The sequence below is a fragment of the Bombyx mori genome, chromosome 17, assembly GCF_030269925.1.
Source record: "Bombyx mori chromosome 17, ASM3026992v2".
NCBI classification, from domain to species: Eukaryota; Metazoa; Arthropoda; class Insecta; order Lepidoptera; family Bombycidae; genus Bombyx; species Bombyx mori.
The window spans coordinates 16833679-16894347 of NC_085123.1; the positions used below are offsets into that span (position 1 = coordinate 16833679).

General features: G+C 49.8%; 3 protein-coding genes across 3 annotated transcripts; 1 reads left to right on the forward strand and 2 right to left on the reverse strand.

The window, feature by feature from the left end:
* The first annotated feature begins 8628 nt into the window (after positions 1-8628).
* LOC101746424 (sodium-independent sulfate anion transporter) lies at positions 8629-21328 on the forward strand. Its single transcript, XM_004926360.4, has 7 exons — positions 8629-8888; positions 17973-18055; positions 18142-18767; positions 18854-19034; positions 19388-19717; positions 19802-19942; positions 20277-21328. The coding sequence occupies exons 2-7, from the start codon at positions 17974-17976 to the stop codon at positions 20789-20791; spliced, it is 1875 nt and encodes a 624-aa protein (XP_004926417.1). The 5' UTR covers positions 8629-8888; position 17973; the 3' UTR covers positions 20792-21328.
* Positions 21329-26897: 5569 nt separating this feature from the next.
* LOC134200503 (uncharacterized) lies at positions 26898-30323 on the reverse strand. Its single transcript, XM_062673501.1, has 2 exons — positions 29027-30323; positions 26898-28794 (listed from the first exon to the last, which is right to left on the reverse strand). The coding sequence occupies exon 2, from the start codon at positions 28615-28617 to the stop codon at positions 27094-27096; it is 1524 nt and encodes a 507-aa protein (XP_062529485.1). The 5' UTR covers positions 28618-28794; positions 29027-30323; the 3' UTR covers positions 26898-27093.
* Positions 29917-36509, reverse strand: LOC119629800 (uncharacterized). The gene is made up of 4 exons (XM_062673508.1): positions 35175-36509; positions 31438-35017; positions 30185-30248; positions 29917-29986 (listed from the first exon to the last, which is right to left on the reverse strand). Exons 1-4 carry the CDS (start codon positions 36507-36509, stop codon positions 29917-29919), a joined length of 5049 nt encoding a protein of 1682 aa, XP_062529492.1.
* Between the last annotated feature and the right edge of the window lie 24160 nt (positions 36510-60669).

Consider the following 60669-nt stretch of genomic DNA (forward strand, 5'->3'; position numbering starts at 1 on the left):
ACGTTATACAGAACTGTATGAGGAAATAAAGTATATCTGACATCTTCAAAAATAAAAATAGTCCCCGAGGCTTATAATCCCGTGGTGTTGCCATTTATGTTCGTTTATATTTTAATTGTGCAGTTGTTAATGATGTATCGGCACAGCCTACGCCGCCATATGCGGGCGAGCACTTATCTCTTGAAATAGAACCTCAACATAAGAAGATGTGAGTTCGTGTTTACTATTGTCCTTCGTCAAGTATACATTTTTTTTACTTCTTTTGAAACTTTGCTTGAAAACATAATACCTTCATATCATTATCGTGCGTGATTTTAACACATGCCTCCTTAAAAACAGCTCTCGGGCTTACACTTACTTGCTTTATTTCGCTCGTTGATCTAATCAGTAAACTTATCTGTCACCGAATTTCATGATAACGAACAAGAAGCGTACGTCACGCAATAGGACCATCACAACGTCACAACACTCCGCCGAGGGAAGCTTCTTGCATCGGCTGCTGTTGTTTATTACCCAGACGACATGGCGACAGTACCTACTCTCTTACGGTCACCTAGCAGTAAACTATTTGTAACATTTGAGGTCCAGCACCCCGTCCGTTTCGCTATCAACTTATTTATTATGTTTATTCTTATTATAGAATGAACAGATTTTATAGAATTTATTTAGGTAGGTACATTAAACCCGTTAGCCCTCCTTACATTGCCTAAAACGAATTCTCCGTGTTAAAGGAAACTTACTCAAACTTTTTGTAGTGCGGCTACAAGCGACCTTTTAAAACTATTATCTATGTCCCTAATCCCTCGAGTCGTCGTAGTATGTGATGTGTAGCGCCAATTTATTATTTACTCTTTGCAGCTTCAATAGTGCTTCAATATTATTAAACGGCTTATAGCGTTTCTTAGCGTCCATTTATTGGGAGTCGGACTGCTTCCTCACGTTCTAAGTTGACGACAACAATAAGGGATCCTTGTAGCAGGCATCGTGTCGTCACGTGATTGCGGTCGAGTCGCTGTGTGTACGCTTCGCTGACATATTTAATGTCGTATACAATAAGTAATTACCCAATTTGTCATAAAATAATAATATATAAAAATAACGAGTATTATAGAACATAACCTGCTGAGGAAACAAGTTTGTACGGAACAAGCTTTTAAGGAAAACACGAACGAACAAGGATTACCAAGTCGCAGATGAAGTCACATGACGCGCCGCCGCCGCGCCCGCGCCCGCGCCGCTCGCCGCCCACACCGCGCCGCCTCGCTCGCGCCTCTTACACAATTACTGGTACTTTTCTTAACTATTTCACTAATAATAAAACAACATCTTAGCTCGAGCTTACTATGATATATCCGATGTTCATGATCGACAGTAAGTCTCCGAAATACCGCCCGCATCTTTATATATTACTAACTGCACCCGTCTGATTCGCGGGGCATTTAAAATTAACATTATTATTTCTCACCCCTACAAACATTCTCATCACTAACGCCCCCGCAACTATTGTAGGGAGTCCAACACTCATATAAATATTAGCCTATCCATTAAGTACATGTATTTTCTATATGGATACCAAGTTTCAAGTCAATCGGATGCACGGTTCAGTAGTTATAACGAAACTCGAATTTACACAAGTGCTTAAGAACAACATCATCATCAGCCCACAGTCATCCACTGCTGGACATAGGCCTCCCCCAGCCACACCACTCAGCCCGGTCTTCAGCTTGCCGGCCACTCTTCTACCTGGTGGGGGGGGGCGGGGGGGGGGGGCGTGCTACATTACGTTAGCGGGTGCGCGACGTCTGCTCCAGCGATCGTCGGTTCTACGACATGTGTGTCCAGTCCTCTGCTACTTTAACTTGCTACTCTCTGAGCTACTATGTCGATGATTTTAGTTCTGTCCAAAACCTCATTCCTTATTTCATCCTTCAGATGAGCTCCATAGCTCGTTGAGTGCTACAATGGGATTAATATCCTGACCAGGATCAATAGAATAATAAATATGTATATTTTTAGTTTACATCCATAGGACGACGGTAAATTCAAACTTTAATTAGTTAAAAGTTAAAATAAGTTACAAGCAAAAACACGCCTTAATTTTAAGTGGAACTAACAGCTGGTAAAGAAAAGATTGTAAAATCGTCTGTGCCTTGTATTAGTACTTCATACGGGAACAGACTAGCAACTGCTAACAGCGGGAGCCGGGCGGGGGGATCGTTCATCCTGTTCTAAAGACAAGCCGTAATGTGTTCAGGCTCGTCAGCAGCTACCTTCCACCCAGTGGCACAACGTGCGGTAGACGTGCTCACCCACAGGCGACGTGCTGTGCATTCAATAATACCAATGCTGATTCTAATAATCGTCTCTCATAATTAGCACGCCATAATTCATAAATATTCATTATTTTACAAAGTCATCATGTACTTCACACGCACGCTGCGCCGTAGGTTTTGGCTTCGAGCCGGTGCATGTACTTGTCTTCAATTTTCTGACTATTTCTTTATTGTCTTTGAATTTAGACGATCATACGACCCACTGATGGTGGCGGTCCCGCACGTTGTACAAGAGGCGCCGCCGAACCGCTGCCTACCGCTGAGGACTCACCTATGCTCTATCCAGCATCAGTTTTAACATTATTTCATTATTACAATTAAGGATTTCATGAATTCTGGTGGCATTTAGCAACGAGACGTTGGTCATCCGTGAACTTCAAAACTTCAGTTGTCGCAAAAACAATAAAATCCGGCACAAGCAAATAATCAAAGCACACAGTGACACGAGCTCGTTAACGTTCTTTCTTTAATCACTTGAACTTGATATATGAGGCGTTTTTTTTTTGTTAGCGACGTAAAGTAGGTACCTAAGGGCCAACAAATAAATAAATAACTGTGAAAAGCATGTGTGTAGAAATTAAGGATGCGTCCTGCGTCAGTCCTGATTAATGTAAGCACCACGGAGTTAACGAAATGGCTGGGTCCATGATCAAACCCTTAATAATATACGCTCACGTCTATGGTTGAAGTTGATCTACTTTAATGGGCTGGTGCTATAATTATATCAGTTAGTGTTGAGTCACGAATCTGCTATACACACTGATCTCCATCATCGATTGGTTGAATCAAGATAATCAGGAAATTGAACAGGGATCATCCTGGGCTTAATGGATGAATTGGTTTGTTATTTTTGTTCATAACAAATGTTATCGGTGAATAAAAATAATGACCAATTTACCACCCGAAGCAGGCTCACTTTATAATCTAGTAAGGGTTTTCACACGATTCATCGTTGGAAACGTTTTTTTCTCAAAAGTTTTGGCCTGGCCTGGATTACGAGTATTACTCGTTCGTAAACTCACCTAAAATCATTTCAAATTATTCAATCCCGTTTTTGCAGGATAGCCGTCGGAGCCCCGTGGTTCATCAGGAACGTCGACCTCCATGACGACCTGGACTTAGAGTCCATCAGTAAGTATTTGCAGTCGGCGTCGATGCGCCACTTCGATAAAGCGGCACGACACGAGAACCCTCTCATCGTGGCCGCCGGTAACTACATTCCCGATCCTGCGGAAAGAATGGAAAGCAGTCGACGTCGCCTCAAACACGACATCTCCAATCCCCCCGATCCACTAACGGTGCTTTTAGGTACTTCAAGCACCGGTCACCATTCTCGTCGAACCCGTCGCTTGCGACGAAGGGCTCGACGAGTAAATTAACCCACAGACACAGCCCACTGAGTTTCTCGCCAGATCTTCTCAGTGGGTCGCGTTTCCGATCCGGTGGTAGATTCTGCGAAGCACGGCTCTTGCTAGGGTTCGTGTTCGCAACTTCGTCAGGTTTGAGCCCCGTGAGCTCACCTATTAGTTAAGGTTCCGCTGATATAGCCTCTCAGGGCTATCAACTTAGGTAGGAAAAAAAGAGAAACCCGACCCTAGCCACTGTGCGCCTGTGACTGGCGGTAGTTATACACTTCTAAACATTGAAATCAAATTATTTAATCGATTCGGTGCTGTCACAAGCGCACCTGTTCATTATTGCCTTGGTGGATGAACGAGCTCGCGGCGTGCTCAGTTGTATGTAGTCGCTGGAGCTCAGATCCCAGAGACGACACATCGTGAGGAGCCACCCCGCAACGTGTCACGCCAAGTCCAAATCATACTTGCATTCGACTTGTAGTAGCAGTCCCAACCTGCCAACCGCATCACTGCTCCACGACGGATATAGACAGAATGGTGTTACCCATCCGGACGGGCTAACAACACAACGCAACGCCCTCCCTCCGATAAATACCGGTTTAGTTTATGTTCTCAGTACGTCGCTGTAACACCGGTCACTCACATGCGCACGAATACGCAAACCCGCAAGTGTAGGACGACATTTGCAAATGATTATGCAAAGTTTTCGCTACATTCGTGGTTTTCCAAACTGTGTCGGTTTTTTAACAGACATCAAAGCGCGCGAACCGCGAACCTTCGCGTAGTCTCCCACACATTCGTTTGCCCAGTTGCGTCGTTACCGGACGTATCGCCATTTTCATAGATCGTGACGTCTACTGTGTAGCGTATCTTCATCAAAAGAAATCCCATAAAAACAGCATGGCTGTTAATGATGTCTGGGAAAGAATTCAAAACTCTTTTTCTCTTCAATGTTCTATTGACGAATTAAAAAGGAGGAGAAATTCGTGAGACATTCGTAAACAAGTGTAGGAGGAAGCGCAAACGGGTTCGCAAATTGAGTATGCGAACCCATTTGCACAGCCGCTAAGTTTGCGAATGAATGTTTGACAGCCCTTTAGCGTTTTTTTTTTTTATGATTGAAAGTTTACTGGTGGCCCGAAGGCCTTTCCAGTTTCACCAGGACAGGTGGGCGAGCAAAGGCTCAGCCAAGAGGGGCGGGATTTGCTAACAACTGCCCGAGCGCCTCCGAAGGAGACCTAACAACTCAAGAGCAATTGCTTCGCGAATGAATCTACTACCGGATCGGAATCGCAACCCTCTGAGAAGATCCGGCGAGAAACTCAGCGGGCTGATGCATGGGTTAGGTTGCACGTCGACCTCTTTGTCGAGTTCGACGAGTACGGTTACCGGGGTCCCTAAGCCTGCTCCTAGTATTAGAGCTGAAGGCATCTAATGCAAAGGTTATTGGATCTGATGGATCCGTAAGGACGTGTCTAGGGCGTCGACGGTGACTGGCTCCTGCATGATCAGGATTCGGGGAGTAGTCAGCGGCGGCAACTTGCCCGCATGTGAGTGGCCGGCATAACACTCAGAGACCGCCGCTACCAACACTCCGCTGAATTACTTAGGCGTTGCTTGGATCGAGTTATCGTGACGAATAATTAAGAAGAAATAAATACAATTGAATATAATATAGGCGACATCAAAACAAACTCAGTCACAACCTTTATGATTTTATTTCGTATAATTCTCCAAATAACTAAAATGCGATAATTTAAAATATCATCCAGGTATTGATACACAAATCGATTCCGTAGGAATAATGAATTCGCGATTATGTGTGTTTGTGTGGATGAGTGTAGTACGTAGTAGGGTCGACTCTTGACGTGAAACTATACGAGTAGGTATACAAAAATAGACTCTCAAATATGTGCTTGAATATTATTTATTTGTTTTGCGTCGCAATCTTCACACAGATCGGCAGTACATCAACCGTACTGATGGCTACTTGAGATAGACACCACCGACTACCGCCAACTCTGTTTCGTTCTATTCAGATAGCATGTAGTAATTCAATCAAGTGACGTTACATTACATCACCGCAGCTGCTACTCCACTTGAGTAACTCGGTGTTGAAGTGCCGCTATCTGGCGAAACTGAAACAACTTTCTTTAGACTCAGAAATTTATTGAAGAGATACGATGATGTGATACTTTTTTTTTGCTTTGATTGGTCCTACCTCCAATAATAAGCACCTCCGTGCACCTCCCTCGACATTACAGTTTAGTTTCTGTTTAATTGAGTTGGTGTTGCAAACGTAAGCAGTCGATTTGATTGTAATTACGTTAATTGAACCGGCCGCTGGCAATCAATTTGCCTTGAAGCGAACGAAATTGGTAGATTTGTAGCCGGCTGAGCTAATCCCAGATCGTAACGTTACCGGAGCGAAATATTGTACTCTACGAGTATTAGTGTAGGCACCAGACTAACTAGTCTAGTCGCAACACCTCGTGCACGACCATTGTTACAGAAGATAAGGATGTAGAGTTATTAAATAAATGTTCCTTCCGTACATCAAAATTACTGCATGTCTTATAGATGTAACAATACTCATCTGTGTTTGCAGATAAGATGAATCTGCTAATAAAGTAAACCTTTTCTAATTCTGTCTGTGTCACAAAAATGCTAACAAAAACATGAACAGTAAAAATGCAGGGTATTGCTCGCATCGTACGCAGCTGCTGCTGTGAATGGGGTAACCCCGCCCGGGGAAGCCCGCGCTGTCCCCTGGCGAGACTGGGAACGGTAAGTGTGTAAAGTTCACACCGTGTGAGTCTGCAGGCCGGCGCCGGCGCCGTCAATCTACCCCTCTTGCTAATTCATTGAAGGCTCTTTTCTAGAGTATGCAAATAGGAAAATTGTACAAGTTTGTGTTTTGTCACACCGCACACGATGACACAGGGTTGTCGCCTGTCGCTTCCTTCGTAGTGGAAGTCGTTTGGGGGCGCCCGAATACGTCATCGCGTCAAGTCTTACGCGTTACGCGTATTTCAATTAATTGAGGTAGACAAAAAATCACTTGGAAAAATATCTACGTATATCTATCTATACCTTTTTCTCAAGCAGCAGCACCTGTGTGCGTAGAGCGAGTTATTTAGTGTTCTTGGTAGCGTAGGTGCTTACATAAAAAAAAAAAAAAAACTTAAAAAAAAACTTGCACTAAGCACACTAGTCTCAGGACTACAGAGTCCTCTTTGGATCATGGGCCGATACCTGCTCGTCGCTAGAACTTGTCACATGGTCTGTTCAAGATACTAGTTAATATCTAGATTGTTCTGTAACGATCATAACCAACTTTTTTCAACATCCCTTTCGGTTATGGCGGTTAAGGACCTCTGGCCAATCAAAAAAATCATCTGCGAGCTTCCTATCTGGCACAGAGTTGTAGTTAAGTGCTAGTGGCACGCACACAAATACATAAATAATAACATGGTTATTCTGAGTTGAGGGAGCTGTGTATAATACTCGTACTCCGACCCCATGCCTTAAGACGAGTCTCAAGGAGAGATTAGTAGGCAGCGGCTTGGCTCTGCCCCTGGCATTGCCGTAGGCAGCGGCTTGGCTCTGCCCCTGGCATTGCTGAAGTCCATGGGCGATGGTAACCACTCACCATCAGGTGGGCCGTATGCCCGTCTGCCTAAAAAGGCAATAAAAAAAAAAGTTTTGAAGCAATAATAAATACAGGTTCGACTCCGTTACAGTTCCGTTATCTGTACTACACAATACGTGTACTTTATATTCGTGTGTCTATTGTAATACATAAACACGTAGGTACATGGACGCTAACATTAGAATTGTTGTAATATTAATACTTAATAAAAGTAGTGATCCGCGGAGCTCAGGCAAGTCTCTCACGTCATTTCGGATCCTCCCGATCCACTAACGGTGCTTTTAGGTACTTCAGGCACCGGTCACCGTTCAAGGGCTCGACGAGTAAATTAACCCTCAGACACAGCCCACTGAGTTTCTCGCCGGATCTTCTCAGTGGGTCGCGTTTCCGATCCGGTGGTAGATTCTGCGAAGCACGGCTCTTGCTAGGGTTCGTGTTAGCAACGTCGTCAGATTTGAGCCCCGTGAGCTCACCTACTAGTTAAGGTTACGCTATATATATACGCTATATAATTATACCAAATAATATACTTATTTAAAGGAAACATTAGAATTAAACCATTCCTGCCATTGCTGCTATCTTCGCTTCTGTCTTCGTTGCATTGTTATTGTCGATAGTCGATAGTGCCCAACGCGCGCTGCAGCGACCCGCGCACTGTCGAATGCTCTCTTCCATCGTAAGACATTTTGCTTACTGTATATCCTATGTATCATTACTACCTATTTTATCAAATGATACATTATAACATTGAGTTGTTGTGTGATTCAGATTACTGGTGGTAGGACCTCTTGTGAGTCCGCACGGTTAGGTACCACCACCTTGCCTATTTCTGCCGTGAAGCAGTAATGCGTTTCGGTTCGAAGGGTGGGGCAACCGTTGTAACTAACTACTTAAGACCTTAGAACTTAAATCTCAAGGTGGATGGCGCATTTACGTTGTAGATGTCTATGGGTTCCAGTAACCACTTAATATCAGGCGAGCTGTGAGCTCGTCCACCCATCTAAGCTATAAAAAAAGTGTTGTCGCAAAGTGAGTCACGAAGTGGTCTTCACGAGTGAGTGTGGACTGGTGCGAAGTAGCGTGCCACACAATATATTATGCCGTGACATCTGAACGCGGCAGCCAGAGAGAACACATAGACTGCACGTAGGGTAGTATAACTCAACCCTTATCGGCATCTAGATGTGCGTCGTTCTCGATAGCCATCAGGCCGAGGTGTGTGAAAGGGGTGAGGTCGGGTCGGGGGGAGGTCGCAACCTCCGCGCAGCGCATCTCTGCTCCTCGGAAACAGTCGGAGTCGGAGCCAGGCGGCATTCGGCATTCGGCAGTTCGTGTTCGACAATATTCGACAGTCGGGCAGCGTCAGGCGTCAGTCGCGCTCGAGCCGCGTACCGTGACGCGCGTGTTCACCGCTCTGCATTCGCACCTCGCTCTCACGACGACCGGCGACCCGCGTAATCCGACCCCGTGCAACCGCGGCATGTCCAGCTGACACCGGAAACATCGCTCCCATCGGCCCATCTCTTCTGGACGACCAGCCCCCAAGTGAGTGTCTCTGCCCGCTGTTTGTCGTCTCCTTACCGTCACAGCACCGGCTTCTTCGGAATAGGCATCGTCAACAAAAACGAACAAAGATTAATTGAAAACTAACTGTAACACATACCTGACGTTTCGGAGAAAGTCCTTGTTCGTCAAGTCGTCAGGTAGTCGATCTGACACCGGCCCGCCGCGATCCGACGGGGTAGGCCGGGGCCCGATCGGCAGATACCGATGTAAAAAATATTTTATTTGTGTTCAGAATTGTGTCATGGTCGGCCTCGCATCCCTCCGCTCTGTACCACCTGTACATTTGGAGCTCGGTCTGTTCGCAAGATGCAACTAGTAGTTCCTAATGAGTTTTATCGTATGTGTTCAAAAAGTATATTATTATGTGAGGTGTGTGTGTGTGTGTGTGATGTGTAAAAGGTAAAATTTATTATTTATTAATTGTAGAAAACATAAAAGAAAGTCGTAGTCCCAGTTGCTTAATAACACAAACTTCCCAATATGGACCGAGTTAGGGCACAGATTATTACTACCTAGGTACCTAGTCGCTACAGATGTAGATGGCCATCTTTGAGAAAAGAGGCTGTTACTTAGTCACAAATATCTAGTAGAAGTATTATGGTTTGCGTTATTTGCTAACCGCCTCGCAGCCGCGGCTCGAACACTTTCACACGCCACACGCTCTTGTTTGTTGTTCTCACATACAAACCCGCCGCGGACAACACGTGCTGTCTGTGTGCACACATCGCGTTGTATTATTATTCTTCATTCAGACATTCAATACTAGTATTCGATATTTTATAGCGAATAACGATGTTATTATGTATTCCTCGCCACCAGAACCACTCATATACCATTTCACTTTAAAAATAATAAAAAATTTGTCATATCAGTCTAATCTCATAAGAAGGCCTAACACTCGCTCGGTAGATTCCGCTTCGACTCTGTTCTATCAGCACTTGCTCAGAATCGTATATTTCAAAAACAACTAGGATATATTATTATGCAATTCAATTGCATTTATTTGAACATCGTAGTATTTTATAATTATTTTCAGCAGGAATGAACAGCGAAGTAGTAACGATTTGTTTTTATTTTGTTAATTAAAGTTAGTTTTATTAGCTACATACTGAGCCATCGACTACAACGGGCGGTCGAGTGTGAGGAGCCACCGCTGTGACCTGACGCAGCTCGGTGCTGCGGGACAGCTCTCCCTCCTCCACCGTTCGCGATAACAACTTTAGGACAAATCTTACAAAAAACTGTCCTTTCACAAATTATAATAAATCATTCCGACTAATAATTGATTACTCACGCCGACTGTATAGACATACAGAGTCACGCAGGGTAGGTCAATATAATAAGTGCCGCGTTTCCTCGTTTGTATTTAGTTTGAGATCTGCGCGGTAAACTCAGCAGGTACTCACTTTACATAAAGTCAATTCATTGAAGAATTTCTTGTTTAAAACTCGACGCGCGCGGACAGTGGTGGAACTCATCTCGACGGGTACACGAGCACCGGCGTGCCGGCTACTAACTACAAAGTACCAACAACCTACTAACTGCGAACAATTTTCTGCATCAAATTGCGAATCATACGACAAACGACGATAACAGTAGCTATTACAATCTCACCCGTTCTTATCAATAATATTCGTAATATGAAAATTCCATCATATACCTACCCGTGTTCGACAATACGCTCTTTATAATACGATACGTTTATGTATAGCATTTATTTACCGTGTAATGTATATAAGCACGCAACGAACTAAAATAGAACTACTTCCTCTTATCCTACGGAAATGAATTTTGCTTTAGATTCGATAACAACGCATGTTTGTAGTGAGCAAAACCTGAGCGGCACCGCATTCATTTTGCGTAAGGGAACTCTTCAACGGTCAACGACACAGACACGAGATGTATCGTGATACTGTTGTTGCACTCGAGTAACCGCCCGCCCACCGGCAGTACGGGCGCGATGCACGCACTCCGTAACCAGAGCCGCTTCTAATGTCTGGCACAACGAAAGGGACGCCTGGGCTGTTGTGGGACTTGCGCAACTTGGCGAGGTGGGCCACAGCATTGGTTTTTTATTACTTAGATGGGTGGACGAACTCACAGCCCACCTGGTGTTAAGTGGTTACTGGAACCTATGGACATCTACAACGTAAATGAGCCACCCACCTTGAGATATAAGTTGTAAGGTCTCAATGCTCTCGGTGCTATCGGTCAACAAGAAGGAAAGGTAAAAATCTAACCGGGAACTATGTTAGGAAGTGACGACATTGGGCTGAGTGATCCCAAGGTGTAACAAACGTAATGTCGTCCACCTCGGGCTCCGCGCGGGCGCCCTGCGGCACGCTCGCTCGGAACAACACGCAGCGCTGCCCGGGTAGACCCGGCTCTAAATGTGGTGCTGCTGTGCCATATCGATTACGTACAATTATTATTTTTATAGTTTAGCTGGGCGCACGAGCTCACAGCCCACCTGGTGTTAAGTGGTTACTGGAGCCCATAGACATCTACAACGTAAATGCTCCACCCACCTTGAGATATAAGTTCTAAGTCTCAAGTATAGTTACAACGGCTGCCCCACCCTTCAAACCGAAACGAATTACCGCTTCACGGCAGAAATAGGCAGGGTGGTGGTACCTACCCGTGTGGACTCACAAGAGGTCCTACCACCAGTAATTACGCAAATTATAATTTTGCGGGTTTCATTTTTATCAAGGTTATCTCAAGGTGGGTGGCGCATTTACGTTGTGGATGTCTATGGGCTCCAGTAACCACTTAACACCAGGTGGGCTGTGAGCTCGTCCACCCACCTAAGCAATAAAAAAAAACACTATTGACTTCCACGATGAAGGAATAACATCGTGTAATAAAAATCAAACCTGCAAAATAATAATTTGTGTAATTACTGGAGGTAGGTCGCGTGGCAATCAGGCGCTCCGGTGTGAATGAAGAAGGGCACAGTTGTGATACATCTCGCGCGCTAGGTGGGTTTTTTTTATAGCCTTTGCGTAGAAATCTCACGCTCTAGGAAGATCAAGTACTCGGGAGTACCCTGCGAGTGCCTTGGACGCATCCAGGACATTCCAGCCACACATAAAGTATGTCCGTAACCGCACCGCCTTTATTCTCGGTAGTCTTTATCCCATTATTTACAAGCGGAGTAAAATGTCTTTTCATGAGAAACGCGAGTGTGGTGCTCCCTACGCGGCCCGCGCACACCTAGTCACCCTCCAAACCATCGAACTCGGAACAGAGTTCAACGTGCAACCTAAACATACATCAACCCGATGACTTTCTCGTCGGATCTTCTCAGCGGATTGCGATTTCGATCTGGTAGTGGATTCATTCGGAAAGTAGCTCCTCTTGAGTCTATGGGCCCCGGGAGCCGGCTTATAGCCAGAAGAGCTGTGATCTCGTTGGTCCATTTTGTATTACGAGTATATTAACGTTGGAATAAAATTACGTTTTCTGAATCTCCTCGTAGGTATTAACAGTAGGTAGTAAAGAGCACCACCTTATAACCTTAAAGTCCCGTTGAAATAGCTAGTGTCCAATAATATTGACAAATGGATGCCGCCCGTCCAACACTAGTAACGTGACCATCAGTCCTTGCCGAGAGACATGCCGACGCCGCGACGCCGCGACGGCACGGCCGGCAGCCCCCGCGCCCCGCGCGCCCGGCCGGAGTCCTCGTTGCGCCACCCTTCTCACTGCCGGAGCGGCGCCGGCGGCCGCTCCGTGCGTGGCCTATCTGTCGGAGCCTACATCTCCGCGCCGCACCTGCGATTAGCGTCATTTACATTCAAACGTTTTGTTCTCTTTGTTGTAATCTGGCTACTTTAGATAACTTTAGCTATGTCAGTGCTCGTCTCTGTTAGTGATTCATATGACGGTGACGTCAGCCAGTGCAGTGAGCCGCGGGGCCGCCCGGTCCGCCTCGCGTGCCCTGACGTCGGTCGCCTTACCTCACCATTTGTGGAAACAAGCCGACCTGAATGCGTCCACTAAATAAATTACTACATTTCAGAATATTGTTATGCTCAAATAACAAACAACGCGTCCTGTGTCGCAAGCGACGAGGGTGCAAGTGTGCGAGCAGCCGCCCAGCCGGCCGCGGCTAGAGCTGAGTAGAGCTGTAGCGCCGTGCAGCTGTGCTGTTAGGGCACAATTTCCTTTTTAATAATTACCAGCACAATAAACGGAAGAATGTTGGCGCTGAAATGAATCTGAAGCTTGAGGTGATTATTGTCGAATTTCGCTCGTCGGGAGAACACTTGTATAAAATGTGTAATATTGAATGAGTCAACTATAAAATAAACGAGGACAACGCAATCAAGCGAGTGTTGTCTCTGAAACCAGTTTGTTTACCCGAGCAGGGAGCAGTGAGCAGTGAGCACGCGTCACCGGCGCGCCGCTCCCGCCCTGTACTCTGTACCCAGCTTCCAGCTACAGAGTACAGTTCAGTGCAAGCCACACTCACTCGGCGCTCCGACGGGCCGCGGACACATCGTGCGTAATGCAACGCACACGCACCACGTCACGGCACGACCTCATCATTAAAAACGAATAAAGAATGATACAGTACTTCATATACAACTAAGATTGACGCATGACAACAGAAATGCGAGAACACAATATTCACCAACAGCTACAACAGCTACAATAGCTACATCTACAGCTCTATGAAGAACATCGATTTCTTGAAACCATTCAATCACCAACCACGACTGTTCCGAGATTCGTCACAATCGGATCAACGTTTCGGGGACTCAAAGGGGACAAATATTGATTTTGATGTAGAAAAAATTAATCATTTAGAGCTTCAATATATCTATGAGCCTTATATTAGATACTAGCGGCCCGCTCCGGCTCCGCTCGGGACTTTAAAAATAATTTCAACGATATTTAAAGTTGTTTTATTTTTTTTAAATACAAGAAAACTGATTGCGGCATGACTATAATAGCAAGACATATGCTGTCGCGACACGTTTTGTAAATAATAATGTGTTCTACAAAGTCGTAGTACATTATTTTATTCTATCAACAATAGTTCTAGCAGTGCACGCGATGTAAAGAATATTTTAGGTAATTTATTTACACCTTTGATCACATTATTGGATTTTTAGTACGGATCCCTAATTTTTTCCGAAAAAATTATATCCTATGTCACTCGGGAATAGTGTAGCTTCCAAACAGTGAAAGAATTTTTCAAATCGGTTCAGTTTGTATTGAATAGGCTCCGAAACTAGCCTATTCAATACAAACAAACAAACCAAGAAATCTATCCTCTTTATAATATTAAGTATAGAAGTATAGACTTACCTAACCAAGATACTAAAGTGTCCTGTCGACGAGGTAACTTACTCCGCCGTCTATTATAACATACCTAGCTGACAGATTTTCACTATAATCCTTTGGTATATTTTAAACAAATAATTAGTCATAAAAAAAGACGTGTGGCACACGGAGACTGCCGCGGTAAAGCTATTGCATAGCATTTTTTATCAACTTATGCACGCCTTTAGATGCTAGTTCTAACTCTCATTCGCCCAGAATCAACGGTTTAGTTAGTTTATTTTTAATGCCACTCCAATCATTGAATCAGTAGTAGGAGTAGTAATAAAATTCTTCGACTAAGCGATGTGATATAATTTTCTAATTTACAATTCCGTTTGTCGCCGATTGATAGCGCTTGACGCAAAAGCTGAATCGCGCTATCGTTGTGTTACCCACGAAATTATATCACATATTTTGATAGTACATAAATCGATGGTTAGACTTCTTACTTTAAACACTACACAAGTGCAACGTGTGAATGTGTTGAACGCGAGCTACATAGTAGGCGTAGTGAGGGGTGGAAGGTTATTTTCGTGATTCCGCTCTCAAGCCCCGTGATAAAATCTATGCAATAGTTTAAAAAGTCAAAAACATCCTCTCATAATTTGGGCCAAACTACAGACGTGTGCGTAGTTTCATTAAAATCGATTAATTAATTAGAAGTACATCATGAAGTAACAACAACATAAACATATATAATATATAAATATAGGTAATTCCTTGTCTTGTTTGACAGAGTTATTTCTTGGCGATTGGTTAAATTTAATAATTCAGTAGTGCTAAGGCTTTCAAAGGTCTGAACGTCCACCTTTAGAAATTTTACTCCCAAATGATGAACGATTGTAGGGTAGTTCATGTTTTTTTCGTTTGCTTTTAAATGCTCAAAATTTCATCTGTCTGCTGTCTGCAAAAGAATTAATTCTACATGCATAAAGCCGATCTTCAAACTATTACGCCTAAGAGGGTGTATAAATAAGACACATAATAATATGTGCATGTAGTTAATAGTAGTGAACATAGTTTCAGCACTGTAGCCTCATTGATCCGTGTGAAGCTGGCCGGCTCGCTAGTTACTTTATAAAATTAATCTTATAATGGTAGAGGTCAATTTGATATTTCAAAAATTTGCTAATATCTTCTGAGTCGCAGGTGTTGCGCTATTGTCTGCTCGCTCGGGAGGCGGCCGCGGCGGCGTCGATAACGCGGCTCTGTATCTGCGGCGTCCTACATACATGCACCTCATTAATAATAGATCAATACATATTATTATGTAATTGTAGTTTTACAGTACTGGCCCTTTCAAACGTAACGGACGTATGGCGACGTATGACACGTCACCAACCCACGGGAGAGGTACACAAGTCTGCCTGCTCCTCACATCCCACCCGTGACGTGGCGCTCGCAACAGCGCTGAAATTACAGGAACTAACTAAAACTAAAAGTCTTGGATGAACTCGTTAAATAATAATATTTATAATGTACACAACCGAACGTTTAAAACAATTTGTAATATGTACATGCATACATACATATTGTTATGTATGTACGTCAGGTTGCGTACGACCCGACGTATATTTGCGTTGACTATAGTCCGAACTGTATTTATATATACATATGAACACATGCTGAGCATTAAAGAACGTAAAGTGAAATGAGTATCCCTAGTCCCGTGAGCGCGGAGCCGCCACAGCCGCTGAGGCTAGGCAGCCCTCACCTCTGAGCGGCTCGTTACCAACAGTAGATACGCTACTTACTCTACACTAGAAGATACGTAATCGTTATTGTTATAATACGTATCTATATTTTTTTATAGAGGACTTGGGACTTTTGAGTCGTCGCGTACAGATGCAATGCTCAGAAACGGAGCGTCGATGGGCGGGACAAGCACGGCGCCGGACGCGTCCGCACAACCATTAACATTAGTTAATACCTACGTATAAAAGCTAAATACCGGTCACTCATCACGAGATCGGAAACTACCCATCCGATAACCTTTCTGTTTAACATAAATACTTTGGGGTGATATAGGCGGTCGTAGAGAATGCATTTTGCGTGAATGAATGAATGAAAATGAATTTATCATCGCCAATCGCATACGTAGGTAATGGCAGCTCAAAGTTACCATGGTAACCGCTGCTTTAGAGCTTGTGGCTGACGGACCAGATAGTGACATACACAGCTGCTTATTCCGGGAAAATGCAACGTGTTTAATTTTTTCTGAATAACAAATATAATTTTTTTAATTTTATTTATTTTATTTATTTATTAAGTCGCACCAACAAAGTGATCATCAATACAAAACATTGACAAATTGACAAAAGTTCATGGCAGATGTCACCTCAATTATAGGTGCAATCGACAGTGCATTAACATCAAAAATAAAAAAAATATACAGCTAAGATTTGAATACATTTCATTCATTGCTTAAGATTAATTTAATTGGGAGATGATGCAAGTGAAGGCGCGGGCCACGTTTGGTTAATTACATAGTAAACAAAATAAGGCTGGCAGTTGGCAATGTGCCGGCTACAGGTGTGGGTGCGAGTCACATGACTACGCACGCATGCTACGCACACACACACGCGCACACACACACACACACACACACACACAGCGGCAACGTTCATTTCATGATACATTATGAATAAATACAAATGGCTTGTACACACAGCGTTCCCGGGGCACTGGCGCACTGGCTAACGATTAGCTCCGAATCCAAATTTCATTTGGAAATAATCGGTCAAGACAATATGCAGGAAAGAGTCGACTAACTAAGGAGCGACTACGGAAAACGAACGCAGAGCCCGGCTCAGTGAGTCGGTGGCACGGACAGAGGACCGGGGTGCAACGACAGGTCGGAGCTGTCCGCGGGCGCCTGTCCGCTGACACTCACTGTCGGGAACAAGACTAGATCTACAGTTAGGATTGCGGCATAACAGATCAACATGATTCGGTTTATCGGTTCTTAATTTATTAACGAAAAAAGGTACTCAGAATTCAACTTAAGTTTTGTGCCGGTAGCTCTTTGATGTTAAGTGATGCCTTCGGGACCCGGTGTCATTATCATCATCAGCCTATAGCAATCCAATGCTGGACATAGGCCTGTCGAATTGCTCGCCACTGCGCACGATTCTCGGCTTCTCTCATCCAGCTCCTGCCTATCACCCTGCACAGATCATCACTCCACCGAGCCTGAGGGCACTGCACTTCGTTTTCCCATTCGCGGTCAAGAACGCGTTTTCCCCCAACCGTTATCGGTTGTTCGGCTAGTATGGCCAGCCCATTGCCACTTCAGCTTACTAATGCTGTGCGATGTCGATAACTTTGCTTCTCTCTCATATCACCTCATGCCGCATTCGATCCTTCAGAGAAACTCCGAGCATAGCCCTCTACATAGCTCGCTGAGCGACTTTAAACTTGGGTGGCATCATCAAAGACCAAAAGTGTATAAAGTCTTGCGTCATGGGTGTTGATAGTTTCTTGATGATATTTAGAGCAAGATTTAGAATGTAAATAGTATTCATGTACATCATTAAAATATGATTGCAACAAGTTTGTGCGCGGTGTGCGGGTCCCGGCGCCTGAGCACTGCGGCGGCCACACGCGCCGGACCCGACACCCGCACTTTGGACTCGCTCCGCCTTCGTCTTTTTGCTCTATCTCTATATCGATTTGATTCGTGGCTTGTCACAGGTATCCGTCCAGTAACATGTGTAATATTATTTGCAGAATGATTCCAAGACGCAAACACAACGCATCCTCGGGCTCCCTGCCGCCTCCCGACGACAAGAACGCCAGCAATGACTACATCCGTGAGTATCCTTGAGCTCTTCTTCTGATCTTGTCTGGACTTGTGTTCGTTTAGCGAGTGGTTGAGAGTGTCGATTGTGTGTTCCAGTGTCGGAGGGAACGTCGTGCGAGCGGCTATGCGCTGCGCTGCGGCGTCGGTTGAACCGCAAGACGCTGCACAAGCGCGTCCCGGTGACGGCGTGGCTGCCGCAGTACAACGCGGAGAAGGCGATCGGCGACCTGATCGCCGGCATCACGGTGGGCCTCACGGTCATCCCGCAGTCGCTAGCGTACTCCAACATCGCGGGCCTGCCGCCGCAGCACGGCCTGTACGGCTCGTTCTTGGGCTGCTTCGTGTACATCGTGCTGGGCGGGTGTCGCGCCGTGCCCGCCGGCCCCACCGCCATCGCCTCGCTCTTGACTTGGCAGGTCGCCGGCGGTGTGGTCGAGAAGGCCATTCTGCTGACGCTCCTGGCGGGAATAGTCGAGCTCATGATGGGTGTCCTCGGGCTCGGCTTTTTGATTAACTTCGTGTCGGGTCCGGTCTCGTCGGGGTTCACGTCGGCCGTGGCACTGATGATCGCTACGTCGCAGGTCAAGGACATGTTCGCAATTTCAGTCACCGGTGAAACCTTCCTCCAGCAGTGGATCTCAATATTCCGAAACCTGCACGCTGCTGCACTGTGGGACCCCGTCCTCGGCTTCGCCTGCATCGCCTTGCTCCTGCTCTTGAGGGTAACCTTCTCATTATTTATTTATTAATTCATATTGCTCGTAAACTAATTAACCCGTTTCTACTAAACTAATTAAATCTGTTTCAGAAAATTGGAATGATAAAGCTAGGTGGCAATTCTGAAAACGGACCGAACACTCGACAGAAAGTGGTGACGAAGTGCTTGTGGCTGCTGGGGACCTGTCGGAACGCGATCGTGGTGGTGGCCACCGGCGTGCTCGGCTACTGGTTCGTCGCCACCCACGGCTCCTCGCCCGTCCGCCTCATGGGTCCGTGCACTTTCCACTCTGTCTTATTCTATTCACTACGATTCCAGTATGCTATACATATGTCTATTAATTATGCACATAACAATAAGATAACGTAATTTTGATGAGTATTTTTCTTTCCCTTTGCGCGCCTGCCAGGCGAGAATATTCGTGGCGGTCAGTATAGTATCTAGTCAAGTAAATGATTCATCCACATCATCTTCTATCATCCTTCATTTTCGTAATCGATCTCAGTTGAGATGATATTAAATTTTACACAAACATGAGCGTAGTAGTGAGTAGAGAGAGAGTAGAGAGCTAGTAGAGAGCGGAGTCGGATAGAGCGTGTTCTGACACTGCGGTGGCACTTGCAGGTGCGATCCCGTCCGGCGTGCCCCACCCGCAGCTGCCGCCGTTCAGCTACGTGCGCGCCGACAACACGACCGCCGACTTCCTGGACATGGTGTCGGAGCTGGGCTCGGGGCTGCTGGTCATCCCGCTCATCGTGCTGCTGGAGGACATCGCCATCTGCAAGGCGTTCTCTGACGGGCGCACCATCGACGCGACGCAGGAGATGATCGCGCTGGGCGTGGCCAGCATCGCCAACTCGTTCGTGCAGGCGTACCCGGGCGGCGGCTCGCTGGCTCGCTCCGTCGTCTGCAACGGCTCTGGCGTCAAGACCACCTTCAACGGACTCTACACCGGTCGGTGCCCTCGCTGTCCCTCGCTGTCCCTACTCGTACAACATCTTCATCTCACTTTTACTAACTACCCATTTTCATTTTAAGGAATTATGGTGATCCTTGCCCTGCAGTTCTTCACGCAGTACTTTGAGTATATCCCGAAGGCCGCTCTCGCTGCCGTCATCATAACTGCGATCCTGTTTATGGTGGAATACAACGTGATCAAGCCCATGTGGAGAGCTAAAAGTGAGTATTCGAGCGAGCACTGAAAGGTGTGACGTCAATTTAGCACTGAGAGCACTTTCAGAGCACACTCGGAAACTTTACACCTGCAGTGTTCACAGTAAAAAAAAGCGACAATTTATGACGTCATATTACGAACGAATTTCTCCTAAGTAAGATAAACAGTGTTTGCAGAGTACGTCGGAACATAGCCAACATAACGGTAACAGTCGATGCAACGGAACCTTCCCACCTGCGGGCGGTATAGGAGTTCACCGGTGTCTTACTCCTCTGGTCGCTTCTCAGATCTGATCCACACAATATCCACGTTATGTTCACTGATCAACGTCATCCTCAGAACTGGATCTCATCCCGGGCGTGGGCACGTTCGTGCTGTGCCTGACGCTACCGATCGAGCTGGGCATCCTGACGGGCGTGATCGTCAACATCATCTTCATCCTGTACCACGCCGCTCGGCCCAAGTTCTCGGTGGAGATGTTGAAGACGGAGCAGGGCGTGGAGTACCTCATGGTGACCCCGGACCGCTGCCTCATGTTCCCCTCGGTGGACTACGTGCGGCGCCTGGTGACCAAGTTCGCGGGCAGCGGCTCCGTGCCCGTGGTGCTGGAGTGCACGCACATCTACAGCGCGGACTACACCGCCGCCAAGAGCATCGAGCAGCTCACCGCAGACTTCCACGCGCGACGGCAGCCGCTCTACTTCTACAACGTCAAGCCTTCCGTCTGCTCGATCTTCGAGGCGGTCGCGAAGCCCGAGCACTTCGTGGTGTTCTACGAGGACGAGGAGCTGGACCGGCTGCTCGCGGCGGACGAGCGCCTCGCGCCCACCAAGCAGGCGCCTCTCGACGCCTGAGCGGACCGTCTATACGTTACATATTTTCTGAATCGATTTAATATAGGGATGTGATATTTATTGGAGCAGGGGCTGGGGGCGCACGCGCGTTCAGAACGGTCGGCGCGCGTCTCGGCCCGTCATACTCGTCCTACTTCAAAATGGCGATCTATTTATTTATTGATAGTTTACAAAGTACAATTTATTTAGCGTAGTCCTTAGTATTATCTGTACTATAAGTTGCGAAGCTTTAAAGGGCCTATAGAGGGGACGCGAGCGGTGGCGCTCCGGGCCGGCCCCGGCGGCTGTGGGCTCCGCTTCATCTCACTCTGGTACTTATCCATTTTGTGATCCTAAACTAGTATATTAAGTTTAAAAAAAAATATTTTTGAATAAATCACAAAAATAGTATAGATTATAATATAGTACTTAAACATAATGTGATCTGTGTGCATGTGAGTGCATATGTGTGTGTGCATGTGTGCCTAGTTGAGTAGTGAAGATGTCAGTCACAGTTCCAAGAACAATAATATCTAATAAACTCTTTGAGAGTAAAAATACCCTTGTTTTATTTCCTACCCTTCCTACGTTCATGAGCTTCGACGTTATGAGGAAACCCGAATCCCGCTTAGTTGAAATTCCACACCTAGTGTGACCTAGTACCATAGAGTAAGATTATATATAACCTCCTAGTACACTCCAACAGAAGCAGCCGTCGCGCGCGGACGTGTTCATCGACCGTTCAATCGTCCGAGCTCGGTTCGTGACACATCCGGCGTCCTAGTGTTTTCTCGGTAATTTTTACCTGCGCCCGTTGCGGCCCGGGAACAATAAGACCCTTTTTACAAAGTTGGGGCCTCGCCACAAGGCGAACGCATGTGTTAATTCCCGGGGCAGCACCCCCTGGCCAGTCAGAAAAAAAAGCTCGCTCCAACCAAAGCCCTGTTCGAAGAATTCCTCCGCGAAATATACCCGACCCTCGGAATAGAATGGACAGAATTTTCAGAATATAAGTCTCAACAGCTTTACGGTAGAGCAGCTTGGCTCTGGCCCTGGCATTGCTGAAGTCCATGGGCTACGGTAACCACTGACCATCAGGTGGGCCGTATGCTCGTCTGCCTACAAGGGCAATAAAAAAAAAAAAAAAAAAACCTGTGCAATTCACACGTGTTAGAAGTGAAACCTTCAAAAATTAAAATACAATTATCCTAAATGTCTAAGTATATTTTTAGTAAAATTTTGTCATTAGTAAATAATTGTAAATCACCTTTTATAGTATGAGGTAGCGCCCTCTGTGAATTCATATTTTAACTTCACGTATATCCTAAATTAAAATTCACTACAAGAGTTTTCATACACACGTTAGTATTAAAACATCTCACATTTGGCGCTGTATTAAAAATAAAATACTTTATACGTATGTTTTAAAGTATGTAGGAACTGAGCATTCTGTCTCACTTTTTCTCTCGATCTTTCTCACTTTGCTTCCTACTCTCACTCCATGGCTAGTTGCTTCATGCTACGTTCACCCTGTCTTACCCTCTCTCAATCGGTCTCGATCGCTCTCTCTCTCTTTTTCGATACTTCCGTTGCATACCTGCGTGACGTTACATATGTAAAAATTTTACCCTCATGCGCTTAAAGAAGTTTCACTTCAAAAAACGCCGCGAGATTTCTGCGGCCTCCGTCGCGCCCGCCGTTCCTGCGTCTACTATAAACACGCGCAAAACCCCCGCGTCGTTCAGCGCGGCCTACGTGTCCCCTAAAGTACCTGCATCAGTCCACAGGTCGCCCGCGGTGGCCTCTTCGTCCTCATCCGACTCTGACTCGGATATGGAGGTCGACCCCTGCCCCGCGACTTCACTCTCCAAAAGAGAAAGAAGCGCACCGCGGAGTCCCGAGCTACCGCGGCCACCAAAATTAGTAAAATCGCGATCGCGTCGCGCCCCCGCGCCCTGTCTCCCGTCGCTTCCTCTCCCCGTGCCACGCCATCGCCGCGTCACGAGGCACAACTTAAAAAACAAACCACTTCCTCGGTAACCTTAAGGCCAAAAAAAAAATTAATTTCACTAGCGCCCGCAATCTCGCAAGTGGCATCCAAATAAAGGTAAAATCATCCGATGACCATAGAGCCCTCACCTCTTACCTCCGTAAGGAGCGTATAAGTTTTTACACATATATGCTACAGGAGGAGCTTAAACTCCGCGTTGTATAATAATATGCGTAATCCCCAAGGAGCTAGATGCCGAGCTCGTCAAGGCCGACCTGCTAGAACTAGAACAAGGCCTACCAGTAAATTCCGTGCACCGTATGCACACCGGTCTTTTTTTTTTTTTTTTTATGATTGAGAGATTACTGGTGGCCCGAAGGCCTTTCCAGTTTCACCAGGACAGGTGGGCGAGCAAAGGCTCAGCCAAGAGGGGTGGGATTTGCTAACAGCTGCCCGAGCGCCTCCGAAGGAGACCTAACAACTCAAGAGCAATTGTTTCGCGAATGAATCTACTACCGGATCGGAATCGCGACCCGCTGAGAAGATCCGGCGAGAAACTCAGCGGGCTGATGCATGGGTTAGGTTGCACGTCGACCTCTTTGTCGAGTTCGACGAGTACGGTTACCGGGGTCCCTAAGCCTGCCCCTAGTATTAGAGCTGAAGGCGTCTAATGCAAAGGTTATTGGATCTTATGGATCCGTAAGGACGTGTCTAGGGCGTCGACGGTGACTGGCTTCTGCATGATCAGGATTCGGGGAGTAGTCAGCGGCGGCAACGATAAGGCGATTATCATGACGCATAGCCTTATCGAAGTATCGTTCCGACGCTGACTTCATGTATTTCCGAATTGATTCGAGGCCCAGGTCGTCGTGTAGGTCAACGTTCCTCACGAACCACGGAGCCCCGACAGCTAACCTGCAAAAGCGGGATTGTAGGGATTGGAGGGTGTCTATGTGTGTGCGGGCCGCGTGAGCGAACACCACACTCGCGTAAGTCATGACGGGCCTTATGCAAGTTTTGTAAAGTGTCACCTTGTTCCGAAGGGACATTTTACTCCGCTTACAGATCATGGGGTAGAGTCTACCGAGAATAAACGCGGCACGGTCACGGACTGATTTTATATGCGGGCGGAATGTCATCGATGCATCCAGGGTAACGCCCAGGTACTTGACCTTCCTGGCCCAGGGTATGGGTTGTCTAAAGAGAGTAATCGGGGGTGTGAGATTCCTCCTCCTAATCCGGGAGGAAATCCGTGTGGAGCTTCCCCTCTGAAATAGCACCGCAGTACTTTTCGCTGGGTTGATGTCTATGCGCCATTTTCGGAACCACTGTCCTAGGGCTAGGGCTGCGCTCTGAAGCTTCTTCGCGATTAGGGACTTATTTCTACTAGAATAGTAAACAGTCGTGTCGTCGGCGAATAAAGCTAAATGGGTCGGCGGCGACCGGGGAATATCGTTGACGAATAAGCTAAACAGGAGGGGTGAGAGGACAGAGCCTTGCGGGACTCCAGCTGTGAGAGGTCGTGGGGAGGAGCGGGTTCCCTCGACTCGATATCGAAAAGAGCAGTTCGACAAGAAGTCCCGTATGATGAGCACGAGACTATCCGGCACGCCCATGTTGAATAGTTTGAAAATCAAACCATTGTGCCAGACTTTGTCGAACGCTTTTGCGACGTCGAAGAAGAGAGCTCCCGTGTATAACGGTTTTGGTCGATTAAGCCCCACAAGAATGTGCTCCGTGAGGCGGTGCACCTGTTGAACGCATGAGTGATTTGTACGGAATCCGAATTGTTCATCGATGAGAATGCCCTTGGATGAGACGAAGTCTCTGAGGCGTTTGTAGAGCAGACGCTCATACAGTTTGCCTAGAGACATGAGGAGGCTAATCGGGCGGTAGCTCGTCGGATGATTTTTTGGTTTACCGGGTTTATGTATGCCGATAACGTCCGCTTCTTTCCACACCGCGGGAAAGATACAGTTCGCCATAGTGGCATTGAAAATAGATGCCAACATCACGATGAGTTGGACGGGTAGAAGTTTAATAACGCGGTTAGATATACCGTCGGAACCGGGAGCCTTGCGAGGACGTAGGTCTTTGATCAAGTATTTAACTTCTATCGGGGTGACGGGTGGTAACGCATCCGAGGGTGGCAAGGAGGCTCTGCGTTCTACCTCACTGTCTACTAATTCTACATGAACAGGGTCCACGGATTGAGTGCTGGGCGTGCACTGGGTTTGCAATGTATCGGCCAGCAGCTCTGCTTTTTCGTCATCATCGAACGCCGCGAGTCGGCCTGAGGGGCCTACGAGGGGGGGCATAGTTACTACCGTATCCGATTTGAGAGTACGAGCTAAGCGGTAGTAAGACCTTTGGGAGGGCGCGAGTCCTTCTAAGAAATCAGACCATCTGGCATCTCGGACTTCGGCGATGCGAGACTTTACGTCGCGTTGTAGGGCACGCATTCGAATACGATTTTCCGCGGTAGGATACCTGTCGTAGGCGCGTATCGAGGCGTTCTTAGCTCTAAGGAGTTCCCTAATATCGTCGGACAATTTGAAGCGGTGAAGAAAGTCCTCCGCTACAACTTGTTTCGATGACCTATCTAATGTCGAGGTGATGTGTGACGTTAAGATGTCTATGGCTTCAGCGGTATCCTGAGGAGACGGGGTAGAGTCCGGGTTAAACGGGAGCGATGGTGGATCAGATTCAGCCAGGCTGATGCCCAGCGTGTGCCAATCCACCACAGTCCTCGTGACGGGAACGGAATCGGGAGCGCGACCGAGCTTCATAACGACGGGACGGTGGTCTGAATCTAACTCTGAAACTACTTCGATCGAGTGTAAGCGCAGAGTTACGTTTTTTAATAACGCTATGTCGAGTATATCCGGGCGATGCGCGATATTTAGCGGGTAGTGAGTCGGGGTTAGCGGAGCGACGATATCGAAGGCGAGATCATCGACTAACGCGTCAAGCCGCCTGCCATTCGGGGTTGTGGTGTGTGAGTTCCACCTGATGTGTTTACAATTTAGGTCGCCCGCCAGAATGACAGAGCTCCCCATACCGAGCAGCGCCTCGATATCACTGCTTAGAACGATCTTATCCGGTGGAAGATAAACGGACGCGATAACGATCGGCGCGTGTCCCGTCAGTGAGAATCGGCACACTGATGCTTCGATATTAGCGAGCGCGGGAGGATCGAGCGGGACGCAATGCAGGGCTCTTCTATAGTAAATGACGGTACCACCACCACGGGCAGAGAGCCTGTCGTTCCTGACCATGTTGGAGTTCGCGATTTTAGGGTCACGGCGCGCGGGCTTAAGTAGGGTCTCCTGCACTAAAAAGATATTAATTTGATGGTCACGCAAAAAGTCAGAAACCTGATCACGTTGATTTGCGAGACCGTAAGCGTTAAAAAATCCTATCGTTACGGATAGGGGCTTTATTCTACTTATATACGCCATTGATTACCGGCAGAGTGAGGGGAGGACGTACGTATTTAATGACGCGTATACGTCGGCGTATTCCTGCACAACGGCGATAAAGTGTTGTGCAGTGGAGGCAGCGCGAATGGCGTCGCCCAAAGCGTTAACGCGCTCAAAGTTGATCGACTGAAAGAAGTCGATCGCTAAAGCGAGATTTTCGGACGCGGTCGGAGGGCAAGTCGGGGGAGAGGGACGAGTCGCGGGGGCGGGACGAATCGCGGAGGAGGGAGTTGTAGCCGTGTTCGTGTACGGCAGCGGTTTCGCCCAGGCCGAGACACAGGGCACCGCCGCCGGAACGAACGCTGACTTAGCCTGCGACGCAGAGGGTGCCGAGGCTTTGATGTCTGGGCCGGAAGCTCGGAGGCGGTTTTGGCGGGCGACGCGGCGATTTATTTTCGGGGCTCGGGGGCATCCGCGGTAATTTGCGGGGTGACCCTGTGTTCGACACAGGACGCAGCTAGGCGGTTCCGTCGCGGTTTTTTGATCGCGAGTGCATAGGGCCGTGGCGTGATCGCCTAAACATTTGACGCATCGGGGGCGCGCGTGACAGTTACGGGAAGAATGCCCGTACAATTGACAGTTATGGCACTGGCTAGGAGTGTAAATTTTATACATATTTATTGACTATTTCTTTAACAATTTATATTTATACTTCGTTTTACCTTGTTTCGAGTTACTGTTTGTGGTTCATGTAAGTGTTTTTGTGCTGATATAATCGTGTATATTCAATATACATTCTGTATATCATTTGTGTTCGTGTTGTTGTGTATTTCATGTTTGTGTGTGTTGTGTTTTTGTTTCTGTGTGCTTTGTGTCTGTGTGTACGTGCTGTGTAATGTCCTGCGTTTAGGTTATGCATATGTTGTGTTAGCGCGAGCCAAGTAATCCCACTTTTTTCGTATCGGGCATTCGGCGCTAAAAGCGTTATGGTCGGCCTTCCGCAACCCAGAGTGTGAGCAGTTGCAGCACTGCGGTTCGGTCCCTGCGATGAAGTCTGCGCATTTCTCGCGCAGATGCGGTCCTCCACAGTGACTGCATCTGTCCACACTCTCGGTGCAAAATTTTCGACCATGTCCAAATGCGAGGCACCTCGTGCATTGGATGAGCGGAGACTGGTCCTCGACTCTGATCCTTTGCAGGTCCAGGTAGAGGGCCCCAGCCTCCGTCATCCTCTGCCATACCACGGGACCAACCTGGACAATGACGTGCGCCGTTTTGGGATTTTTTGTCCTCTTCTTGAACTTTATGGTCATTTCTTTATCTTCCTGAGACAAGTCCCTAAATATATCCTCGTTTTGAATATGTAGCCCTTTAATTATCTCCTCGTCGTCACTCGGGAGGAAGACATCTTTTAGGATGACAAGCGGGTTTTTATTTTTCATACGGGAAACAATTAAGCCCTCCCCCCGGCTTTCAATTGTTTCTTTCACCTTGTATAGTTCCGCTTCGGTGTCACACCCTAAAATAACTGTTTGGTTTTTTGCTTTGCGCACCTTGCTTATTTTCAGGCCAGTACCCCTGGCATCGACCGCCTTCCTCACTCTCTCAAGCACCTCGTCGGCAGTCTCCTGACTGCCTTCGAGGGTGACCGCCATCGAGTGTAGTGCCGGCCGATGCCCGGGCTTGGCTGCTGCGACGCTAGCGTAGGTCTTAGCTTCGCATGGCTGCTTATTTTTTGCGACCTCAATCACTGTTGCATTAACGGCCGCCACATTCCCCGCAATATTGTCGAGTTTCTCATCAAGAATTATTTGGGATCGATGAGCGATCCTGACACCCTCTGTTGTGTGGTCAATGGCCGCTTTAGCGTCATCGATTTTATTGCCAATCTTGCGGACCATGTCGGCGCAGTCATCATTTTGAAGCCTGATTTGGTCGTCGAAGCATGCTAGCATCCTACTTTCCAACTCATTCAGTCGCTTTTGTACCAGGTTTTCCACTTCCCCCAACTTTTCTAAGATGTGGACGTCGTCTTTTTCGGGCGATCTGGCTGTACGGGGCGACCGCGTTTTGGTTGCTGTTGCTTCCAAACATGTCACTCGCTTGCTTAATTCAAACAAGATACGGAGGCACTTATCAGACTGCCCCTCCAGGAAGGTCTTTATATCTTTCCTCATTTGAGGGTATTCTTGGACTTTCGCTGGAATGTCCTCAAAGGTCTTCATCACCTCCTGGAGGAGCGCGTCACTCGGTTTCACCGCGTAGTCCTCTATATGCTTGTTGTATATCGCCATATTATCCAGTGATCTTCTTTTCCGGTCTGGTCTCCGGATAAAAGTTTTTGCAGCGTCCTGCGCTGGTGCAGATGGGGTTGCAGTGGGGCTGGAGGAACCAGGTTTTCTGGCAGCGCCGGAGGTTGTCGGTGTGCGGTACATTTTTGTATCTGTGTGTCTTGTACGCGGATTGTTTATACAGTGTGTGCGGGTGTGTGTGTTTGTGTAAAGGTGTTTGTGTAGTAGGCCTTGCGAGAAGAACAGGGAAAGCTTAACTGTGTGAGTGTGGTGTGTAGTCTGTCGGGGAAAGTTGTCCTATTATAATATGTCTTGCAGACCCTGTAAAGGGGGGTCTGTGTCAATAAAATAATATCTAATCTAAATTATAAAATTCAAGGTTAATTAGTTTGATAATATATCGTCAGTTAAGTTATTATCAAATTTCTAATGAATACAGTGATGCATTCACGGCTGCGATGGAAACTGATATTATTATATTCTAAAAACACACTTATTCAGCAAACTAACAATGTTATGCCTAATGTGTAAACGTAATAATAACTTAAATTACCATTTACAAAATATGTCAGATATATTATTGTCGACTATTGTCTAATAGATACAACAATGTATCCTAGAGTAGCAATAAAATTAATATACTAAGCTTAAAACTATCTACATAATTAAATCTGCAATTCTCCAAGTCGTCGATGTATCACTACGTTGCCAAAACAATGTTTCTGTAATGTCTTTTGACGCGCATGCATTAATTTCGCTATAATAATTTACAATTTTCCCTGTACTTGTTTGTTCAAATATGAGGATAGGCACAAAACGAAACAAACAAGAAACAAACGAGACGGCAATTGACCTTGAGCGCGCACTCCGGTCACTCGGTTTGCGCGTAAACAACAATCACGCGACCGCCACGTGCAATTCTGTTCAAATTTTATTTAATTATATTTCGTCCACTCATAAAGCAAAAGAAGAAATCCAAATGGTCACTTCGGCACGCGAACTTACACACAATGGCTCCTCGTAGCGACCGTCGGGTGTGCTACGTTGGCTGCTACGCCTCTACGCTGCTTGGCTACGAGGAGGTCTACGTCGCGTACCAATTTGTGTGACGTAGCCTACGCCTCCTTGTTGACAACAGGGCACCCGTTGAGATAGATGATATTTCTTTCTCCTTCACTCCCGTTGGACTTTCAACACGAATAGGAAGAAATGTCTGTAACTGAGTAACCCCTAGGGATAAAAATCTGGATTTTTGTGGAGGTGTTGGAAATGATTCCAGCCACGTCCTACACTAGGAAAAAGGGGGGGTTACAGATCTTATTTCTGATTAATTTGCGTCGAAAGTTGGAATATTATGCACTTTTTTAGTAAATTTCCTATATCTCCGTCCTGGAGTGAGATAATGTGAAGATTCAAACGGTCTTTTGATAGAGGCTCTCTGGGCTATCTCCGGAGGTAGTTCACATCGTTCAACTCCCAGTGGAAGGGGGACCACGTGGCCACGTGGTTTTCACTTAAACGAGTGTAGCACCGTCAGTTTCCACGGAAAAAATCTGGAAATCGGGTGAAAGGTGTATGACACTTATACCTTTAAAACCACACTTGAAAAAGTACACCTCATCGATAAAAATCGAGCGGCGCACGCCACTTTGTGTTGTGACCACGTGGGTTTTTTCGGTTTTTTGGCGATAACTTTTGTTCTCGTGGGCACCGGGTCACGCGGTTTTCACTATTGAGTTCCTCGCAAATTTCCGCTTCTTTCAACACCACTTTCACTGTAATCCAATAGAACTTTTCACTTTTTTGAATTTTTAGACGCGGAGCGGCACAAAAACGTGGCGTTCGCGGCGGTATCTGGATGCAGACGGTTGGTTAGGTTAGGTTAGGTTAGGTTAGGTTAGGTTAGGTTAGGTTAGGTTAGGTTAGGTTAGGTTAGGTTAGGTTAGGTTAGGTTAGGTTAGGTTAGGTTAGGTTAGGTTAGGTTAGGTTAGGTTAGGTTAGGTTAGGTTAGGTTAGGTTAGGTTAGGTTAGGTTAGGTTAGGTTAGGTTAGGTTAGGTTAGGTTAGGTTAGGTTAGGTTAGGTTAGGTTAGGTTAGGTTAGGTTAGGTTAGGTTAGGTTAGGTTAGGTTAGGTTAGGTTAGGTTAGGTTAGGTTAGGTTAGGTTAGGTTAGGTTAGGTTAGGTTAGGTTAGGTTAGGTTAGGTTAGGTTAGGTTAGGTTAGGTTAGGTTAGGTTAGGTTAGGTTAGGTTAGGTTAGGTTAGGTTAGGTTAGGTTAGGTTAGGTTAGGTTAGGTTAGGTTAGGTTAGGTTAGGTTAGGTTAGGTTAGGTTAGGTTAGGTTAGGTTAGGTTAGGTTAGGTTAGGTTAGGTTAGGTTAGGTTAGGTTAGGTTAGGTTAGGTTAGGTTAGGTTAGGTTAGGTTAGGTTAGGTTAGGTTAGGTTAGGTTAGGTTAGGTTAGGTTAGGTTTTTTTTTTTTTTTTTTTTTTTTTTTTTTTTTTTTTTTTTTAATATTCTGTCTACCTCCAACATGATCGGAGCCTGTTCTAACAAGTTCTCTTTCATTCCAGTTCTCGCAAGTTTTCTTCTCGTACTTTCATGCTACATACAATCTTTCTTTCGTTCATCACCATTCGCTACTTTCTGGGTGGGATTCCCGACTACCTTATACTACTATGCTACGCTAACTACTTTTCATCATTTTCTTTATTTATATTCTTAGGGATTTATGTACAGGTTGGTATTTAAATAAGAAACTCAACAACACAAACAACGGCACAGGGGTCAGTTTTGTTTCTCTTTTTTGTTTTATATTTTTCTATCTTATATCTAGTTTTACAATTTCTCAACTATACTATTTGCATTACTTTCTATTTTATGTTTATCTTAATATATAAATTATATTATGTAAACATAATTTACTTACACTAATTTATTTCTATTTGTTACTTTTTCTACAATTTTTGTACAGTATTTCATAAATAATTCTCTATTATTCCCCGCAATTAGCTCTTTAATCATATCCAGTGTCAAGTTGTGCTGCACTCTTTGCTCAAGTTCAAACCTCTCCATTGCGTGTATCGGACACACCAAGAGCAAGTGTTGTATTGTCTCTGATTGTGCTGGGTCGCAGATGCACGATGGACTCTCCTTGCACTTAAAGCGACTAAGGTATTCGGAAAATCCACCGTGCCCCGTCATGATTTGCGTAGTCAGGTAAGTCGGTACAAGTTTTCGTACAATTTTATAGGCCGCCTTCGCGTCCGGGAAGAACAGTTTGGTAATTGACGCCGTTTCTCCGGAATTGTACCTGCGGTTCCATTCATCAAGCGTGGCCGCACGAATACCACGCTTGATGTATGCAATCGGGCATCGGTCGTAATCCGGTTTGCGTTTGGTATCTACAGCCGCCCCTTTGGCGAGCTCATCTGCTCTTTCATTGCCTTCCAACCCTACGTGTGCCTTGATCCAGTGCAAGCGTATGGTTTTTCCTTCACGAGATATGCGTTTGATGTTTTCTCTGGCTTGCACTGCCAGGGGATGGAGGCAACTATAGTTTTGTATAGTTTGGAGAGCTGCCATGGAGTCGCTGTAAACACCAAACGTTCTGGCTCTGATGGTCATGGCCTCTTTAGTTGCTACGCACAGCGCCAAGAGCTCCGCTTGGTAAACTGTGCAGAAACTGGGCAGTACGAGTTTGCGAGTTTTTATTTCAGCCTCGCTGTTCCAGACTGAGAGCGCAGCCCCAACTCCGTGGTTGATTTTACTACCATCTGTAAAGATTCGAATGTCGAATGCACTATGCATTTCGACATCGTCTTGGTCAACCAAGCGGGTAACCCCTATTCTAGTGCACTCTGCAGGATGTGGCATCCCGGCCACTGACGTCATCTTCTCCACCTCACGGCCACACAGTTCCGGAACCGCTGAGCCCCTCCTGGCCCTGTACAGTGCAGCGACCTCTCGCACTCTAAGATCAAGGGGGAGCGTACCCGCCAGGATGAGCGCTGAGTGGAGAGAGACTGTACGATATGCTCTGCAGATCTTCTGTGCTATGCCTCTCTGCACAATTCCCAGCTGTTTCTGGGTACCCAGCTTGTTTACCGCGGGTGCCCACACGCTGGCCGCATATAAGATAACGGGCTCCATGACAGCCATATAAATTGTCCGAATTACCTCTGGGTGGAGCCCCCAGCTGGCTTTCGCGGCTCTGGACAGTTTCTTATAGATATTTATAGCCTTGCGGCAGACATTCGAGACGTGGCTGTTGAAAGTCAACTTGTCGTCAATGGTGACACCTAGCATTTTTATTTCTTTAACCATTTCGATGCTGGCTCTTCCCATGCTCAGTCTTGGGGTGTCGTATTTAAGCTTCCTAGTTATTGTAATGGCCTTGGTTTTATGTGCCGCGAATTTGAGCTTATTTCTGACTCCCCATTCCCGAGCATGTTTGAGTGCAGCATTAGCTTTCGTTTCGATCTCTAATGCGGTGTCTCCATCGACCACAAGCACGACATCGTCTGCGAATGCCTGGCAGTAGTCCCCTCTCCGTTCGAAGCTGCCCAACAGTGGATCTATTAGCAGGTTCCATAGGATGGGCCCTGCCACGGATCCCTGTACGCAGCCTTTACTGGTTTTCTGAGTGTGTGTTTTTCCAGCATATCTCACGGAGACCTGCCTGTCCCTTAGATAGCTGGCCATTACTCGCCTTAAGCCGATCGGGCACTGTACCTCCGCCAGACGCACCCGAATTGCAGGCCACCAGGCGCTGTCAAAGGCTCCCTCTATATCGAGCGATATCAACGTTACAATTTTCTTCCTATCAATTTTGTTACGGATATGCTCGATGAGTGTATAGAGGGAGTCCTCAGTACTCCGCTGCGGCATAAATCCATATTGGCGCGTGCTAATTCTCGGTATTAGGTGATGTTTCAGACGAGCTACCAGCATCTTCTCGTATATTTTTCCAAGGATAGGGAGCAGTCCGATTGGCCTGTATGACTTGGGGTTGGTGTAATTTTCCTTCCCAGGCTTCCTTAGCACTATCACTGTGGCCTTTTTCCATATTTTGGGAAAGTAGTTCTGTTCCAGGCATTTATTAAGTAAAGTGAGGAATACCTCTGGGCTGCTTTTAATAGCTTGACAACAGATATCTGCCGTAAAGCCGTCTGCCCCCGGTGCCTTCTTAGAGCTGAAGGACTCGCTTGCCCGTTCTATTTCTTCCATTGTGAATGCTGGTTCGCAAAGTTCATTTTGTTCGCCATCATCCACCCTGGAAGCCTTTTGCCGGATACTGCTATGGTGTTCGTCGTCGTTGCTGATCGAGTCTTCTGGATAAAAAGTCTCTGCCAGCAACTCGACGGACTCTTGTGCGGTCAGTGTTTTCCCATCCTTTTGCAGGAGCGAATCCTCAACTCTTTTTGTCACTCTCCCTATTACCCTGTAGATCCCTTCCCATATTCCTTCCTTGTCTTGTTTCTTACAGAATTCTTTCCAGCTTTCAGTTTGTGCTTTGGCTGCTCTGATCTCATATTCTTCTTTTGTTTGCAGGTACTCTTCAACTACCCTCGTTCGCCGTACGTGAGCTGCACATCGAATCCTGCGTTTCTTGGTGGCAACGTTTCGCTTCATCTCTTCGAGCTCTTTGGACCACCACGGTAAGGTAAAATACTCTTTCTTTATCTTTTTTGCTATGGTCAAGTTGCATATTTCTGTTATTACTTCTGTTATTTTGTTTACTGTATATTCAATTTGGTCTATTGTATGTATTGATTCTATTTCTGTTCCTGTTATTTGGTTGTTTTGCAAGGATTGTCTGAGTTTCTCACAAAACTCAGGCCAATTTGCTTTTTTGGTGTTAAATAGTCTAGTCGTCCTTTCAATTCTAATTCCTTTTGATTTTTCTAAATAGATATTGAAGAGTATTCCATTGTGGTCGGAGCTCGTGAGGCCCTCTTCGATTTTCCAGTCGTCCACCAAGTCCAGAACTTCGATTGTGCATGCAGTGATGTCTACGTAGCTGCTGTAACGTTTGCCACCTCTTACTGTGTCGAACGTCGGGATTTTCCCTGTGTTCAGCACGGCGAAGTTCATTTCAGTAAGGGCACTCTGCAGGTCCTCCCCCTTGTGGTCAGTGACCGGACTTCCCCACCACGTGCTCTTGGCGTTTGTATCACCTCCGATTATCCAGCCGCCAGGACCTATCTCTTCTCTTATTCTGGAAAGCTGTGCCATATAGGGCTCTACTGGTTGGTCAGGTTCAAAATAAAAGGAAATAGCTGTGATCTTCCATGCACTGGTGTTGATCCCCACTACCACGATGTTGTTGGTAGTGAGTTCTGGGTATTGTGTGACGTTTAATTCGTTGTCGAATACGACTATTGCCGATTTCACCACACCCTCTGCTTCACCTGTCCCTTGGAATATCCGCATCCCTGCATGACCTTTCATTACCCTGTCTCCACCTATATAGGGCTCCTGCAGTAGAGCTATATCAATTTTACGCTTCACTGCTTCCATGAACAGCTCGTTTGTGGCCAATCTTTTTCTCTGCAAATTTGCTTGCACCACTTGATAGAATGTCCGCTGATTTTGGGGGCCTTTAGCACTGATGGTAGGCTATGGTCGATCTTGCTATTTTGTCCCACCTCTGTCGTGTCGGGCACGCATGGTCAAACGCGTTATGTTCGGTGTCTTCTAGGTTTGCCTTTGTGCAGTTATAGCACTTGGGCGGCACGGCCTTTGAAAGCCACTCCACACACTCGGCTCTTAGGTGAGGACCTCCGCAGTGGCTGCAGAGGTCGGCAAGCTCAGCACAAAAGCGCTTGCCGTGCCCAAAACCCAGGCAGCGGGTGCACTGTACGAGCGGGGATTGGTCCTCTATCCTGATACGCTGCAGGTCAATATGTACGTACCCTCTGCTCATCGCTCTTTGATAGATGGTCGGCGAGACACTAATTATTATATGACCAGTATGAGGGTTTCTTGATTTTTTCTTGTATTTTATTTCCATACGGTCTTCCCTTTCGTCGAGACCCTGAAAAACATCCTTATTCTGGTTCCTCATTGCCTTGTGTATGTCCTCGTCTGTATTTATATTTAATACATTTTTGAGGATGAGGAGTGGATCTTTATTTTTCACCGTCTCGACATTTAGGTTTACTCCGTCTCTCACCAGCTTGTTTTTTAGTTTTTCTCTGTCTTCTTTCGTACCCAACCCTATTATTATTTTCCTGTCTTTAGCCTTCCTTATTTTTTCCACCCGAATCCATCCTTCCTTAGCGTCTATCGCATTCCTAACCCTACTGAGAACTTCCTCGCCAGTTTCTTTGTCGTCACTGGAGGTAACCACCACTGAGTGCAGCGTGCTTCGCGCAGGGCCTTGCTTTATGCTCATTTCTGCGGTTGGCGTCGCGGTCACGCTGGCATAGGTCAGTGTTGACATCTTCTCCAGGGTCTCCTTCTGTTTTTCCAACGTTTCCCTAAGCTCTACCATTTTTTGTGTGTTCTCCAGCAACAGGTTTGTATGTTCCTCGATTTTAGTCGCCAGTTCATTCGTGTCTGGGCTTAGTGTAAATGTTGTGTCTGAGGTAGACAGTTCCCGCATCACCTCTCGGCTTCCGCTGTTCCTCTCTTTCGATTTTTCTTTTTTGAGTTCGATCTCTGCCTCTTTAACCAGCTGGTATATTCGGTCCAGTGCTCCAGCCACTTCGCTCTTAATTTCTGTTTTTAAATTTCGGGAGTTGTTCAGATTCATTTTGCCTTTGACGAGGCAGGCCTTCGCTTCCGCTGTTCTGCTTGCGTAATTTGGTGCTTTTGGGCTCAGTACCTTCCGCAGCGCTGGCTGCTTAGTGTTCTGTGCCGATTTAGCTTCTGCTGGTCCTGCCTGCGTCGTTTTGCCCTCTGAGGTGCTAGAAGAGTCTCGCTTGGTCCCTTCCCATTCCGATATGCTCTTGCGAACATTGGTTTCAGCGGCTTTTGAAGTGCCAGGTGACTGCACGTGACCTACGTTACCTTTGGCTGGGGTCCTAATGGCATGCATTTTTCGTGTCAAAAGTGTTGTAGCAAAAATTGTAAAAGTGTTGTAGCAAAAATAACAATTTGTCTAATAGGTTTAAAGCGCAAGCCCGAAAAGTTTACCGGGATTTATAATTATTGATCAGGTAATAATGGCAATTTTACAATTAAAAGTTTGTAAAAGTTTTACAATGTTTCGCCTAGATTGCCTATAGTAAATATAACATAATATTGAAAGTCATCGACTTTCTCGTTTTGTTGTGCTTATTTTGTATATCTAATAATAGTTTGAGTCACAGACTCAGTCGATACTTAACTCTAAGTTTTGTGCTTTGCACGGTCTCTATTTTATTTGCAGAGTTTTTTGCTCTACGTAGAGTCGTAAGGTGTTGTGTTTTCTGCACAAGTACATGAAATATACTTTGGAAGGGTCAAGTCTAAGTCAAAAATTTGGTATAGAGCACGGTTTTGGAGTTTGTTTTACCGCTCTACGTAGAGCCGCTCTATCATATATTGGCAGGTAGCCCTCCTTGAGCTCTTTACAATGAGCCCAAACTCGGCCCAACTCCGCCCACGAACACCGGAGCTACGGCTGTTCAAAAAATTTTTGGTATCAATAAAGAATTTTTGGAGAAAAAAAAATTTTTTTTTTTTTTTTTGAGTTAAAACGTTGGTCAGGGTTGTGTCAAGCACCCGGTCGAAAACCCCGCCGCTATAAGCCCACTGGTTGCAAAGATATCTAAATTTAAAAAATTTCAATATGGCGTCCAATATGGCCGCTTAAGTCATGAATTTTTGATTTGTGGTCCGAAACTAGTCGAGTTTGGGCTCGTTTTGTAGGGGCTTCTCTCAGGGTCGCGAATATTTATATAACAATAAAAACCAACTGACCTCCGATTTGATATTTCTAAAAGTAATAAATTTTTTCCTTAAAGTGGTTATAAAAGTACAATTTCGGTCCTATAATTTCAAATTAGGCGTCAAAGTTATGCTAAATTTTTAACTCTACAGTAATATTTAAATTAATATGTTCTAGATGTTTTATAATTATTTTTTAAATGCAGTTGAAAATTTGTAAAATTTTGAAAAATTATTTTCTCCGGAATTTTCTGATAGAAATTTCTGATTTTTTCAACAATGTTGCAGGTATATGTAAGCTTTAATATGACTAAGAAAAAACTATATGTTATAGATCGTTCTAAAAAGATAGAAAATTTCGAATATTTCCGAACTTTCAAAATTCAATAACTTAAAAACGGCTTAACTTTTTTCAGGTCTTGAAACGGTTCTGGGCTTCCCTCGTCTGCCTCCACCAGTAAGTATTTTCAAATTTTCCAAAATGGCCGCCGATCACTGACCACGTGCCACGTGGTTTTTGCTTTTTTCGGTGATTTCTCGGCCGTCTCTGACCGAAAATTTCCAAATTTGGTATTGGATTGTAGGGTTCAACAAGCCCGTCAGGATAGCAGTAGAAAAACTGTAGGTCACAGCGATAAAACGCGCGGCGCACGCGGTCAAAGTTTCGGAATTCTGCAATTTCCGAGTTTTTCCACGGAAAATCGTCCAAATTTCACTGCGATCCAAAATAAACTTTCACCAACAGGTTCGCCGCAGTTTTCCACAAATTTTGGTGTATCACAATGCAATTTTGGTACACTTTTCACCACTTTTCGGAATTTTTAATGATTTTTCGAGCGTAAATCACTGCGGAGCAACTTGGGACGCGCGTGTTCGCTGCGGAGGGCCACGGCTGACTGGTTAGGTTAGGTTAGGTTAGGTTAGGTTAGGTTAGGTTAGGTTAGGTTAGGTTAGGTTAGGTTAGGTTAGGTTAGGTTAGGTTAGGTTAGGTTAGGTTAGGTTAGGTTAGGTTAGGTTAGGTTAGGTTAGGTTAGGTTAGGTTAGGTTAGGTTAGGTTAGGTTAGGTTAGGTTAGGTTAGGTTAGGTTAGGTTAGGTTAGGTTAGGTTAGGTTAGGTTAGGTTAGGTTAGGTTAGGTTAGGTTAGGTTAGGTTAGGTTAGGTTAGGTTAGGTTAGGTTAGGTTTTTTTTTTTTTTTTTTTTTTTTTTTTTTTTTTTTTTTTTTTTTTTTTTTTTTTTTTTTTCGCCTTTCCCCGCCCATAGGCTCGGCAGGACCTTATTATTCTATGTAACACATTCATACTATTTCTCGCTTGTATGCCTCTCGCACTGACATGCCTCATACTATTTCTTTCTTTTATCCATCACCTTACTTTCTTTGCCGGGTGGGACTCCCGCTAATTTGACTACCTTGTATTTTTATCTGTTGGGGTAATAATTGTACTACGTATGTGACCGTTTATTGTAACCTGTTACTACATAATGTTGTTGATTACTGATGTTACTACATAACTTTTTTACTTAACACCTTTGACGACACTGTCCAATACAACATAGCTACAATATTTTTAAACTTAAATTTTCTTACAGTACAATTATATAATGTTATGTCTACAGCTTACTATCTATTTCTTATTCTATTCACAGTTTCTTGTCTTCATTCTTTCATAATTCTTAACATCTAGTTCTTTACAATTATTCGTTTCTTACTTTATTTATCAATATGTTTTAACTTAATTTTCTTACAGTACAGTATTATGTTGTTATGTCTAGAGTTTACTATCTATTTCTTATTCTATTCACAGTTTATTGTCTTCATTCTTTCATAATTCTTAACATCTAGTTTTGTACAGTTTTTGTTTCTTATTCTATTAACAATATGTTTTTAACTTATTATTATGGTTTCTTCCGGTATTTACTCTATCTAAGGATGTCTTTTTAGTTAGGTACTATTATTTAAACTTAGGGATAGTGACATTTTGACTCAGTGTTTCTATAATTTCCATTGTTTCTTCGTCAATAGTATATATATACTCTAGTATATATACTTATTGTCATTTCTTATTGCGGGGTTATTTCTTTGGCTTTTTTCTATTTAGTCATTTGCATATGTGTTCAGTGTTTGTTTGACTTGCTGGGTTGATATATCCATATATATTTATTATATACTTTTATATCAGTGTGTGTGTATGTGTGTGTGTATGTGTGTGTGTATGTGTGTGTGTGTGTGTGTGTTTATATTTGTCATGTGTGTGCGTTCCGCTGAGTGTATGGGTCATATATATGCAGTGTTTGATCGCGCCAGGTAGTCCCACTTTTTGCGGGTTGGGCAATCGACACTGAATGCGTTGTGATCCGTACTCTGCAACCTGGAGTGCAAGCAATTGCAGCACTGCGGTTTAATTCCCGCGATGTAGTCGGCGCATTCCTCGCGCAAGTGTGGGCCTCCGCAGTGGCTACACTTGTCTACATTCCCGGTGCAGAATTTGCGGCCGTGGCCGAAGGCGAGGCACTTCGTGCATTGGATGAGCGGAGACTGGTCCTCCACTCTGACCCTTTGCAGGTCCAGATAGAGGGCGCCAGCCTCCGTCATCCTCTGCCATACCTTCGGTCTCACCTGGATGACAACGTGAGAGGTCTTAGGATTTCTGGTCCTCTTTTTAAATTTAATTGTCAAATCCATCTCCTCTTGTGATAGACCCATGAAGATGTCGGCGTTTTGAGCGTAAAGGGCCTTAACCATTTCGTTGTCGTCATTGTCCATAAAGACGTCTTTAAGGACGACGAGTGGGTCCTTATTCTTCATGGGCGCTACGATTAACCCATCACCGTGGCTTTTTATCCTTTCTCTCACCTTATCTAGTTCCACTTCCGTATCGCAGCCGAGTATGACTGTGCTATTCTTTGCCTTCCTTATTTTATTTATTTTAAGGCCAGTACCCCTGGCGTCGACCGCTTTCCTCACTCTCGCGAGTACCTCTTCGGCAGTCTCTTGATTGTCCTCGAAGGTCACCGCCATCGAGTGAAGCGCCGGACGACGCCCAGGTTTTGTTGCTGCGGCGCTGGCATATGTTTGGGGAACCATGTTGCTCTCAGCTGTCAACCCTTTTGTTATCTGGCTTATTTGTGTTTTGGCTTCGACGACGTCTCTGGCGACAGTACCAGCCAGATCTTCAAAGAGAGCCTGCGTCCGTCCCACGACACCTTCGGTCGATTTAACTATTTCGGCTTTGGTCTCTTCGAAATTTTTTGAACATATGTTCGAGGATGTCAGCGCCTCGATCGTCGTTTCCTATATTAAGTTCTGATATTTCATGCTTCAGGTTAACTTCCATTTGACTAAGCCGTGAAGTTAGTGTGTTTTCCACCTCTTGCAATTTTCCCAGCAGTTTTTCTTCTTTGTTAGAAGATGACGCTACTGTATGTATGCTAGTCCCGGACGCCGCTGCTTCCAGACACTTCATCCGCTTACTCAACTCAAAGAGTATGCGGATACTTTTGTCCGATTGTGACTCCAGGAAGGACTTGATGTCCCGCCTCATCTGAGGGTACTGCTGAACCTTTGAGGGTATATCCTCAAACGTCTTCATCACTTCCTGGAGTAATTGGTCGCTCGGTGTGTCAGCATAGTACTGCTGCTGCTTTCTATACAGGTCCATATTATCAAGCGACCTTCTTTTTGTTTCCGGTCTTTTAATGAAAGTCCTGGCAGCGTCCGGCATTACCGAAGGTGAGGTAGCGGGGCTGGGAATTTGAGGTTTTTTGGCAGCGCCAGATGTTGTTGGTGTATGGAACATTGTGTGTATGTGTGTGAGAGAGTGTGATGTAAGTGTGATGTGATGCAGTGCGAGTACAGCGGGGAAAGTTGTCGAGTGTATATGTCTGTCGGACCCTGTATAGGGGGGTCAGTGTCCAAATGTAAATGTTAATACAGTGCAATTAAAATTATAAATTAATAAAGATATATTTTTTTAGTGTCGAAGTTTAGTCGAAGTTAGTTTAGTAGATTTCTAAATCTAGCTAAGTCGATTTAAAAAATTTTGTAGTCCCTTATGTACCTGTTATAAATAATGGTTGTCTATTCTATGACAAAGAATACTAAAATATTTTTAGTTGATTGAATTATCTAATTGAAGTCGAATTCGAGCTCAAAAATTTGTCTATCTCCCTTGGTTTACTGGATACGGCCCTGGGTCGTGCAAAACATTATTTCCCTTTTCAACACTGCCCGATATATCGGGTAAAATTTGTTATTAAATTTTTTAAGTTTAGGTCTATTTTTTCTGCTGAAAAAAGAGTTTTTCCAAAAATTTAAAAACGTGGAGGGTGGTTTTTAACCACGCTCTATCCAGTCCTTATAAGAAAATCTCGAATTTATTATTATCTAAAAAATAGATTTTCAGATCGCGATCTCCGCGACAGCCTCAATTTGCGGGTGAACTCTGATGTAAACAAAGATGCTAACGAAGATCGCGATTCGAAAAATTGTCCAAAATTCACCATTTAAAAAGTAATGTGTTCCTTATGACCTAAACTATACTATACTTATATTATAATTTGCGCGCCGTGATTTTTTTACCCTCTTCAAAGGGGTTTGCTTTGGTGTCACTTTCCCGCCCAACCGCAAAAAGCCTTGTTTTTATAAATTAACTAGATTAATTAGAAAACAAAATTAAACTTTCTTCAGAGGTCTATTTTTGAACACTTTTAACAAAATTAATTTTTAAAATATTATCGGTAGGGGGGTGTAACTCCATTTATATTGAACTGATTATTTAGTACACTATTCAAAATTAATTTCTTAATAAACTACACATTCAAAAAAATCTAAAAATTTGGAGAATTTAATTTTAAGGGGTCTACTTTATAATAAAAAAATAAAAAAAGGGGGGTTGTCGATTTACTTTAGCTGGAAAATGACACCAAAGATTTTCAAAATTTTGTCGACCTTTAAAGCTTCACTGTGTTGTCCCGGGTTGTCTGATCTCGATGATCCAGGTGTCAAAAGATTCGCCTTGTCAAGACGCTTCTATTGGTGTGCCACACGCCTGTCCAGGTGTCCTGGGAGTCGATCTCGGTAGCACGTGGTTTTCAGAAATTCCGGATTACACTGGCTGTTTTCCACCGGAAAAATCCTGGGTATAGTCCAGAAGGTAGGGCTCGACGAGACGATTATTTAGACCCCAAAAAAGTGGGGGGTCGTCGATCTAGTTTTGTCAGCGTATCACAAAAACATACAAAAAATTTAGTTTTTGAACCACAACTTTCTCTCACTTTCACTTATTTCCAAGCGGTTTTCACGGTTGTGTTCCTCTCACTGAGACGCGTATTTTGATACTACACACTTGTATCTTCGCGCGAAAAAACCATTTTTCGTAATTTTAAGTTGCGGAGCGTGGAAAAAACGTGGCGCTCGCGGTCGTGGCTATAAAGAGATATTGGTTAGGTTAGGTTAGGTTAGGTTAGGTTAGGTTAGGTTAGGTTAGGTTAGGTTAGGTTAGGTTAGGTTAGGTTAGGTTAGGTTAGGTTAGGTTAGGTTAGGTTAGGTTAGGTTAGGTTAGGTTAGGTTAGGTTAGGTTAGGTTAGGTTAGGTTAGGTTAGGTTAGGTTAGGTTAGGTTAGGTTAGGTTAGGTTAGGTTAGGTTAGGTTAGGTTAGGTTAGGTTAGGTTAGGTTAGGTTAGGTTAGGTTAGGTTAGGTTAGGTTAGGTTAGGTTAGGTTAGGTTAGGTTAGGTTAGGTTAGGTTAGGTTAGGTTAGGTTAGGTTAGGTTAGGTTAGGTTAGGTTAGGTTAGGTTAGGTTAGGTTAGGTTAGGTTAGGTTAGGTTAGGTTAGGTTAGGTTAGGTTAGGTTAGGTTAGGTTAGGTTAGGTTAGGTTAGGTTAGGTTAGGTTAGGTTAGGTTAGGTTAGGTTAGGTTAGGTTAGGTTAGGTTAGGTTAGGTTAGGTTAGGTTAGGTTAGGTTAGGTTAGGTTAGGTTAGGTTAGGTTAGGTTAGGTTAGGTTAGGTTAGGTTAGGTTAGGTTAGGTTAGGTTAGGTTAGGTTAGGTTAGGTTAGGTTAGGTTAGGTTAGGTTAGGTTAGGTTAGGTTAGGTTAGGTTAGGTTAGGTTAGGTTAGGTTAGGTTAGGTTAGGTTAGGTTAGGTTAGGTTAGGTTAGGTTAGGTTAGGTTAGGTTAGGTTAGGTTAGGTTAGGTTAGGTTAGGTTAGGTTAGGTTAGGTTAGGTTAGGTTAGGTTAGGTTAGGTTAGGTTAGGTTAGGTTAGGTTAGGTTAGGTTAGGTTAGGTTAGGTTAGGTTAGGTTAGGTTAGGTTAGGTTAGGTTAGGTTAGGTTAGGTTAGGTTAGGTTAGGTTAGGTTAGGTTAGGTTAGGTTAGGTTAGGTTAGGTTAGGTTAGGTTAGGTTAGGTTAGGTTAGGTTAGGTTAGGTTAGGTTAGGTTAGGTTAGGTTAGGTTAGGTTAGGTTAGGTTAGGTTAGGTTAGGTTAGGTTAGGTTAGGTTAGGTTAGGTTAGGTTAGGTTAGGTTAGGTTAGGTTAGGTTAGGTTAGGTTCCCGGGACCTGGGCGGGCCCCCCGGCGCGCACTCAGCGTGGCCGGGGGCTCCGTCTGTGGGGGAGTTTTGCTGGACTTCCACCGGGCGCGTCCGTAGGTGGCGGATAACGGGCTTCTGGGAGCAGTCACACTCCCAGGGGTATCGCTCCTTCTTTCTCGTCGTGTCACGGCGGAGGAGATTGAGCGACGCGGACCAAAACCAGCACGGGGGGTTCCGGGCTCTCCACGCCCTTCACTGGCTGAAGGGTGTTTCTTCTGGGGATGCCCGGGCCTCCTCGTTCCCATTTTACCCCTTCGTTTTTATCTTCCCCTTTATGTTATTTTGTTTTATTTTCTGTTTGTTTTGCCTTCTTTTGTTTTATTTGTCTTATTGGTTTTACTTTTTCTTTTTTCATCTTTTTGTTTTGGGGCCACGTCCGAACTATTTTCGGCGAGACCCATCGGAGGTGGCGGGCCGCTCTTGGTCTGCCTTCGTCGTTGAGAAAGCGAGCCGGCGTTGTTTGCGCTTCTTCCGGCCGCTGGTCGCCATGTCCCCGGCTGCACAGCTACAGGGGAACGCCCTCCAGAGGGGGGTACCGGTATACCGGCGTGGCTTCGTGGATTGGTGCTCACTCGAGCGTAGGGCGGTGGTCTGTCGTGCTGCTCGTTGCACTCGATGGACTGCCGGCCAACCCGTAATCCTCACCGTGTGGGGGACGGGGGCCGCTGCCGCGAGGTACGGGGCTGCGAGGACGTAAACCTCTATAAAAAATACCCCAATCTTAAGCTCTGGCGCCCGGCGATGGGATGCATGGCTGGTGGGAGACCAGTCGCGAGGGCGTCCCAGGGGACCGTACCCCTGGCTAATAAAAACAGGAAATAACATAATGAAAAAATGTCCAGTTATAAAGAAGAATTACCCCAGGAGGGTACCTCCCGCTCCGCGGGGGGAGAATCCCTCCGTGCGGCCGAGCGATCGGCCGCACGCTGCCCCTCGTCTTCTGGGGGGGGCAATAACTGTTCGAAGAGGTCCGTGAAGGACGGTGGTAGGGTGTCCGCGAAGGACGGAGAAAATAAAGAACGTAGAGGAGGGTCCGTGAAGGACAACGAAGCAGCAAACGTCTTGTCGGACGATAGCATGGCGACGGCCAGCTCGAGCCGTTCGTCGTTGACCGGAAGCCGAAGAAAGAGGCTGAAGGGCTCCAGCACGGAGTGCTCAGAGAGCAGCTCCGGTGAAGAGACGGCGTGCTCAGCCCGAAGAGCCGCCTCCAAGACCCCGTCAAAGAGGGGCAGAGGAAGACCGCCCACAACCGGGCAGTACGTTGGCCTCGCCGCCGCCAAGGAGGCGTATGTGAAGGCCCAACGAGAGGAGCTGGCGCTGCGCGCCGAGAGAGAGGTCACCGAGAGTGTCCGAAAGCTGCGAGTGAGGGAAGACGCCGTCGCGGGCAGCACGGGGGAACCAGCACTCGACCCCGAACGTCGACTAGACGAGTCCGCGAAGCTGGCCGTAGCAATCGCGGCCAAGTCTGGGAACCTGAAGGGCACATACGTACGTGCCCTGAAGGAGATGGCTGCCGCCATTCGGGAGGCCAAGGAAGATATGGCAGCAAGGACTACCGACGGTGAGACGAAGAGGCTGCAGGAGCTCTGCAGGAGGCAGGAGGCCGAAATCCTGCACCTCAAGAATGCGATCGCCGACATGAGGTCGGAGATGGCGCGCCTGGCCCAGGCCGTGGGATCGCCGGCAGCCGTCCCCGCCCCCGTACCCGCCCCCGCCCCGATCCAACGGAGCGACGACGAGGAGGAGCGGCGCCTCCAGCGCATCATGCGTGCGGTCGGCACCATGCTGGATGCGCGCCTCTCTGGGCTGGAAGCGCGACTGCCTCCAGAGCCCAGGATGAGACCACCCCTGGCCGCAGACCACAGGAGAAGCCGCGGTCAAGAAAAGACGCCGACACCACCAACGGCAGCAGAATCAATGCCGACGCCCGGACCAACAGCTGCAGTCGCGACGGCGGCACCCAACGGTGGTGGCCCGCAGAAAAAGAAGGCGCCGAAAAGCAGGCAGCAGCCGGCTCAACCAGAACCACGGACATTCCCCCCCGCCCCAGCTGCTCTGACGGAAGCCTGGACGACGGTAGCCCGAAGAGGCGCCAAGCCGAGGACGGCGACGGCGACCGGCACCGTGCCCGCTCCACCGCCCCTGAAGGAAAAGAAGAAGAGACTCCGGCCACCCCGCTCGCAGGCAGTTATTGTCAAGCTGCAGCCGGAGGCCGTCGAGCGCGGAGTCACCTATCGGGCAGTCCTCGCCGAGGCCAGGGCTAAAATCGATACGGCAGAGCTGGGGATCCCTATCCAGCGGATACGCTCGGCGGTGACGAGAGCAAAGGTATTGGTCGTAGACGGCGCCGACCAGAACGAAAAAGCTGATTTGCTGGCGGAGAAATTACGGGAGGTTTTGCCCTCGGACAGCATTGTCGTCTCGAGGCCGACAATAACGGCCGCTGTCAGACTGAGCGGCCTCGACGAATCCATATCCCGGGAGGAGCTTGTTGCCGAGGTCGCCAGGATTGGAGAGTGCCCCCCCGACATTGTGAAGGTTGGGGAAATAAAAATGGGCCCCGGAGGCACTGGCCAGGTCTTGGTCAGATGCCCCATAGCGGGTGTCAAAAAAATATTGGCCGTCAACAAGCTGCGGATCGGGTGGAGCGTCCTTCGCGCGCAACTCCTCGAGGCGAGGCGCCTGCAGTGCTACCGCTGCCACGCACTGGGCCACGTGAGTGCCCGTTGCCCATCGTCGGTGGACCGCAGTGGTGAGTGCTACCGCTGCGGCCAGACCGGCCACAAGTCCGCGGGCTGCGCGCTCACCCCGCATTGTACAATCTGCGCCGGCGCCGGTAGGCCTGCAGCGCACGTCTCCGGGGGCAAGGCTTGCGCCAAGCCCCCGAAACAAAGGCAACAGAGGAGCAGCGCCGCCGAAGAGAAACGGCGGAGTCAGCCCGGTACGGCTACGGTGACACCAATGGACGACGAACAATGACCAGCAGCCCGTATCATATTTTACAGGGCAACCTCAATCGCTCCGCCAGAGCTCAGGACCTGCTGATCCAGAGCATGGCGGGTCGTCGCCGAGCCCTATCGGGTCCCTTCGGTTCCCGACTGGGCGGGAGATATTGACGGCCTGGTGGCCGTGGTCCAGCGTCGGTCAGCGGTGGGCGCTCCGCCCGAATTCGACGTCGTGCAGAGGGGTCGGGGCTTCGTCGCAGTCTTCTGGGCGGGCTTGCTCGTCGTCGGGGTGTACTTCTCCCCCAACCGGCCGCTCGCCGAATTCGAGTCCTTTCTCGACGAACTCGGTCAGGTCGTGGGGAGGTCGCGCTCAAGGCGCGCGCTCGTTCTCGGGGACCTCAACGCGAAGTCATCCGCTTGGGGTTCCCCGGTCACCTGTCCCAGGGGACGGGAGACGGAGGAGTGGTTGGTCGGGAGCGGTCTCGTTGTACTCAACCGCGGCGCCGAGAACACATGCGTCCGTCGTTCGGGTGGGTCCGTGGTGGATGTGTCTTTTGGGACCCCCGACGTCGCGCGCCGCGTCTGCGGTTGGGAGGTGTTGGTCGACGTGGAGACGCTCTCCGACCACCGCTACATTGGTTTCCGTGTGGCCGCGGCCCCGGAGTCTTCTTCGGTAACGACTTTGCCCTTTGGTGGCGGCGTGGAGGGCCCGCGCTGGGCCCTGAAGCGCCTCGACACGGAGCGGCTGCAGGAGGCGGCCGTCGTCCAGGCTTGGCGGTTGGACTCCCTGGGCGAGCCGGCGGACGTGCGCGAGGGTGCGGAGCGGCTGCGCGAGGCGATGTCGCGAGTCTGCGACTACGCCATGCCCCGCGTCCGAGCGTACGCGCCGAGGCGCCAAGTCTACTGGTGGAACGAGGGGATCGCCGGCCTGCGACGCCGATGCGCCGGTAGTCGCCGAAAATATCAACACCTTCGTCGTCGGAGGCGCCGGGACGAGGAAGAAGAGGACCGGGCGTACGAGGAGTACCGGGAGGACGTGCGGGCCCTGCGCGTCGCCATTGGAGAGGCGAAGGAGGCGGCGTGGAAGGAGCTTTTGGAGACGCTGGACCGCGACCCGTGGGGGCGACCGTATCGCCTCGCGCGGAGCACAATGCGCTCTTGGGCCCCACCCGCGACGAGCACCCTGCCGCCTGACATCGTTCGGCACGTGATTGGGGGACTGTTTCCGGACGCACCTGGAACTCCCTTCGTTCCCCCCGTCATGATAACACCGACAACCGGAGCTCAGATTGGTGCAGAAGAGGAGGAGGTGTCGCCGGCGGAATTTGGTGCGGCCATCGAAAAAATGAAGGCGAGGAGGACGGCGCCAGGTCCCGATGGACTGTCGAATCGGGCCTGGGCGCTGGCATTACAGACTGAGGGTGGTCTGGGACCTGTCCTCCGAGGGCTGCTCAGCAGGTGCCTCCGAGAGGGCAGGTTCCCGGAAGAATGGAAGACGGGTCGGTTGGTCCTCATCCCCAAGGAGGGGCGCCCCAGAGACCAGCCATCGGGGTATCGCCCAATAGTCGTGCTGAGCGAGGCCGGCAAGCTTCTCGAGCGCGTCGTTGCCGGTCGCCTCGTGCGGCACCTTGAAAATGTCGGGCCAAATCTGGCCGACTCTCAGTACGGGTTCCGGAGGGGTCGCTCGACCTTGGACGCGGTCCAGCGCGTCCGCGACCTCTCCGACCAGGCGTGCTCCCGGGGAGGCGTGTTGTTGGCGGTGTCTATAGACATATCCAACGCCTTCAATACGATCCCCTGGAGCACGATCCTGGAGTCGTTAAGGTTTCACCGCGTCCCCACCGGTCTCCGGAACCTGATCGAGGATTACCTCGCAGGGCGGGCTGTGGTCTTCCCGGCTGTGGTCTTCCCCGAACGGAGGGGGTGGGGACACAAAGCGGTCTCGTGTGGTGTCCCGCAGGGGTCGGTTCTGGGTCCGCTCCTGTGGGACGTCGGGTTCGACTGGGTCCTCCGCGGGGCTAACCTGCGTGGCGTGCAGGTCATCTGCTACGCCGACGACACGCTGGTGACGGCCCGCGGAGACGACTACCGTTCGGCGTCGATTCTGGCTGCGGCTGCGGTGGCAACAGTCGTAGCCGGAATCAGGAAGCTCGGCCTGGAGGTCGCCCTGCACAAGTCCGAGGCCGTGTGTTTTCACCCGGCTCGGAAGGGGCCTCCTCCCGGCGCGAGTATAACCATTGGAGGGACTGCGATCGCTGTCCGGCCTCACATAAAATACTTGGGGCTCGTGCTGGACAGCAGGTGGAGTTTTGACCGACATTTTGATGTACTGGTCCCGAAATTGCTCGGGGCGGCGGGTGCCTTAGCCCGCTTGCTCCCGAACATTGGAGGAGGAGGAAAGTCGGTCCGGCGTCTTTACCTGGGAGTGGTGCGGAGCATGGCCCTGTACGGCGCTCCCGTCTGGTCGCCCACGCTCTCCGCTCGCAACGCGGCCCTCTTGCAGAGGGTTCAGAGGGTGCTGGCGGTGAGGGTCGTGCGGGGCTACCGCACCATTTCGACGGAGGTCGCTTGCGCCCTCGCCGGTTCCCTTCCGTGGGAGTACGAGGCCGAGGTCCTGGCCGCGGTGTACCGGCGCAGGGCGCAATCTTTGGGTCGGGGAAGTGTGCCCCGTCTGTCTGTCGTCGCCCGATGGAGGCGTGCTGCGCGTCGCGTGGCAACGTTGAAGTGGAAAGAGAGGCTGGCTGCAGAGGAGATCCACCGTGGTTCTCGAACCCGGCGGCGCACCCTCGCAGCCCTGGTGCCCGTGTTGGAGGCCTGGATTGACAGGCGTCACGGCGTGCTCGATTTCCGGCTCACGCAGGTCCTCTCGGGGCATGGCTGCTTCGGGAGGTACTTGTGGCGGGTCGGGAGAGAGCCGCATCCCGGATGCCACCAATGCGGGCATCCAGACGACGACGCGCAGCACGCCCTCGAAGCGTGCCCGAGGTGGGAGTATCCGCGGCAGTCACTCGTCGCGGTGCTCGGGGCAGACTTAAGTTTGCCGGTCGTAGTGTCCCGCATGGTCGAGGACGAGCGTTGCTGGAGAGCGATGGCCGACTATGCGGACCTGGTCATGACGCTCCGCGAAACGGAGGAGCGAGAAAGAGAGTGCGACCCAAACTCAGTTGCACTCAGGCGAAAGAGACGGGGTGGGCGGCGCGGGCGAAGGGCCCCCGCTCAGCTCCCGTAGGGACCGTCGGGCGTCGGGCGCGGGGGCGCCTGATGCTCGACACAATAGTCCAGTAGTGGTGGTGAGGGTATAGGGCGCTGTGGCTCCGGTGCCTACCTCACGAAGAAGTTGCGGTCAGCAATGGCCGACGTTGATCCCGCCGTTCGTCAGGCTGGGAGCCGGTGTGGGGGGCCTGCGGGGCGCGTTTCCCTGCGGTATCGTGGGTTCCCCCTAAGCCGGAAAGGAAGGAGCTCGTTGGGTTTTAGTCGGTAGTCGTTAAGCTGGGCGGGTTCGGCGCGAGCTGAACTTAGCCCAGCGCGCCTTTCTCAAGGCGTAGTCTCCGTGGACTAATTGGTCGAGGGCGCGGACCTCGGTTCGCGACTTCTTCCTGTTTCTTCCACCGGAGGCGCGGAGTCCGACATAACCCGGTCCGACCCCCGTCGGCCGGGTATCCGTAAAGACTGGGATTCCCCATCGATACCAAAAAAAAAAAAAAAAAAAGGTTAGGTTAGGTTAGGTTAGGTTAGGTTAGGTTAGGTTAGGTTAGGTTAGGTTAGGTTAGGTTAGGTTAGGTTAGGTTAGGTTAGGTTAGGTTAGGTTAGGTTAGGTTAGGTTGGAGTCGTTAAGGTTTCACCGCGTCCCCACCGGTCTCCGGAACCTGATCGAGGATTACCTCGCAGGGCGGGCTGTGGTCTTCCCCGAACGGAGGGGGTGGGGACACAAAGCGGTCTCGTGTGGTGTCCCGCAGGGGTCGGTTCTGGGTCCGCTCCTGTGGGACGTCGGGTTCGACTGGGTCCTCCGCGGGGCTAACCTGCGTGGCGTGCAGGTCATCTGCTACGCCGACGACACGCTGGTGACGGCCCGCGGAGACGACTACCGTTCGGCGTCGATTCTGGCTGCGGCTGCGGTGGCAACAGTCGTAGCCAGAATCAGGAAGCTCGGCCTGGAGGTCGCCCTGCACAAGTCCGAGGCCGTGTGTTTTCACCCGGCTCGGAAGGGGCCTCCTCCCGGCGCGAGTATAACCATTGGAGGGACTGCGATCGCTGTCCGGCCTCACATAAAATACTTGGGGCTCGTGCTGGACAGCAGGTGGAGTTTTGACCGGCATTTTGATGTACTGGTCCCGAAATTGCTCGGGGCGGCGGGTGCCTTAGCCCGCTTGCTCCCGAACATTGGAGGAGGAGGAAAGTCGGTCCGGCGTCTTTACCTGGGAGTGGTGCGGAGCATGGCCCTGTACGGCGCTCCCGTCTGGTCGCCCACGCTCTCCGCTCGCAACGCGGCCCTCTTGCAGAGGGTTCAGAGGGTGCTTGCGGTGAGGGTCGTGCGGGGCTACCGCACCATTTCGACGGAGGTCGCTTGCGTCCTTGCCGGTTCCCTTCCGTGGGAGTACGAGGCCGAGGTCCTGGCCGCGGTGTACCGGCGCAGGGCGCAATCTTTGGGTCGGGGAAGTGTGCCCCGTCTGTCTGTCGTCGCCCGATGGAGGCGTGCTGCGCGTCGCGTGGCAACGTTGAAGTGGAAAGAGAGGCTGGCTGCAGAGGAGATCCACCGTGGTTCTCGAACCCGGCGGCGCACCCTCGCAGCCCTGGTGCCCGTGTTGGAGGCCTGGATTGACAGGCGTCACGGCGTGCTCGATTTCCGGCTCACACAGGTCCTCTCGGGGCATGGCTGCTTCGGGAGGTACTTGTGGCGGGTCGGGAGAGAGCCGCATCCCGGATGCCACCAATGCGGGCATCCAGACGACGACGCGCAGCACGCCCTCGAAGCGTGCCCGAGGTGGGAGTATCCGCGGCAGTCACTCGTCGCGGTGCTCGGGGCAGACTTAAGTTTGCCGGTCGTAGTGTCCCGCATGGTCGAGGACGAGCGTTGCTGGAGAGCGATGGCCGACTATGCGGACCTGGTCATGACGCTCCGCGAAACGGAGGAGCGAGAAAGAGAGTGCGACCCAAACTCAGTTGCACTCAGGCGAAGGAGACGGGGTGGGCGGCGCGGGCGAAGGGCCCCCGCTCAGCTCCCGTAGGGACCGTCGGGCGTCGGGCGCGGGGGCGCCTGATGCTCGACACGATAGTCCAGTTGTGGTGAGGGTATAGGGCGCTGTGGCTCCGGTGCCTACCTCACGAAGAAGTTGCGGTCAGCAATGGCCAACGTTGATCCCGCCGTTCGTCAGGCTGGGAGCCGGTGTGGGGGGCCTGCGGGGCGCGTTTCCCTGCGGTATCGTGGGTTCCCCCTATGCCGGAAAGGAAGGAGCTCGTTGGGTTTTAGTCGGTAGTCGTTAAGCTGGGCGGGTTCGGCGCGAGCTGAACTTAGCCCAGCGCGCCTTTTTCAAGGCGTAGTCTCCGTGGACTAATTGGTCGAGGGCGCGGACCTCGGTTCGCGACTTCTTCCTGTTTCTTCCACCGGAGGCGCGGAGTCCGACATAACCCGGTCCGACCCCCGTCGGCCGGGTATCCGTAAAGACTGGGATTCCCCATCGATACCAAAAAAAAAAAAAAAAAAAAAAAAAAAAAAAAAAAAAAAAAAAAAAAAAAAAAAAAAAAAAAAAAAAAAAAAAAAAAAAAGGTTAGGTTAGGTTAGGTTAGGTTAGGTTAGGTTAGGTTAGGTTAGGTTAGGTTAGGTTAGGTTAGGTTAGGTTAGGTTAGGTTAGGTTCCCGGGACCTGGGCGGGCCCCCCGGCGCGCACTCAGCGTGGCCGGGGGCTCCGTCTGTGGGGGAGTTTTGCTGGACTTCCACCGGGCGCGTCCGTAGGTGGCGGATAACGGGCTTCTGGGAGCAGTCACACTCCCAGGGGTATCGCTCCTTCTTTCTCGTCGTGTCACGGCGGGGGAGATTGAGCGACGCGGACCAAAACCAGCACGGGGGGTTCCGGGCTCTCCACGCCCTTCACTGGCTGAAGGGTGTTTCTTCTGGGGATGCCCGGGCCTCCTCGTTCCCATTTTCCCCCTTCGTTTTATCTTGCCCTTTATGTTATTTTGTTTTATTTTCTGTTTGTATTGCCTTCTTTTGTTTTATTTGTCTTATTGGTTTTACTTTTTCTTTTTTCATCTTTTTGTTTTGGGGCCACGTCCGAACTATTTTCGGCGTGACCCACCGGAGGTGGCGGGCCGCTCTTGGTCTGCCTTTGTCGTTGAGAAAGCGAGCCGGCGTTGTTTGCGCTTCTTCCGGCCGCTGGTCGCCATGTCCCCGGCTGCACAGCTACAGGGGAACGCCCTCCAGAGGGGGGTACCGGTATACCGGCGTGGCTGCGTGGATTGGTGCTCACTCGAGCGTAGGGCGGTGGTCTGTCGTGCTGCTCGTTGCACTCGATGGACTGCCGGCCAACCCGTAATCCTCACCGTGTGGGGGACGGGGGCCGCTGCCGCGAGGTACGGGGCTGCGAGGACGTAAACCTCTATAAAAAATACCCCAATCTTAAGCTCTGGCGCCCGGCGATGGGATGCATGGCTGGTGGGAGACCAGTCGCGAGGGCGTCCCAGGGGACCGTACCCCTGGCTAATAAAAACAGGAACTAACATAATGAAAAAATGTCCAGTTATAAAGAAGAATTACCCCAGGAGGGTACCTCCCGCTCCGCGGGGGGAGAATCCCTCCGTGCGGCCGAGCGATCGGCCGCACGCTGCCCCTCGTCTTCTGGGGGGGGCAATAACTGTTCGAAGAGGTCCGTGAAGGACGGTGGTAGGGTGTCCGCGAAGGACGGAGAAAACAAAGAACGTCGAGGAGGGTCCGTGAAGGACAACGAAGCAGCAAACGTCTTGTCGGACGATAGCATGGCGACGGCCAGCTCGGGCCGTTCGTCACTGACTGGAAGCCGAAGAAAGAGGCTGAAGGGCTCCAGCACGGAGTGCTCAGAGAGCAGCTCCGGTGAAGAGACGGCGTGCTCAGCCGGAAGAGCCGCCTCCAAGACCCCGTCAAAGAGGGGCAGAGGAAGACCGCCCACAACCGGGCAGTACGTTGGCCTCGCCGCCGCCAAGGAGGCGTATGTGAAGGCCCAACGAGAGGAGCTGGCGCTGCGCGCCGAGAGAGAGGTCACCGAGAGTGTCCGAAAGCTGCGAGTGAGGGAAGACGCCGTCGCGGGCAGCACGGGGGAACCAGCACTCGACCCCGAACGTCGACTAGACGAGTCCGCGAAGCTGGCCGTAGCAATCGCGGCCAAGTCTGGGAACCTGAAGGGCACATACGTACGTGCCCTGAAGGAGATGGCTGCCGCCATTCGGGAGGCCAAGGAAGATATGGCAGCAAGGACTACCGACGGTGAGACGAAGAGACTGCAGGAGCTCTGCAGGAGGCAGGAGGCCGAGATCCTGCACCTCAAGAATGCGATCGCCGACATGAGGTCGGAGATGGCGCGCCTGGCCCAGGCCGTGGGATCGCCAGCAGCCGTCCCCGCCCCCGTACCCGCCCCCGCCCCGATCCAACGGAGCGACGACGAGGAGGAGCGGCGCCTCCAGCGCATCATGCGTGCGGTCGGCACCATGCTGGATGCGCGCCTCTCTGGGCTGGAAGCGCGACTGCCTCCAGAGCCCAGGATGAGACCACCCCTGGCCGCAGACCACAGGAGAAGCCGCGGTCAAGAAAAGACGCCGACACCACCAACGGCAGCAGAATCAATGCCGACGCCCGGACCAACAACTGCAGTCGCGACGGCGGCACCCAACGGTGGTGGCCCGCAGAAAAAGAAGGCGCCGAAAAGCAGGCAGCAGCCGGCTCAACCAGAACCACGGACATTCCCCCCCGCCCCAGCTGCTCTGACGGAAGCCTGGACGACGGTAGCCCGAAGAGGCGCCAAGCCGAGGACGGCGACGGCGACCGGCACCGTGCCCGCTCCACCGCCCCTGAAGGAAAAGAAGAAGAGACTCCGGCCACCCCGCTCGCAGGCAGTTATTGTCAAGCTGCAGCCGGAGGCCGTCGAGCGCGGAGTCACCTATCGGGCAGTCCTCGCCGAGGCCAGGGCTAAAATCGATCCGGCAGAGCTGGGGATCCCTATCCAGCGGATACGCTCGGCGGTGACGGGAGCAAAGGTATTGGTCGTAGAAGGCGCCGACCAGAACGAAAAAGCTGATTTGCTGGCGGAGAAATTACGGGAGGTTTTGCCCTCGGACAGCATTGTCGTCTCGAGGCCGACAATAACGGCCGCTGTCAGACTGAGCGGCCTCGACGAATCCATATCCCGGGAGGAGCTTGTTGCCGAGGTCGCCAGGATTGGAGAGTGCCCCCCCGACATTGTGAAGGTTGGGGAAATAAAAATGGGCCCCGGAGGCACTGGCCAGGTCTTGGTCAGATGCCCCATAGCGGGTGTCAAAAAAATATTGGCCGTCAACAAGCTGCGGATCGGGTGGAGCGTCCTTCGCGCGCAACTCCTCGAGGCGAGGCGCCTGCAGTGCTACCGCTGCCACGCACTGGGCCACGTGAGTGCCCGTTGCCCATCGTCGGTGGACCGCAGTGGTGAGTGCTACCGCTGCGGCCAGACCGGCCACAAGTCCGCGGGCTGCGCGCTCACCCCGCATTGTACAATCTGCGCCGGCGCCGGTAGGCCTGCAGCGCACGTCTCCGGGGGCAAGGCTTGCGCCAAGCCCCCGAAACAAAGGCAACAGAGGAGCAGCGCCGCCGAAGAGAAACGGCGGAGTCAGCCCGGTACGGCTGCGGCGACACCAATGGACGACGAATAATGACCGGCAGCCCGTATCATATCTTACAGGGCAACCTCAATCGCTCCGCCAGAGCTCAGGACCTGCTGATCCAGAGCATGGCGGAGCGGTTGACCCATCTGGCGGTCGTCGCCGAGCCCTACCGGGTCCCTTCGGTTCCCGACTGGGCGGGAGATATTGACGGCCTGGTGGCCGTGATCCAGCGTCGGTCAGCGGTGGGCGCTCCGCCCGAATTCGACGTCGTGCAGAGGGGTCGGGGCTTCGTCGCAGTCTTCTGGGCGGGCTTGCTCGTCGTCGGGGTGTACTTCTCCCCCAACCGGCCGCTCGCCGAATTCGAGTCTTTTCTCGACGAACTCGGTCAGGTCGTGGGGAGGTCGCGCTCAAGGCGCGCGCTCGTTCTCGGGGACCTCAACGCGAAGTCGTCCGCTTGGGGTTCCCCGGTCACCTGTCCCAGGGGACGGGAGACGGAGGAGTGGTTGGTCGGGAGCGGTCTCGTTGTCCTCAACCGCGGCGCCGAGAACACATGCGTCCGTCGTTCGGGTGGGTCCGTGGTGGATGTGTCTTTTGGGACCCCCGACGTCGCGCGCCGCGTCTGCGGTTGGGAGGTGTTGGTCGACGTGGAGACGCTCTCCGACCACCGCTACATTGGTTTCCGTGTGGCCGCGGCCCCGGAGTCTTCTTCGGTAACGACTTTGCCCTTTGGTGGCGGCGTGGAGGGCCCGCGCTGGGCCCTGAAGCGCCTCGACACGGAGCGGCTGCAGGAGGCGGCCGTCGTCCAGGCCTGGCGGTTGGACTCCCTGGGCGAGCCGGCGGACGTGCGCGAGGGTGCGGAGCGGCTGCGCGAGGCGATGTCGCGAGTCTGCGACTACGCCATGCCCCGCGTCCGAGCGTACGCGCCGAGGCGCCAAGTCTACTGGTGGAACGAGGGGATCGCCGGCCTGCGACGCCGATGCGCCGGTAGTCGTCGAAAATATCAGCACCTCCGTCGTCGGAGGCACCGGGACGAGGAAGAAGAGGACCGGGCGTACGAGGAGTACCGGGAGGACGTGCGGGCCCTGCGCGTCGCCATTGGAGAGGCGAAGGAGGCGGCGTGGAAGGAGCTTTTGGAGACGCTGGACCGCGACCCGTGGGGGCGACCGTATCGCCTCGCGCGGAGCACAATGCGCTCTTGGGCCCCGCCCGCGACGAGCACCCTGCCGCCTGACATCGTTCGGCACGTGATTGGGGGACTGTTTCCAGACGCACCTGGAACTCCCTTCGTTCCCCCCGTCATGATAACACCGACAACCGGAGCTCAGATTGGTGCAGAAGAGGAGGAGGTGTCGCCGGCGGAATTCGGTGCGGCCATCGAAAAAATGAAGGCGAGGAGGACGGCGCCAGGTCCCGATGGACTGTCGAATCGGGCCTGGGCGCTGGCATTACAGACTGAGGGTGGTCTGGGACCTGTCCTCCGAGGGCTGCTCAGCAGGTGCCTCCGAGAGGGCAGGTTCCCGGAAGAATGGAAGACGGGTCGGTTGGTCCTCATCCCCAAGGAGGGGCGCCCCAGAGACCAGCCATCGGGGTATCGCCCAATAGTCGTGCTGAGCGAGGCCGGCAAGCTTCTCGAGCGCGTCGTTGCCGGTCGCCTCGTGCGGCACCTTGAAAATGTCGGGCCAAATCTGGCCGACTCTCAGTACGGGTTCCGGAGGGGTCGCTCGACCTTGGACGCGGTCCAGCGCGTCCGCGACCTCTCCGACCAGGCGTGCTCCCGGGGAGGCGTGTTGTTGGCGGTGTCTATAGACATATCCAACGCCTTCAATACGATCCCCTGGAGCACGATCCTGGAGTCGTTAAGGTTTCACCGCGTCCCCACCGGTCTCCGGAACCTGATCGAGGATTACCTCGCAGGGCGGGCTGTGGTCTTCCCCGAACGGAGGGGGTGGGGACACAAAGCGGTTTCGTGTGGTGTCCCGCAGGGGTCGGTTCTGGGTCCGCTCCTGTGGGACGTCGGGTTCGACTGGGTCCTCCGCGGGGCTAACCTGCGTGGCGTGCAGGTCATCTGCTACGCCGACGACACGCTGGTGACGGCCCGCGGAGACGACTACCGTTCGGCGTCGATCCTGGCTGCGGCTGCGGTGGCAACAGTCGTAGCCAGAATAAGGAAGCTCGGCCTGGAGGTCGCCCTGCACAAGTCCGAGGCCGTGTGTTTTCACCCGGCTCGGAAGGGGCCTCCTCCCGGCGCGAGCATAACCATCGGAGGGACTGCGATCGCTGTCCGGTCCCAACTTAAATATCTGGGGCTCGTGCTGGACAGCAGGTGGAGTTTTGACCGGCATTTTGATGTGCTGGTCCCGAAATTGCTCGGGGCGGCGGGTGCCTTAGCCCGCTTGCTCCCGAACATTGGAGGAGGAGGAAAGTCGGTCCGGCGTCTTTACCTGGGAGTGGTGCGGAGCATGGCCCTGTACGGCGCTCCCGTCTGGTCGCCCACGCTCTCCGCTCGCAACGCGGCCCTCTTGCAGAGGGTTCAGAGGGTGCTGGCGGTGAGGGTCGTGCGGGGCTACCGCACCATTTCGACGGAGGTCGCTTGCGCCCTCGCCGGTTCCCTTCCGTGGGAGTACGAGGCCGAGGTCCTGGCCGCGGTGTACCGGCGCAGGGCGCAATCTTTGGGTCGGGGAAGTGTGCCCCGTCTGTCTGTCGTCGCCCGATGGAGGCGTGCTGCGCGTCGCGTGGCAACGTTGAAGTGGAAAGAGAGGCTGGCTGCAGAGGAGATCCACCGTGGTTCTCGAACCCGGCGGCGCACCCTCGCAGCCCTGGTGCCCGTGTTGGAGGCCTGGATTGACAGGCGTCACGGCGTGCTCGACTTCCGGCTCACGCAGGTCCTCTCGGGGCATGGCTGCTTCGGGAGGTACTTGTGGCGGGTCGGGAGAGAGCCGCATCCCGGATGCCACCAATGCGGGCATCCAGACGACGACGCGCAGCACGCCCTCGAAGCGTGCCCGAGGTGGGAGTATCCGCGGCAGTCACTCGTCGCGGTGCTCGGGGCAGACTTAAGTTTGCCGGTCGTAGTGTCCCGCATGGTCGAGGACGAGCGTTGCTGGAGAGCGATGGCCGACTATGCGGACCTGGTCATGACGCTCCGCGAAACGGAGGAGCGAGACAGAGAGTGCGACCCAAACTCAGTTGCACTCAGGCGAAAGAGACGGGGTGGGCGGCGCGGGCGAAGGGCCCCCGCTCAGCTCCCGTAGGGACCGTCGGGCGTCGGGCGCGGGGGCGCCTGATGCTCGACACGATAGTCCAGTTGTGGTGGTGAGGGTATAGGGCGCTGTGGCTCCGGTGCCTACCTCACGAAGAAGTTGCGGTCAGCAATGGCCGACGTTGATCCCGCCGTTCGTCAGGCTGGGAGCCGGTGTGGGGGCCTGCGGGGCGCGTTTCCCTGCGGTATCGTGGGTTCCCCCTATGCCGGAAAGGAAGGAGCTCGTTGGGTTTTAGTCGGTAGTCGTTAAGCTGGGCGGGTTCGGCGCGAGCTGAACTTAGCCCAGCGCGCCTTTCTCAAGGCGTAGTCTCCGTGGACTAATTGGTCGAGGGCGCGGACCTCGGTTCGCGACTTCTTCCTCTTTGTTCCACCGGAGGCGCGGAGTCCGACATAACCCGGTCCGACCCCCGTCGGCCGGGTATCCGTAAAGACTGGGATTCCCCATCGATACCAAAAAAAAAAAAAAAAAGGTTAGGTTAGGTTAGGTTAGGTTAGGTTAGGTTAGGTTAGGTTAGGTTAGGTTAGGTTAGGTTAGGTTAGGTTAGGTTAGGTTAGGTTAGGTTAGGTTAGGTTAGGTTAGGTTAGGTTAGGTTAGGTTAGGTTAGGTTAGGTTAGGTTAGGTTAGGTTAGGTTAGGTTAGGTTAGGTTAGGTTAGGTTAGGTTAGGTTAGGTTAGGTTAGGTTAGGTTAGGTTAGGTTAGGTTAGGTTAGGTTAGGTTAGGTTAGGTTAGGTTAGGTTAGGTTAGGTTAGGTTAGGTTAGGTTAGGTTAGGTTAGGTTAGGTTAGGTTAGGTTAGGTTAGGTTAGGTTAGGTTAGGTTAGGTTAGGTTAGGTTAGGTTAGGTTAGGTTAGGTTAGGTTAGGTTAGGTTAGGTTAGGTTAGGTTAGGTTAGGTTAGGTTAGGTTAGGTTAGGTTAGGTTAGGTTAGGTTAGGTTAGGTTAGGTTAGGTTAGGTTAGGTTAGGTTAGGTTAGGTTAGGTTAGGTTAGGTTAGGTTAGGTTAGGTTAGGTTAGGTTAGGTTAGGTTAGGTTAGGTTAGGTTAGGTTAGGTTAGGTTAGGTTAGGTTAGGTTAGGTTAGGTTAGGTTAGGTTAGGTTAGGTTAGGTTAGGTTAGGTTAGGTTAGGTTAGGTTAGGTTAGGTTAGGTTAGGTTAGGTTAGGTTAGGTTAGGTTAGGTTAGGTTAGGTTAGGTTAGGTTAGGTTAGGTTAGGTTAGGTTAGGTTAGGTTAGGTTAGGTTAGGTTAGGTTAGGTTAGGTTAGGTTAGGTTAGGTTAGGTTAGGTTAGGTTAGGTTAGGTTAGGTTAGGTTAGGTTAGGTTAGGTTAGGTTAGGTTAGGTTAGGTTAGGTTAGGTTAGGTTAGGTTAGGTTAGGTTAGGTTAGGTTAGGTTAGGTTAGGTTAGGTTAGGTTAGGTTAGGTTAGGTTAGGTTAGGTTAGGTTAGGTTAGGTTAGGTTAGGTTAGGTTAGGTTAGGTTAGGTTAGGTTAGGTTAGGTTAGGTTAGGTTAGGTTAGGTTAGGTTAGGTTAGGTTAGGTTAGGTTAGGTTAGGTTAGGTTAGGTTAGGTTAGGTTAGGTTAGGTTAGGTTAGGTTAGGTTAGGTTAGGTTAGGTTAGGTTAGGTTAGGTTAGGTTAGGTTAGGTTAGGTTAGGTTAGGTTAGGTTAGGTTAGGTTAGGTTAGGTTAGGTTAGGTTAGGTTAGGTTAGGTTAGGTTAGGTTAGGTTAGGTTAGGTTAGGTT

Bases quoted from the DNA above. Each gene is read 5' to 3' on its own strand.
- LOC119629800 (XM_062673508.1), bottom strand. From the start codon at position 36,509: ATGCATGCCATTAGGACCCCAGCCAAAGGTAACGTAGGTCACGTGCAG. The intron at 35,018-35,174 runs GCAAACCTAGAA...GCAAATTTGCAG, and splicing joins AGTGCTATAACTGCACAAAG to AGAAAAAGATTGGCCACAAA. The intron at 29,987-30,184 runs GTGCCCACGAGA...CACTCGTTTAAG, and splicing joins AGTGAAAACCGCGTGACCCG to TGAAAACCACGTGGCCACGT.
- LOC101746424 (XM_004926360.4), top strand. From the start codon at position 17,974: ATGATTCCAAGACGCAAACACAACGCATCCTCGGGCTCCCTGCCGCCT. The intron at 18,768-18,853 runs GTAACCTTCTCA...AATCTGTTTCAG, and splicing joins CCTTGCTCCTGCTCTTGAGG to AAAATTGGAATGATAAAGCT. The intron at 19,943-20,276 runs GTGAGTATTCGA...CGTCATCCTCAG, and splicing joins GCCCATGTGGAGAGCTAAAA to AACTGGATCTCATCCCGGGC.
- LOC134200503 (XM_062673501.1), bottom strand. From the start codon at position 28,617: ATGTACCGCACACCGACAACCTCCGGCGCTGCCAGAAAACCTGGTTCC.